Source organism: Ochotona curzoniae, unplaced genomic scaffold (assembly GCF_017591425.1).
Source record: "Ochotona curzoniae isolate NIBS_2020 unplaced genomic scaffold, NIBS_Ocur_1.0 patch405, whole genome shotgun sequence".
NCBI classification, from domain to species: domain Eukaryota; kingdom Metazoa; phylum Chordata; class Mammalia; order Lagomorpha; family Ochotonidae; genus Ochotona; species Ochotona curzoniae.
The window spans coordinates 1-59,418 of record NW_024466979.1 but is presented as its reverse complement, the minus strand read 5'-3'; the positions used below and the strand labels follow the sequence as shown (position 1 = coordinate 59,418).

General features: G+C 47.4%; 1 protein-coding gene and 1 long non-coding RNA gene across 2 annotated transcripts; both read right to left on the bottom strand.

Annotated features, from left to right (window-relative positions):
- Nucleotides 1-9,997: 9,997 nt before the first annotated feature.
- Nucleotides 9,998-50,046, bottom strand: LOC121167639 (alpha-ketoglutarate-dependent dioxygenase alkB homolog 3). Its single transcript, XM_040997171.1, has 10 exons — nt 49,940-50,046; nt 47,133-47,289; nt 46,728-46,837; nt 45,493-45,527; nt 43,274-43,321; nt 39,899-40,002; nt 37,739-37,827; nt 32,000-32,209; nt 11,031-11,129; nt 9,998-10,343 (listed from the first exon to the last, which is right to left on the bottom strand). The coding sequence occupies exons 2-10, from the start codon at nt 47,209-47,211 to the stop codon at nt 10,251-10,253; spliced, it is 867 nt and encodes a 288-aa protein (XP_040853105.1). The 5' UTR covers nt 47,212-47,289; nt 49,940-50,046; the 3' UTR covers nt 9,998-10,250.
- Nucleotides 50,047-58,271: 8,225 nt separating this feature from the next.
- Nucleotides 58,272-59,418, bottom strand: LOC121167638. The gene is made up of 2 exons (XR_005885612.1): nt 59,311-59,418; nt 58,272-58,917 (listed from the first exon to the last, which is right to left on the bottom strand). It is a non-coding gene; the product is annotated as an uncharacterized LOC121167638 (long non-coding RNA).

The window sequence follows — 59,418 nt, the reverse complement described above, 5'->3', positions numbered from 1 at the left end:
GTGAGACCCTGCCATGCAGTGCTGGACACAGGGGACAGTGTTGAGAAGAAGCACACAGTACCTCTACACTGCTGGGATCTCCTGGCCCAGTGTTCCTTAGAAAGTTCTTTGCCCTCTGCTGGCAGGTTCCAGGTTCATGCCTACACCATCCTTCTCCCTGGGGTGGGGGCTAGGTTTGAGTGTCAGACTCAATGATTTAGGAGAGTACCCAGGGGCCAACTTGAGGTCCCTGGAAAGGTGCAGGTCTGAAGGGATTCTAAGAATCCAGGGTCCAGGGATGCCTTGTTAGGTCAGGTCCCTGCTCTCTCCGGCTCTGCCCCAGGCTTCCCTGTGGACACCAGAGATGTTTATTGCATGTCCCTCTGCTGCTGTTCCTCCTCACTGTACAGGCTTGTTGGCGTGATCTGGGATCCCTCCTGGGGCACCCTAGTTCAAGATGCTGCAGATGCTGCCTGCCTGTGAAAAGCCACACTCCCTTCTCACTTCAGTGCATCCTCAGTTGCTGTTTCTGCAGCTGTCCTAGGTCAGGCTTTAAAAGGACCCACAGGGGATGGGCTTTGCAGGGATGAGTTATCCTGGGAAACTGCTTTGACATTTGATCTCTGTGGCCTTCCCACTGTGGAAGACACAGAGTCAGAGAGGACACGGGACTTTCCCAAGGGTACCTGGTCAGGCAGAAGCAGAGCTGGGGTTTGAACTCAGGTCTAACAGTGGAAAGGGCTGAGGTGACAGGAACTGGCCAGGTGGTGGGAGGATGGGCTGGACTGCTGTGGCAGCCAGGCTGTGCTTGCTGATGACTTTTCCAGAGTAAACACGGCTGTCCTCCAGCCCAAGCAGCAAAGCGGTGGGGGTGGCAATGGCAGTCAAATCGATTCCTCCTTTTCCCAGGAAAAAGCCTGGGGCTCCTCCCCACTCCCAGATACCCTAGATGTTCTCACAACAGCACAGGCAAGGCAGCCAGGACTCAGGGTCCTCAGGGGACCTGATACCAGGACCTCAGGCAGCAGAACCCTAAGAACTGTGCATTTGTAGCAACTTGGGTCATGACCATATCTTTGGTTCCTTCTGAGGTTGAAGATCACACGGGCCTAGCTGACAGGATAATGAGGACGCAGGACATGAAGGGAGCAGGCCTGTGGCTGCCTGAACAGGAAGGGGTCAGACAGTTGGATGGATGCGTTGGGCCAGTGCTTGCCAACCACAAGGTGTGACTCACTAACGGGCCACATCATCAGCTCAGGGACTGATTAGCACTTTGCAAAGCCAGACAGCAGGACACAAACAGCCAAGGAGATCCGTGTCATAAAGAACTGCTTCAGGACACTCTAGTTGGAGGTGTATGTCAATGTCTGGATTTTTTAAACCATAGTTTGTGGTCAAAAAGCTTAAAGGAACCACATTTAGTTGGTTCAAGCTCCACATTTTATTGGCCCAAGGCAGATAAAGGAGCCAGAGACAGGATGGCTGGCCATCTCCTGGGGCTGGGACATGGGTCTAATGTCACAGGAACTTGTGGCCTCTGACTCTGTGCTGGACCCAGCAGGAAAGGGACAAAGCCAGTGCCCGGCTCACCCATCACCCTGAGCCTACACCCAGGTAGGGCGGCCTTCCCCTCAGGCTGCATACTGTTCCCCAGGCAGAGCTGCTGTCCCAAGATGGACAGATCTTGTCTCATCAGGGTCTTGTGACAGGCCTTGCAGAGCTAAAGACTTTGCCGCAGGCCATGTAGTCCTGAGTGAAGGAATGGGGACTAGAACCAGGTCAAGGTGATACCTGCAGCCTTGCTTCCACGGAGTCTTAGCTGGGAGACAGATGCACGTAGGGGCCCTGTTGCTTACCTTACATTGCAATGAGCAGAGGGGATGGGCATTGCAAAGGCCACAGCTCCCCTTCTCCCAGCACCCTTCACTCTAAGAGCCACTGCCTTCGCTGATGGCAGGGCTTGGGAAGGAGAACTGACTTGGGCAGATGGAAGAACCTAGCCCTCCACTGCCCTCATTCAGACCTACCATAGCAGGGGTGTGTGTTCACACCAGAGGTACACTGGTGAAGAGCCTGGAATTGTGTTGCTCTGCTCTCCATACAGGCTCGGAGGAGGCGTGAGGTGGGGACTAGGGGAGGCAGATGCTTCTGGCAGGTGCTGGTAGGGGCTGACCAGGGCCAGGGCGGGAACATCAAAGCAGCTGCAGCCTCCGCCAAGGTCTGCAGCTTGCTGCTACTGACACTGACTCAGGCCGGGGCCGGGACTCTTTCTTTCTGCTCTAGCCTTCCTGGGACCAGTGAGTGGTGCCAGCAGCATGGGGCAGCCCTCCTCACCAGGCCACCCACACAGACCTGGCTCCTGGACTCCCTCTCACCCCAGTCCTATACCCTCCCTCCCTCTTTCCTGACAATTACATTCTCCTAAGCAACACTTTCCAGCCCATAGGGTTGCCTCCCTGCCAGCTGAGTGGGCTGCTGGGCCAAGTTTGGGCCCAGCTTTCTCCCTCGCCATCTCTTCTCCAGCTCACCCTTCCATACATAAGCCCAGGACGTTGCTTGTGAGCCTGGTGGTTGTCAGTAAGTGTGCACATGCCCTCCTCCCCATCCTCCAAGTGCTTCCTCCACCACACAGCCTTCCCTGACCACTCCATGTTACCTTTTTCTTTCTTTCTTTTTTTTTTTTTTTCATATCCTTCCTACCAAACCCCTGAGGTTCTTGGGCCCTGTGTTCTCAACAAATGATGCAACTAACAGCAATCATGAGAATAAAGGCTGAAACCTGCTTAGGCTGTGCCAGGCCCAGGACAGCTTCTCCAAGGAGGGATGCTTTGTGGCTGAGGTGTTTGGTACAGTCAGCGCTCAGAGCCCCCAGGGAGGTCCGCAGGTTCACGGGCAAGAGGATGAACTAGCCAGCCCTTCTTGGAGTGCCATTTACATTGGAGATTTAAAATCTTACAGATCGGGCCCGGCGCGGTGGCGCAAGTGGTTAAAGGTCCTCGCCTTGCACGCCCGGGATCCCATATGGGCGCCGGTTCTAATCACAGCAGCCCCGCTTCCCTTCCAGCTCCCTGCCTGTGGCCTGGGAAAGCAGTCAAGGACGGCCCAAAGCTTTGGGAACCTGCACCCACGTGGGAGACCCGGAAGAGGCTCCTGGCTTTGGATCGGCATAGTATCGGCCCGTTGCACTCACTTGGGGAGTGAATCATCGGACGGAAGATCTTCCTCTCTGTCTCTCCTCTCTGTATATCCGCCTTTCCAATAAAAAAATAATAAAAATAAATCTTTAAAAAATAAATCTTACAGATCTGGGCACAGCACAGTGCCCTAGCAGCTGAAGTCCTTGCCTTAAATGCGCAGGGATCCCATTTGGGCACAGGTTCTAATTCCCATGGCCCCACTTCCCATCCAGCTCCCTGCTTGTGGAAAGCAGTTGAGGATGGCCCAGAGCCTTTGGACCCTGCAGCCACGTGGGAGACCCGGAGGAAGCTTCTGACTTGTGGCTTCAGATCAGCTCAGCTCTGGCCATTGTGGTCATTTGGGGAGTGAATCACAGACAGAAGATCTTCCTCTCTGTCTTTCCTCCTCTCAGTATATCTGACTTTGCAATAAAAATTAATTAATTAAAAAAAGAAATCTTATAGATCCACATCATCTTCTGGATGGGGGCTAGTGACTCTACTTTTAGGAATTTATCCAAATAAGGAGTTGCAGATGTACACAGACATTTTGCTAGAGCACAGAGGCCAGGGACTGAGCCTCCATCTCTTCCAATGGAAGCTGGGTGATAGAATTCATATCTACTCTACCAGCTGCTGCGGGCCTTCCTAGATCAGGCCCTAATACACACAGGGCACTAAACCACAGTGCCAGACTCCATCAGTGTGCCACCTGCTCGCATGACTGTTCAAACCTAAGACTGAATGAGGCACAAGCTTGAGCTCTCAGCTCTGAAACCTCCCTGACTTCCACCACTCACTCTTACGATTTAAAGAAACCAACTGGCCAGTTACTCCCAGGGAAATCTCCACTGCTAGAAATGGCCACTTTAATATCAGATGCAAAGACCCTGATTAAGTCAGAAGGTGGTTATATCCTTCCTTACACAGCCACTCAAAATCGAGATAGAGAGCAATTCTTAATATCAGGCACCCGTGCCCACACGAAAAACTCCAAAAATCTTAAGTTTGTATGATGTCACTGTAGAGGCATACAAATGCAGAGACAAAAATATACTGCAAAAATCTGGAACACAGGGCCAGCACAGTCACACAGCAGGCTAATCCTGTGCCGTGCTGACATCCCAAATGGGCGCCGGTTTGAAGCCTGGCTGCTCCACTTCCCAACGCAGCTTATAGCCTGGGAAAGCAGTGGAGGATGGCTCAAGCACTTGGGCCTCTGCACCCAAGTGGGAGACCCAGAAGAAGCTCCAGGCTCCCAGGTTTGGATTAGCTCAGCTCTGGCCATTGCAGCCACTTGGGGAGTGAACCAGCAGATGAAAGACCTTCCCTCTGTGTTTATCCTTCTCTCTGTAAAATCTGCCTTTCAAATAAAAATAAATAAATGCTTTTAAAAATCTGAAATTTTTTAATCTATGGTGTTTGAAGTTATGCTTGAGTTTTCATCGTAAAAAAATAACTCTTTCTTACAAAGAATACATACTCCTTTTGCAGTGAGGGAATAAAAAATTCCCTCATTTTCCCAGTGAAAATGAAAGCCACATTGCCTTCTTTCTATAACCAAAGGGACTGTGTCCTTTTTTTTTTTTTTCAGGTGGGAATCTCACTGTTTATTGTGGGGGCAGAATCGCTTTTGTTTTCCATCTATTTCTACAATTCACCCTCTTTTCTTTTCTATGTCTTCCTTTTGCAGATTCCCCACCGTGGCCTGACACACACTCTTTGGGCGCAAAAGCCCTGGCTTCCAACAGAACTCCAGCTAGGCAAGCTCATTTCATCTTCCAGGCTGAGGCGTTCTGTAGAGTGTGGAAATGGCATGCAAGAGCAGGTACTCTACACAGGCAGTTGCCAGAGTGCCAGGGCTGCCCCTGAGCTGGTGACCAGCTTGCCCAGCTAGGTTATCAAGCACTGGTCTCAGGGGACAGGGCAGTGGGAGCCAGCCAGGGGCAGTGCCTTAGGAGCCCAGGTACCAGGGAGCATGTGGCAATTTCCTCCCTCTGGGTATCTGCTGGGTCATGCCCAGGTAGTCCCAGCAGTAGCCTGGACCCCAAGGCCAGGGTCTGAGAGCCGCCCTGGCATCACACGTCCAGCTATGGCACAAACATCCTTCAGGAAAGGAGCCTACAGCACTTCACTTCCGGGGTGGACCCGTCTCCAAGCAGTATAGAGGTTGTCACTTCCCCCTACCTGCACCCCCTGCCCCCACCACGCCTCCACCCTGCCAAAGGGTAGGGACCCTCTGCCGCATTGTCTCAGGTGGTTTGTCTGGCGTGTCCTAGTGCAGCCAGGCTAAAGCTCCACTGCTGGCTCTGAATGCAGGCGCTCCTCCCCTGTTAACCCCCAGTCTTCCTGCGGTGGGCGGCTCAGCGCCCCACCAGCTCCCTGTGCCTCCCAGCTTCCTCCTGCTTCTGTCAGCTCCCAAGAAAGTCAGGGAGCGGGTTTGGGAGACAGGAAGGAGGCTCCAGCCTCGGGGCTCAGAGCCACTAGCTCCCTGGACCTCTAAAAGTTACTCCCGCGAGTGTGTTTACAAAAAATCCTAGCTCTCCCCAGGGCTGCCGCGGGGTGTAACTCAGGTAGTATGTGCAACACGCTCCCCTCTCGCCTGCCTCTCATTCCAAAGACCCAGAACTGGCGCCTGGGGCTGGGGCTGTGACGGGTCCATACTCGTGGAGGTCACACGGGGTAGGGACAGTCCCTCTGCTGAGGCAGTGTGACATCAGCCCTCCCTTGAGGGGGGAATGACAGCACAGAAATGGTCAAAAAAAAGTATTATCACTCTTGGTCTTCTCTGAGCAGCACTAGTTGACCTGGCTGCCAACCCTGGTATGTGACACTGCCCAGCAGGGCCAGGACTCGGTCCACAGGCCAGGGACAGCTTTGTAACAAGCAGCAGGTGCCCAGTCAGCCACAGAAAACACCATCAGTCTGCCTTCTCGCATAAGCAGACATCATAGTCATTTCCTTCAGATGCCTAGGCCCCCAAATCACTGCCAAGACAGATTGCAGAGGCCCCAATCTGCCAGAGGGTCCCAAGTGTGGGGAGGGGTGTCCTTTTAGAGAACACAGAGGGCAGAGAAGGGGAGGGCAGTTGTGAACCAGGGTCACCGTGAAGCAAGTGTGTGGGCAGAATCACGTATACGTGAGGATTTAAACAAACAGAATGCATTGCTATGGAAACATCCAGCTTTTGCAAAGGCACTGTTAAGAAAAGTAATCAAGGCTTCAGATTCAACACCACAAGTGTTTATGACCAGAAAAGGCAAAGTGGGTCTTGGATACTCTGCAGCCAAGTAAAAGCTGCCAGGATTCAAAGAAGATGTATTCCCAGGAGGGCAGGGAGCCTTCATTTGTCGGGACTTTCTATGAAACCCTCCAATTGGAGCTTTCTGCTCATACCAGGGCCTGTTTAACTCTTTTAGGGTTATCATGACACAGTCCAGAGCCAGTCCTAGTCACTGACCGGGTCCAGGTGGGCCTGCCATACACTAAGGCAGGGCCAGGTCAACCATGGCGTGGGTGCCGCAGGGAAACGACAGGTGCATTTGCTGTGACCTAGTGAACTAGTGGTTTAGTCAACAAAACTTGCTAACTTTTCCTTCCTTTTTTTCCCTCCTTCCTTCCTCTTTTCTTTCTTTCCTTCCCTTCTTGCTTTCTTGTTTTTTTCTTTCCTTCCTTCCTTCTTTTTTCATCTACTTGAAAGGCAGCACCAGAGAGATGGAGAAACATTAATCTTGCTTTGCTTTCACTCCCTAAATGCCCACAACAGAGAAGCCCAGGCCAGGCTGAAGCCAGGCCATCTAGGTCTCCCGTGCGGGTGGCTTGGGCCCAAGCGCATGCGCCTTCAGCTGCCGTATCTCAGAAAGCATTAGCAGGGAGATGGATCAGAAGAGAGCAGGCAGAATTTGAACAGGCACTGCAAAAGGACATGTGGGTGTCCTGAGTAAGGCTTGTCCTGCTGCACCTACTCCAGGTCCTCCCTTCAATACTGAGGCTACAGAGAGCTGCAGAGCATCAGTCACGCTGCTCCGACCTGCCTTTGAGGCAAGCAGCCGTTCTGGTGATCAGTCATGATGCTGGTCCACATTCAAGAAGCCTCACACTGACTTGTGCATCATTTGGTTTGGAGTCCCCAAATGTACTCACGGGTCATGAGGAGGAGGAATTGGGAGGATAAACTCAGCTACCCCTGAAAGTTTCGAGGTGTAGCTTGCTTAGATGTCCAGTCAGAAAGGTGGTCTGAGAATCCAACTCACCAGAAAACAATTCCGCCCCTCCCGAAGTGAGATGATATTTTTTAATTCAATGGTTAATTTGCCAGCCTGGCCGGCAATGCGGCTCCGGACGAAGAGCTGTCAATGTTGATTAAGCAGAGATGAGGGGCAGATGCTGCCCTGACATACAGGAAGCCAGGGGACAAACAGGTGGCCCGTGGGGAGCTGAGGCCAGCCCTGAGGTGCCAAGTCCTGAGGCTCAGGCTTCCAGGATGCCTGCATTCAGCATGGCACCGGGGAATAGCACAGGGGCCTAGTGCTCAGTCTACAAGTCCTGGCCAAGTACTTAACCTCCTGGGGATCAGTCTAGTCTCAAAACGGCAACATACCTCTTCGAGGGGTGTGATGAGAACTCACATAAAAGCAGCTAGGACTCAGCGTGCTAGGCTAAAGTTCAAAACGAAAGGCCAGGGACCCAGTGTGGTAGCCTAGTGGCTGAAGCCCTCACTTTGCAAGCACCAAGATCCCAAATGGGTGCCGGTTCTAATCCTGGCTGTTCTACTTTCCCATCCAGCTCTGTGCCTGTGGCCTGGGAAAACAGTGGGGAACGGTCCAAAGCCATGGGACCCTGCACCCGCATGGGAGACCTGGAAGAAGCTTCTGGCTTCGGATCAGCTCAGCACTGGCTGTTGCGGCTACTTGGGAACTGAATCAGCAAACAGAAGATCTTCCTCTCTGTATCTCCTTCTCTCTGTGTATCTTCTTTTCCAATAAAAATAAATAAATCCTGTTTCAAAAAAGGGCCAGCTTACACACACACACACATACACACACACACACACACACCCCAACCCTGCTTCTCTTCATGCTGTAAGTTAGTCACTTCCTTTACCTTAGATGAGATGTTAGCCAAATGTATTCACCCTCCATTCCTAAATGAGCACAGCCACCAGAAGAAAAGAGAAGCAGCTTGGCAGAAGTGGCAAAGCACGGCTGCCCTTTGCCATGGTCTGCAAGTCCTGTCCATGTCTACAGTCCATGTCTTCCTCTGTATTAACCACCTCCCTAACATCTCCGAGTGGACATTATCTTAATGGGATGCAGGAAAAGAGGGTTCTGGCATATGATACCTATAGACAGCTAGTGACCGAAGCCATGATGTGCTGCCCTCTGACTGGGAGAGCTAAGGGTGCTGGAGAGCAGGCACTCACTTCCTTGCCAGACATGCGGGTGATGAGTGAAGTGCTCAGATGCACAGCTGACGCGAGGGGAGATCACGACCCTCCATTAGGAGGAAGGGAGGCTGGGAGACTGTGCACCATCTGCCGGCCCTTTCACTTGGACAAAATGGAAGAGGAATTTCCCAGCGTTGGGCGTCAGACCCAAATCCAAAGCTGGCTGCACCAGCCTGGCCAGGTTTTGTTTGTTTTCCTGGGAGAACCAGGAATTGAGATTTGATTTGATTTGATTTGTGCCACAGTGTGTACCTCCCAAGCAGGAAGGCTGTGGATGCTGGCTCACATTTGGTAAGGCATTTAGCGTGTCTTTGAGAAAGGAGTTATCCACATTGAAAACAAAACAATGCAGAAAGCAAACAGGAACTACCGTGCACGGACAGAGCCAGGGAGCTTGTTAGAGAACAGAGCAGGGCTGGCCCAGCCCAGCATCCAAGCTTGGCTAAGAGCTGGCCCAGCCGTTGGCAGCATACCAGGATCATGGGCATCACCAACATCACAATGTGGAATGGAAAGAGGACAGACAGAAAGAAGACACTACACGTTTTCCCCACAGGCCAACAGGGAAACTCTATCCCGCCTGCCCTACTTTTATCCCTTTCAATTCTTCTTTCGCTGGGTTTTCTATATCTTGGTTTGGGATCCTTCTGGCACGTTGCTGCTGAGTCAAGGGGTTAAGAAGACACGTGTTTTTCTGATGCAAGAAGGGGCAGCCACTGTGTTCTGTTTTGGGAACTTTGGTGACATCACAGCCTAACCCTTGAACCTTGGTTAACGTGTGTGTAAGAGAAAACATTGAGTCAGAAGACAGCCTGAGTCACGGGCTACTGCAATCCAAGGAGAAGGCAGCTATTGGGTAGCTAAGTCTATTCCCTGCAGGACTGCTCCTGCTTCTGTTTGGCTGGGGTGTCAATGACCCCAGTGGTTCCCTAGGGGAAACTGATCCATGTGGAGCAGCTGATGTTAGCAGAGCTTTTTGGTCAGTCCCAGCCTGCCACTTCCCCGAATCGTCTTCAGTTATTCCTCCCTGTGCAGGGGACAGCTTGCGTGTGTTGTCACAGCGGTCCAGCCGGTCACACTGCCTTCACTTTGCATCCCAGGAAGATGGATGGTGAGGAGACGCATTTCAGCAGAGTGTCTCCATCGCCACTGCGTTGACACACAGGGCAAGACACGGAAGAATCAGGGCAGACTTGAGCCAAGCCTGCAAGGCCACCTCTGTTTGGGTGTCAGCAGAAGCCATCTACCTTACAGAAGGCTACAGTCACTGACACATATTTATGCCTCTATCTCGCTGGCGTCACGCGGAAGCCACACGTGCAGACTTTCTGTGGAGGCCCAAGTCCATTCATATTTCCCCAAATGACAGCAGGGAGGGTGGGAGAAAAACTGCTTAAGCAGAAAAGCAGCCACACAGCCAGTTTTAATTTGCCTAAAGATAACATGCGATTCTGAGACAGAGTGAGGAGAAGACATTCCCATGGCACACACATGGCCGCCCAGAGCTGCTGGCTCGGAGCTGAGAGCAAGCCTCGCAACACGGGCCACATGACCGTCCCTGAACTGAGCCCCCACTGCCTCAGGACACTTCCTGTCGAAGCAGGTGGGCGCTGGTTCCTTGTGGCGTCGCTGTGACAGATGTCCCATCAGCGGGTGGCCCCTCTTGGATCCGGATAAACTGTCCGAAAGGTCAGGTTCACTCTCGGCTCCCTCGAGTGGTACTCCTTGGGCACTCGATGCTAAATGGAAATACCAATTACTTGCAGACATAAGTACGTGTACATACAGAGTTCAAAATGATGTCAAAGTGATTCATAAGGAGACACAAATATTGTTTGTTTATCCTTTCTTAAACAAGTTAAGGGTAAGCATGTGAAAGTCCTCAGGAGAAAGGCCTCTTTTGCAAATTATTTTCCATGCTGAACCTGCTGTGCCAGGCTGGTGCCCTGGGGGGCCCAGACAATCCCACCTTTTCCACTGCCACTCTTCCTCCATGATGTCTGTCAGCTCGCCACACCTTGTGAGAAAAAACACAGGTGTGGAGGAGATTCACAAAAGATGCCAGCCTGAGGAGGGTCTGGCCTGGCTGTGGAGCTGTGCAGCCCAACACATCTAGAAGGCACTTGAAACAGGATTTAGAACATATGAGCCATCTTTACAGAGGTCAGCAGGCAAGTATGTGGCTGGTGGTGATCATGGTGGGCAATGCAGATAATACTTCTAGCATCATGGCAAGTTCTGTTGCCCATGGTGGTTGCAGAGGCACAGTAGATTGTTCCTAGGAGCCAACCTGCTTGGAAGCAATGGCCTTTTACCACCTCTTGCTTGTTATAAAAACAACTAACTGGCTTTGCACCGTATGATCTCTTAGAAACCAGCTCTCCTCCCCCGCCCGGATAGGCACACATGTCACCAGCCATCCTCACCTGCCAGTCAGCTTGGGTAGCTCCCTCCATGATTAACAAGGTTCCGTGGTCCAGAGGTATCTTCACTCTCTCCACATAGGTGTAGTCTCCATTCTCTTCCTGGAAGACAGCATTCGCTGCACTTGGCTTATGTGTCCAGGGCACAACCAGGCCACTGTTTGGACAGCCACTTCACTTCTCTGCGCCTTCACTGATTCACTTGTACAGTGAGGATGATTACAGCAGTTGTCACACAGAGATGCTGTCCATCACTGAGACTGCACACAGGAACTGCCGGGTTAGCATAGCTGTTACCATGAGTAGCACCAGCCAAGACACAGACAAACTCTAGGAAGGGGTTAGAAGCCATTTATTTGCACAAGAATTCTTTATCTCTGCCTTACGCTATGTTGAATGTATCAACACAGTCAACACGCGAAACACGAGCTTTTAAATGTTGTTTAGTCATTTATTTGAGAGACGGAAAGAGAGGAAGAGAACAAGCTCCCATCCACTTCTTCACTCTCTGGATGCCCACCACAGCCAGAGCTAGGCTGGGGCCAGAGTCATGCCAGTCTCTCCTGTGGGTGGCAAGAGCCAATGCTTCAGCCACCACTGCCGCTGCCTCCCAGGTTCTGCATTAGCAAGAAGCTGGAGTACTTGGTTTCAAGTCCTGGCTCCAACATGTGACGTGGCATCTTAACTGCGAGGCTAAATACCTCACTCTGAAATATCACCTCATAACAAAGACTTGATCTAAGTTCTATTTCACCTTTTCATAACAGGCTAATTCACTGATTGGCACCCAAGTTAAAATTAGTTACAAGCCTTCCCATGGTTGCTTTGGTGTTCTTTCTTCTTTGTCTCCCCTCTGCTCCCTAACTCCCCTCGCACCCCACCCCCGGCTCGCTGTGCAGCTTCCTATCTCTTTCCACAACAGGCAACAGCATGATTTTCTTAAAGAATGGAGCTTGAGTAGGGACGATGTTACCAAGCCGGGTCTGGCTGTTTAAACCTTTGAGAGTAGATCACAACTCCTGAACATCTTGGACACAAACGCCTTGTGCGTGCACTACCAAACTCCACCCGCAAGCTCACAATCCATGGACGCCCACTACTGCCACAAGTCTTCCCAGCTCACCCAGCACAGTGGTCACAGGTGGTGGCTGCACCTCCCCAACAGCTAACAAGGGCATGCACTAAGAAATCCCTGGCTTCCAGCAGCAAAGAGAAGCTTCCTGATTTCCCCACCCACACCTGGGCAGAACTGCTGGGCCACTCCATGCACTGGTCTCCCTTGCAATGTGAGGGTTCTATTTGGGTGCCTGCAGGGTGGATTCCAGTGTGGTGCTGCGTTTATGTTTATTCTTGCAGGGGTGATTCTGAGAACTTCACTGTTTACAATGACTTCCCTCAGGAAAATCAAAATCAAAACAATAATGAGCTTGCATAAACAATCTAAATTCCAGGCCCCAACCCTTGGCAGGGACTTTGTTGAGCACAGTCATAATTTTTACAGGCAGAAGAGCCAAGCAATGCTTGAAATATCTTGGATTCAGTTGTGTCTGCCACCTTTTTTTGTTCCAGTACTACTTAAGCACCAGAACCTCTGACCACTCAGCCAACCAGTCGGCAGTGAGAGGGTGACCCTGACCTTGGGTGGCCATCTCAGAAAGCAAAAGGCTGATTTTAGACAAACTATGCCAGACAGAGGAGAGGTATTCCCTGCTGAAGAAAAGGCATCAGGAGGAAAGAGAGTGTCCATGAGAGTGGAGGTGGCAGGGCTCCTGAGGCTGAGAAGTCAGCCGCCAGTCGCCAGAGTCGGGCTCAAGAGAACCAGAACTTCTGCGACCTCCTCTATATGCAGGGGGTGTAACATTTTTAATCTGTAAATCAAGTCCAGTCATGAGGGCCAGAGAGTGAGATGAAACAAAGAGGAAGCCACTTCACCACAATACCAGGACAGTTCTAAGGCAAAGATCTCTTAGGACAAGAAAAATATGACTTGGGGTTGTGGGGGTGGCAGGGAGAGGGATTCCAAGGAAGAAAGCACTACAACTCCACTTGGCAACGCAAGGAGATGCGAGGAGAAGCAGTGAATACTCTAATTCCCCCTGGGACAGAGGTGGGAACACGCCTCCCGAGTGGAAGAGAACTCTCTGTGTAAGAGGAGACTATCAGCACTGATGGAAAGGGATGCATGACAGAGCCACATTTACCTTGTGCTCTTAAACTCTGGAGATTTCCAATGAGAAAAAGCCTCAGGTTGGTTTGGAATGCATGATGTGCCACACAGCCATGAGCCACACCAGACAGCAGAAGAGGCGGCAGAAGTCCATTAGGTCAATCCCCAAAGGAGACACACACACACACACGCATGCACACACACAAACAGGGCTCTCTGTGAGAAGTGATGTCATTACTTCACTGCCTGCAGCCTGAGCTTGGGAACACACATTCCTAATTTGCACATGGAGATGGGCAAGGAGTCCTACCAACGCACTAGGGAGCTCATACACGCAACCTTCATTTGAAGGCAGGGTGGCGACAGACCATGGCACCACTCCGAAGCTTCACACTTGATCTTAGCCAAAAGGCCGAGAAGCAACACTACCATCTAGCTTCACAACGGTGCATGGAGACTTGGTATTCCCAGGAAGCAAACAACAGGGCAGCTCAGAAAGCTATGCAGAAATGCACGAGGCTGATAAATAGGTGTGCAGCAGCACAAGTTCGGGTCTGACTCGCACACATCACACATAGTAAAGTTAGCAAAACACATCTCTGGAATCCTTTGGGTTCACTCAGGACTTCAAAACAAAACACACTCTCAGTTAAACCAGTGCTGAAGCTAAAATTTTCCATCCTGGCTCCCAGTTAAAAGAAGCTTTGAGGGTCACAAGTAATCTCCAGGAGGGCTTTTGTTGTTGTTCATGTCCTTGGTTTTCCACACTTCTGAAACCTTACAAATAGAGGGGGAAAGTGGAAAACATGTTTTTCTATTAACGCAGACCTGCATTCTCACTGTCTCCAGCCACAGCCTGTTTCTCTGAATGCTGAAGTGCCCGAATCAATGCCCTTGTAATTAGCCACTCCACGCCTGTCTTCCCAAGGACTCATCTACTCCATGAGGGAAGGCCTGGAGGAACATTCACAGCCTACCGTCCAGACCAATCAATCTATGCTGAATGCCAAGGAAAACTGCCCCCCAAAATTACAGAAAAGTCACCTACCACTCAGAATTCCTACACTGCCCCCCAATATTTCATATATACAATTATGTACTCTTTGTGCTGACACCATATTGTGAACATTTGTCTATATTCTTAGGAATACATTTCAGAAACATGGTTGGAAAGTAGTCCCCCCATATTCCAGGGTGGTAAGTTCTCAGATGGCAGAGAGCAGATAATGCTGAATTCTGTATATAGTTTCCCCCCTATACATATAAGCCTAAGATAACCTTTAATTTAGAAGCAAGCCATATTACAAGATGAACAAAAAGAATCAATGAAGAACAAAGCAATTTAAATTTTTTTAAAATATAATTTAAGAATTGTTTGCTTTTGAAATTTTCCATTTAGTATGGTCAGGCTGCGGTTACCATAGGTAACTGCAACAACAGAAAACAAAATCATAGATAAGGTGTCCTCCTGCGAAACACCACTGCACATGAGCACAGCCTTCCTTCTCTGATCTCACAAATATTCCTGGACCACCTGTGTGTGTCAGGCACCATGCTGGGGCCACTGCAACAGCACTGAAGGGACTGCGACAGACCGGGCTTGACATGCCAGTGCCATTCATGATGTGTTAGAGAAAAGGCCACCCCAGATACACTTGCAGCAAAACATTTCTAAGTGCATTTTTAGGACATCTTTTTAAAAAGACACTGACTGGATCCCAGGGTATGAATCGTCAGACACTTGATTTCTGTTACCAAATTGCTTTCCTGAAGAGGTTCCAGTCATTTCTTACTCCATCAGGAAATCCAAACAATGCCTATCTTTTAGCTAAACACTATCAACTGATAATGATGGGGGGAAAAAAAAACAACAGCAGCAGCAACAATGAGGGGACAAACGTAATTCAAGTTGAATCTTCTGATTTAGAGCCCAGCTCAAAGCAGTTTCTCAGGATCTATTCATATTTGCTGTCTGTTTCTTCTTTTGTGAGCTCTCCCTCCCCGCAGGTCCTCTGCCCACTGTCCTGTGGGGTCGGGGTGGTCTTTTGTACTGCTCTGTAACCATCCACAATACGGTATTTACTCTGTCCCACCTTTTACAAATGCTTTCCTCACTTGGTATTTGTCTTGTAGTTGTTTCTGTTTATGGGATTTTTACAGAAAATAGATCAAAATTTTGTAGAGTCCGCCTTGCTGGTCTATCTTTGGCTCTTTCATGGTTTTTGTGCTTAGAAGGTCTTTTCCCATCCTGATGAAAGTTAAATATACAGCTGCATTTCCTTTTAGTTAAAAAAAAAAAACCACCAAAAACACAGAGCTTACAGTTTTTTAGAATTAACTCTTTAACAGACCTGGAATATCTGTTGCTTTCTCTACCCCACCCATGTTTCTTTCCTAAACAGTTTCCAGCTACCTTAGAGGCTTCCAGCAAGACTTTTCTTGGAGCCCCAGCACAATGGCTCAGTGGCTAAATCCTCACTATGCACATGCCAGGATGCCATATGGGCATCAATTCATGTCCTGGTTGTTCTACTTCCCCCCAGCAACTTGTGGCCTGGGAAAGCAGTGCAAGACAGCCCATGTCCTTGGGACCCTATACCTGTGTGGGAGACCGAGAAGAAGCTCCTGACTCCTGGCTTCAGACCAGTTCAGCTCTGGCCACTGAGGCTATTTGGAGAGTGAACCACAGATAGAAGATCTTTCTCTCTGTCTTTCCTTTTTCTACAAATCTACCTTTCCAATAAAAATAAATAAATCTTAAAAAAAAAAAAGACTCAATCAGGATAAGTTCAACCCCTGCATGTGCTTGGATACTGGGTAGGAAGGCAGCACATTACTGCTCAGCATACTCCATAAGGGAGAGCAGAGAGGCAATATTATCCATTACGTCACAGGCAAAGGGAACTGGATGGAAAGCATGTGTTGAAAGCAACGTTTGGTGGGATGCAGGGCTAGGATTTTAAGGTAGCTCTGAAACCAGAGTACATCTGTCTTGCCACGTTAAGCTCTCCGAAGGCTCTGTCTTTCTGCAATCCTCGAATAGCTCGTGTTCTAATTGTATGGCACCCATAGAGCAGTGTCTGTGTTCATGAACACCAGCTATTTGCTGAGAGATGTGGGCTGAGTGCCATGCAGTGGGGAGGGATGACCACAGAGAGTCAGAGGCCTGCATGCAGCTGGTGGCTGTGAGTCTCTGCAGCCCATGGATCCCCTACTTCTTTCATCGCTTTGTCTTTTTCCTGGGAAACTGGTAGAAGTGAATGTTCTAGAAATTTTTTGAGTTAGGAATGTTGACAAGTGACTCCAATCTCTTTTTAAGCACGGGGCATTACATATAAACAAGTCTGGACCAGATGCTGCTCCAAGGCTGCTCAGCTGAGCTACTGATGGCCTCATGTGACTGCTTTCCTTCTCTTCTGGGTCAGTGGCCCCAGGTGGTGCATAAGCTCCTGAGGTCACTTGTCGCTGCTGTCCACTCAGCCACTCTACTGGGCAATTCCTAACTAGAAAGCCCAGGATCCACAGGCTATTTCATGTATTATGGTCCTCATCTCACCCCCGACTAATCAGAAAAGGCAGTTAGGGGCAAAATAAGCTTCCAAATGACTGATCTCAGATAACTGAAGCCAAGTCATCTCTGATTCTTCGGATGAGATAAGTTAAGAAAAAAAAAGAGGAAGAAGAAGAAAGAGACTTCCATCTTCTTACTCAGGAGATCTTTATAAAAACAAAATCCAAATGAGCAGAAAGGCACAGCAAACCAAGAGAAGACTTGTGCTACTTGTTTCCCACAGGAAGCACTTGGTACTCAGTGACTACTTCTTGTTTCTGCAGGGGAGGCATCAGGAGGGCTTCCTGGCTATGGCAGGCCCTTGAAGCCCACAGAGGACTTCAGTTTAACAGGTGGGAAGCCCATCTAAGAGAGAGTCAGGGACAAACTGAGTGGAATGGAATACCCGCTCATGGAATGGTCACAGACCAAGCTGGCTGGGCAGAGCTTCCACAAAGATGTGGCAATCTGGCTAAAGAGTTTCCATCTTACTCCTAAACTTAACTTACTTAGTTTGGAGCAAACTAAGACTTCAGAGGTAGGAAACCAAGTGATGAAGCAACGAACACAGCTCTGTCTCTTTGCCCCTCTTTATTCTCTTACCGCAAGCAAGAACATACAATTCCACAGACTTACATTAGTTTTGGTTCAATGCAACAGTTATCTGAGCTATCTTGGGCAAGTGATTGAACACTGTCTCAGGTGTCTCACCCAAGAATAACGGCACAACATCAGCTTCACGAGATTACTGGAGGATTCAATGGAAAGCACTTAGAACACAGCCAGCTCTATACACCTGTCATTTACTATTCGGGTTTTACTTCTGTCCTTTAGGCAATGCTCAAAGGAGGTTTCCAGCCCAAGCCTGTCGTCTGAACTCCCAGACTCCCACAGTCAATGGCCTACTTCATACCTGGGCATTTTGGGCAGCATGCAGCTTGCATGTAGCAAGAGGAACTCCTTAAACAAGGACAAAAAAAAAAAAACACTCAACACAAAAATTCCTATTCTTCTTCTGAATAAACAACACTTCTACCAACCAACCACTCAAGTCAGACACCTGAGAGTCATACTGGATTTTTAGCCTTCTATTTAAAATATGATTGGCAAGTCCTGTTGGTTTACAGTCAAACATCCTCCTGGCCGAGGCCTTTTACTTCTTGGCATCAGCACTGCTGCCTTGGTCCACAGCAGCAGCCTCTCACGGAGACGGCTGCATCACCCTCGAGTCACCCACTCTTGCCTCCATCCAACTGTTACTCACATTGCAGCTGGAGTGATCTCTTAAAAATGCATACCAGATCAAGTCATAACCCACTTACTCTCACTGCACTCACAACGAAATCCCCAACTGAGACCTAACCACAAGCTGTCATCATTTCTCTTGTTTTATGTGACCACTGTCTAGCTCTGGCGACTTCCATGAGAACCGTGTTTCTCATGGTCACTGCTATATTCCCCTGGCTGAGCTGAGTACTTCCCATGCAGTAGGTGCTCAATTATTATTGGGAGGAGGAGGGGTTGCGGAGTGAGGAAAAAGGGAGGGAGGGAGGAAGAAGCAGAGAGAGCGCTATTCCTGAAAATAATATCTGGCACAATACAGAGGGTAAAGGTTAGAAATAAGGACATCAGAGTAGAAAAAGATCACTTTAGTATTTTATACATGTGGCAAAAAAAAAAAAAAAGGAACACCTGGAATGAATATATGAAGATCATTACTGTGAGAACATATTTAATCAGAACACACAATATGTTGTTAAGTGCTCGGGGCATAATGACACAAAAGAAAGGGGTCTCGTCCATATGGTGTTTACCATCTACATCTGTTTATAATCTTCTAAAAGCTAATGTAGGGCCCGGCGCGATGGCGCAGTGGTTAAGGTCCTCGCCTTGCAGGCCCAGGATCCCATATGGGCGCCGGTTCTATCCCAGCAGCCCCGCTTCCCATCCAGCTCCCTGCCTGTGGCCTGGGAAGGCAGTTGAGGACGGCCCAAGCCTTTGGGACCCTGCACCTGCGTGGGAGACCCAGAAGAGGCTCCTGGCTTTGGACGGGCATAGCATCTGCCGTTGCGCTCACTTGGGGAGTGAATCATCGGAGGGAAGATCTTCCTCTCTGTCTCTCCTCTCCTCTCTGTATATCTGCCTTTCCAATAAAAATAAAATAAAAATCTTTAAATATAAAAAAAATCAAAATGTCTGGATTAAAAAAAAAAAGCTAATGTAGAGCAAGATAACAGAATATGGGGCCAGCTCGGTGGCATAGGCTAATCCTCCACCTGCACGTGCTGGCATCTCATGTGGGTGCCAGTTTGTGTATCATTTGCTCCACTTCCAATCTTTGCTTATGGCCTGGGAAAGCACTGGAGGATGGCCCAAGGTCTTGGGCCTCCTCACCCACGTGGAAATTCAGGAAGAAACTTCTGGCTCCCAGCTTTGGATTAGCTCAGCTCTGGCTGTTGTGGGCATTTGGGGAGTGAACCAGCAGATGGAAGATCTATCTGTCTCTCGTTTAAAAATAAATAAATAAAAATAATAAGAGTCAACAGTAGTCTTGAATATTCAATTTAAGTGACTAAAGGTAAAGGAAGAGACCTCAAAGGAGACAGAGCAGTAGCCAATGAGAACTGCACGAAAATAAACAAGATAGTATTTCAGAAGCCAAGAGAAGGAGGAATAAGAGGAAGAAATGGACACTGATGGAGATCACCAGAAAGAAGATATGTTGGAGGAAGGGCCAGTGTATTTAATTTGACGTCAAAAGGTATCTGCATAAATTTTAGGTGAGTGGTGGGAGGAGCTTAAGAGCAGGTGTCTGAAGAGTAGGTTAAGTAAGGGGGACTGCCAATGTGGACAACTCATTCTAGAAACTGCTTCAAAAACAATGAGGAGAGGGCCCGGCGCGGTGGCGCAAGTGGTTAAGTCCTCGCCTAGCACGCCTGGGATCCCATATGGGCGCCAGTTCTAATCCCGGCAGCCCCGCTTCCCTTCCAGCTCCCTGCCTGTGGCCTGGGAAAGCAGTCGAGGACGGCCCAAAGCTTTGGGAACCTGCACCCGCGTGGGAGACCCGGAAGAGGCTCCTGGCTTCGGATCGGCATAGTATCGGCCCGTTGCACTCACTTGGGGAGTGAATCATCGGACGGAAGATCTTCCTCTCTGTCTCTCCTCTCTGTATATCCGCCTTTCCAATAAAAAATAATAAAAATAAATCTTTAAAAAAAAAAAACAATGAGGAGAAAAAAACGGAAGTTAGAACAACCACTGGGTCAAAAAAAGTTTTCCTCTGTGTTTGTGTTTAAAGATGAGAACATCTTGGTGAGTACGCCGAGAGGTGAAATCTGGACAACAGGGCGGGCCAGGGCCCCACCTGCTGCCAACATCGTGAGGTGGATGGGATTGGGAGGGGGGACCTTGGGGTCGGGGGTTAACAGACTGCTGGAAGGTCTCAGGCCAGGTATGTCTTCATGCTCGGAGCCCTGATTCCAGCCACCACGTACATGTGGTGAGCTGTCCCCGGGCGGCCAGTGTGCCATTTGGCACCAGGCTCTGCCTGCTGGCCGCCCAGTGGCAAGTTCTGGGGTTTGGAGGCTATGAATTGCTGCTTAGGCACCTCCATGTTGAGCCCACTGTGCTTCTGGGTTGCAAATCAATCCTGAAGACTCCCAATGACAGAGTAACTTTTCCTTTGAAGGTAAGCAAGGGTACTGAGACCTGGTAGTTTGGAGGAGAGGGACCAGATGATCTTTATGGGTAAGACTGATATACCAGCCTCCTTTGAGTCCTATGTAGAACTTGTTATCACTAAACAATGCTGATCACGTACACCAGTCCATGCAAAAGCTAAGGCTGGGGCTTGTCTATCAGGACCATATCCTAGTACACGACATAATGATGGATCAGGAGACAGGTCACATTAGGCAGGGTCATGACATTAACTAGCACATGAGAGAACCATATCCGGGGTAGATTCTGTGGGGGATGTGTGGGCCAAACCCTGTGGAAATACTAGCCCCACTGGTTAGTTCAAGAGTTGGGGTGGTGATGGACTAAGCTAGGTGTGACCAAGGAGCCTGCCATCACTCACAGGTAAAGGAACCAACAGTCTGGGCTGGTCAAGGCAGCAGCACCTGAATGTGCATCCTAAATAGGGTGTGGGGTGGGCCGGGCTGCAACGTTCACCAGCTCATACAAGGCCAAATGGAAGGCCAGACTATGCCGGACACTGGCCTAACACCCACTGGCATGTATGAGAACTGGGTCTGGGAGTGGGTCAAGTGGAGGAACTTGGGAAACTCCCCTGGTGGGTTATAGCTCCCACTGATAAACACCTGGTCCAGATCTGGGTGTCGGAGAAGCAGGGCAAAGTAGCTCCAATGGCTGGCTAATGTGTGGACTGGGTGGACAGGGGAGGACTGAGCAAACCTTAGCTCACAAGCAAAAATAGAAATCAGGATGGAGCACAGGTCATGCCGAGCTAGGCTCTTACACCTACTGGTCTGCATGAGCCAGGGACGCTAAGCCACAGCATCTAAGGCAAAGGCCAAGACAGGTGAGGGACTATGCCAAGCTGAGTCAGAGCAACCACTGGCATGCACGTGATCTATGGCTGGGAATAGGCCCAGTTGGGGAGCTAAGGGGACACCCTAGCTGGGTTGAGATTCCCACTGAGGAGCACAGGGGCTGGAGTGGGGGCTGTGTTCTGGTCTGGATGTGGCTGCAGTCTCCCTTGGCACAAGTGTGGACTGGGACTGGATGTACCAAGCTGGGCTAGACTCCAACACCATCTGGTGCTCTGGAGGACCAGGGTAGATGTGGGATGGACTAGGCTAGGTCTCTGCCCTTACCGAGCCATGTGTGAGCTGTGTTTGGGTATGGATGAGCCTTGGCTGGGCTGAAACATCCAACAATAAGAACCAGATTGGGTTGAAGGCCAGTCAGGAAAGGCCACTGTTCCTGCTAGGATAGGAGGTGGACTGAGTAGGGCTGGCTCATGGACCCCCTGGTATGTGCAAAATCTGGCACTGGGAGAGGTTCTGACGGAGGAGCCTGGGCAACTCCTCTGGCAGGACACAGTCCCTGTAGGTAAGCGCAAGAAGCACAATAGGAAACAGTCCAGAACAGGCCATGGAAAGGTACCCACTGGCATACATTTGGCATGGATCGGGGGCAGACCAGGCTGAACCAGTTCACATCACCTGCTGGCGAATCAGAGCACCAGAATAGAATGTGGGTCAAGCCAGATTCGGTCGCAACAAAAACCAGTGCACATTACAGAATGCCAAGGTGAGATGACCCGTACCAGATGTGGCCATAGCACCCATACAGCACACGTGAGAACCAGGGAGGGAGGGGGCAGAGCCAGCAGGGGAAATGTGGCTCCCCTGCTGGACAACCACTCCCACTGGAGAGCGTGGGTTGGGATGGGGGCAGACCAGGCCAGGCAGGGCTACAACACCTGTGGGCCTCATGTGAACTAGATCAGGGAAAAGTCAGGCTTGGTTGACTGTCTCTACTGGTGCAAGCAAAAATTAGTCTGAGTGAAGGTTGGTTGGGCTTCAATGCAGCACCAACTGGCAGGGGCTGGTACTGGAGGCTAAATCTGTCAAGTTAAACTCCAGAACCACCTGGAGAGTGCATAATCTGGGAGTGGGAGTGGCCTAGAAGAGAAATAGTGGGCACCTCCCTCTTGGGTTATCACTCCCACTGGAGGGCATGAAAACCAGGACAGGGGCAGACCTGGCTGGACAGAACGGCACCCACCAGCATGTGCATGGGCTGGATAGTGGGCCCAGTTGGGTTGAACCAGGCTTCAATGCCCACTGACATGTAGAAGAGCTGAATGGGATGTGGGAGAGACTGGACTAGTCTGCAGTACATACAAGCCATCACGGGAACCAGGGCAGGGGGTGGCCCTGGTGGGGGTTATTGTGGGTTGCCCCAACTAGGCTGCAGCTCCCACTGGTTTGTGTGAGGACCGAATGTGTGCTGGGCAGAATCAGGCTGGACTGCAACACCCATTGGTTCCAGTGGAAGACAGGGCTGGAAACAGAACTGATCCAGCAACTGCAACCACCAGCTGATTGGGGCAATGGACTGTACTGGGTCCTGTACTTGCAAGTACACACAAGAATCTGGTCTGGGATCACCTTGGACAAAGTTTCTTAGGGATCTCCCCAATAGAACTGCCGGATTCAGAACCCATGGTCAGCAAGAAGTGCAAGTGCCAGAGCTGAGCCTCCTCAGAGGCTCAGACGGAGCAGAGGTGAGCATAACCAGCAGCATGTGGAAGATATGGCAGTCTATTGGAACCTGCAGAGGATACCTGGCATCACAACAGAGGACAGAACAAATCAATCAACTACCCCAGCCATATGTTGGCAGTGAAAAACTGGGCAAACAGAGACTCTAAGGTGGACTATGTCAATCAGTGGATTCTGCAGCAATTTCATCGTGCTTGGAATGGCAAGATTGGCAGCAATTCATAACTGTTGAACTATCAAAACCACTTGAGCAAGACCCTCAGAGCATGCCCCACATTGGGGACCTGGGATGGGTGGGAGACTGGGTGGGGCTTCTCCCTTTACCTCCCCCTTTACCCCAGATACAGAAAAAAATGTGGAAATAATAGTCTTACCCACTTTCCTATAGCCCTTGAACCTTTGTGCCCTAATTAACTATGTAAAGATTGTCAAAAATAAAGAAAAAAAGATTGGAACAGATTTCTTAGCCTTCTAGTTGAAGGATCAGCTGCCTGCTGAGTATAGGATCTTTCGCAAATAGAAATGATAGGTGAAAACTAAATGCAGCTTCTTACTTAACATGGGCCGAACGTCTCCTTACCAGCCCAATCACTCAACTTATGGCATGGCGATAAGGACTGTCTTTCATCACTTTATTTTTAAATTTGTTTTCCCAAATTGTGATGATGCCTTGCCCTGGAGAACCTGGCTGGGTTCCAGACTGCTTCACGACTCATGCAAGCTTGCAGCTCTATTTGGGTGCCAAAGTTGCTGCGACAGTACTGATACAAGAACACAGCTGGACTTTTTGTTCATAGGGGTAATATATTTGTAAAATCACACATAAATAGGACATGTTGGATCTAGAAATGATGGAGAAAAAAAATAAAACTGCAACCCCACTAAGTCATCTCCACAGTGATTCTGCTGACTCAAACTGCACTTGAAACGATAGCATCCTTAGCATCGATCTGAAATACATTACTTTAAAAACAGAAGCAGCTATTTCTGAAATCAGATCTGCTAAAGCAAGAGTCCAGCTGGAAAGCAGATTTGAAATCACTGAGGATGGGGTTCAAATGGTTTTAAATTAACTTGCCACATACAGGTAGTTGTGTTTTAATCAAATGCCTTCCTGATTTTTAGCCTTCACTTGCGTTGCAAGGCTCTGATGAGGCAAATGAGAAGAGCAGGCGGAAGGGATCTGAATGTGCAGCCAATCCGATAATGCTAACACCCAGCGATCTTCCTAGTTTCATGATGTGAGATCTCCCTACCACTTCACTCACTCACAGGACAGCCTGCGGGAAGCCTTAGCAGGTGCTAGCAGCAGCAAAGCCTCTTTCCACCAGCATCAAATGCAGAGCACTACTGCCTAAACCTGCAGCCAGGAATCCACCTTTCCTTCTCAACAGGACACACTGGAAAGTAGATGAAAATGAGGATGCTGTACCTGCTGACTGTATTCTCTCTTCAGGATGACTATTGATTCAGCTGTGGGAGTGGGAAGCTACTAAAAATTAAGTAAAAACACACTCAGCTTGACATGCAAAGTTGTAGCCATTCCAGCTACCCTGAACTTGCACGTGAAATCAGAATTAATGTGACCAATGTTCCCTTTTTGGCAATACATTATTTCTAAAAAGTATATCTTATGAGAACTGGTGTCTCTTGGAAGAGCTTCCGCCCCAGGCAGTAGCACCAACATATACCCTGTGCATTCAGCAACAAATTCCACCATGATTGACAGCCGGCTGGCCCTGGTCACTGGCACAGATGCCAAGTCTCTCCAGCCAGTCATTAACACCAGAAAACTCATTCTCAAATTCTTCCTGGACAGAAAACCTGGTCAGACACAATCCCCCACCATTCCCATGCTCCCACATCCTTCCATTGTGTCCTTTGAAATTCCTGTTCCCAGATGAGCAAACTTGTCTATAACCTTCAGCTCAGTCCCTCTGTTTTCTTATCCTATTCGGAAATCTGGCTGACTCTTCTAGAAGACTATAAATCTTCATCCCCCTACCATGCCCCACTTCTCTGCCTCGATCCAGGTATATATATTCACTATCTATCAACCTTCTCCATTGGTCTCCTTGCTTCTAATCTTGTTCTAGTCTAGTTTATGCTCCATGGAATAGCAACAGTGACCTTTTAAAATTGCTAATCGACCATGCTATTCTTCTGCTTAACACAACCCAGTGGCTTCCTGATGTACTTAAAACACACTCCTTCCTGAGGCTTCCCTACCCACTTTCCCAATCAACACTGCTCCTCCCCTGCTCCACTGTCACCCTCAACACACTGTGCTTTTTTCCGCCTCACTGAGGCAGCCATTCTCCATGCACGTGTGACTTGGGAGAGTTCAGGAAGTCATCTGGAGACATAGAAATATAATTAAAAGTATGGCAAAGAGGATTTAAAAAAAAACCCTATTATTGGGGCAGGCTGGTAAAAAGTCAGGTATGAGAACTTGAGATTTCATACCTAATCACGCAGAAACACCATAAATACTTGGGGAAGAAGCTGCCCTCATGAAAGCACTGTCACTACTGCAAATACAAAACTGGGAGGCTCTTTACAAAAGTTCATCATTCCCAAGGGAGTCAGGTCAGGGATCCCACTCTAAGCCAATAAAGACTCCACGTCCCAGAGTATTTTCAGGTCTGAAGAAATTCAAATTCTGCCAGAATTACCTGTCTCTATCCAGACAGCTAGCGCTCTCTTTCTCTCTCTCTCTCTCATTCTCTCTTTCTCTCTCATTAGCCCACCCACAACCTCCCAAGAGGACTCATAAACCCCATGGCCATTGCTGACCCACTGGCTGCCTCAACCTCACAGAGCCTCACTGTCCTCTCTTGGGAATGCCGTCTGGCAGGCCAAGGCAGCCTTGCCCTTGAGCTTCAGGGCTGCTCATTTCCTGTGTCGATTTCCACATCTGATCAGTCACCATGACATCTACCATCTATTACAGCTTAGAAAATTCACTGATGACTGCAACAACTTTCCTGGGAAAACTTTTCTACTATTCCCATGAAGGAGCTACCAATTGCATTCTCGTTTACATGGAATATGTATAAAGGAGGCAGATGAACGCTTTGGACCTACCAGAGAAAGAAACAAGAGATAAATCCTGGTTTTCTGAATATCAGAGTGAATGTTTAAAAGACCATGGTGTTCAACACTTTGTTTCAAGCATTTCTTTTAATCTCTCATGACAGCTGCCACTGTGACCAGAAGACGGGCTAACAGGAAGGATGGGTGTCAGCAGTAGGGACTGGTGGCCAAGGTGGCTGCTCAGTCATCACCTTACAAAACACTCCACAGCTCCAGCAGAGCTTGCTTCCAAACATAAGCTATTTTGGATTCTAATATCCTCATTTTTTTTTCCTAAAGTCCTAGGTAAAAACATCAATACTTAACATCAGACTGATCTATTTATACACCAATCTTCTGGCAGGGTATTTTTAAATCAACAACACAACCACAGTTAGCAAGAGTGGTACTAGGACCTTCAGCTCATTGCTTGCTCTGAGTCTTTCCTGTTAGACCTGCTCTTACAGTTATCACTTCCAGTGATGCCAACAATGTGACAGCCTAGTACCCACCAGCATGTACCAGTGCACTGCCTGCCTGCCTGCCTTCCTGGCCTGGTTCTCTAGTTACGAAGTTTAAACACTATCAGGAGTCTTCTGGATAAAGTGTGACAGCTCAGCCAGGTTGTCTGTGGGACTCTCCTTAATGAGCAGTAAAGAAACACTGTAAACCAAGTGCCACCCCAGCTGCTCATTAACCTGTGACAGTGTAAAACCTTGCCTGCTCTGTGTAGACAGGCAGAGACAGTCTCAGTGCTCCTGACTGCCCCTCTACCCCAATCTGAAATCCCACGTGTAAACTGCCCCTGGACAGCCCTTCCTTCCTCTATGGCAGTCCCTTCTTCGCTTTGTGGTCTCAAGGTTCCTTCCCAGCTTGGAGGTCATCGTGTGTTTCCTCCAGTGCCAGACAGCGACTGAAATGGGCCCATCATTGAACAGAGACTTCCGAGAGCTGGTGAGAGAAAGGCCCCACCACCCGAGGAGCATGGAAGCCCTCTGTGGTTGTAAAATTCAGCTGATGAACAGCAGCATTCATCCAGGGGGTAATTTGCTAGAAAAACAAGGCTTTTGGCATCTAAACCTCCAGTGCATCACAAACTTCCTGCTATTATCTAATAACCCCCCCTCCACACACACAGCCATCACTGTTTCCATGGTAACCGACAGAGAAATAGCAGCCTGCCAAATGGCTTTTGTAGTTCCTCTTCCAGCTTGTTCTTCAGTATAGAATTAATGCTGGGAAAAGAACCAGGATAATCATTGCAAACAGGGACATGAGGCAGTCTGAAAAGTACAAGTGGATTTGGGACAAGGAGTATGGAGAAGATTTGAAGAATCCAGTCTGATGGAATAAAAAAGGTCTACTGAAGCATAAATGGCAAACTTTACTTTGAACTTGAGTCAGTACAGCCTGACATTGGCTAGAACACAAGTAGGACACTCTTCACCCAGTCTTTTCCAGAGAAAGGCCTAAGTGACAGCAGGACTGAACAAGTCTACTGTGCCCACCACATTTCACGCTCAGTAAAAGAAATGATGATGTGCTGTCAAGCAGTGGGCTGACAGAACTGGACGACAGGAGAGTGAAGAGAGGATGAATGAAATGTTCCATCCCTGAGATGATGCACCTGAGCCGCCCGCATGAATCAGAGAGGCCCTGGCACTCAGGAAACATCTCAGCATCAAGCACAGTGAGGGACCATCGCCAATGCAGCAGGTGGCAGATGTGCAGCCACGGGGATCTGTTGAAGGTGCCAGATTGTTGACCAAACAACTCTGCAAGGCTGGAGAAGTTCAAATTTATAGAAGAACCAAGACTACCACTTCTTGAACAAAACCCAAAACAGTCGCCTTTCTGTCTCCTAACTGGGTATCTGAATGAAGCACTAGGAATCTCACGATTCCAGGGACAATTGGGACTCCAGTAAAGGAGGTATTAACTGCTCAGGTGAGAGGTCAACGTTCACAAGGATTCCCTCTCCCAGCCTGTAGTGTACTCAAAGGGCTTGCTGTCACACAGGAGAACAATGACATACAGTGACAGCCTGAGACAGGCCCGAGAGTGACGGTGATCAGAGTTCTACAAATCCCACACAGAAGGTATCTTCTACTTATTAACCCACATTTTTAACACAGTCATGTGTCAGAGCTATCACCTGACATGAGAAAAGCAGACAAAAGTTTGCAATCATTATTTCCTTCTGGTTCTTAGGAAGAGGTTCGTTTATAATAATGTAAACACGTGTACCCTGAGAAACACTTCCAGAGGAGTCAAGATGGAGAATGCCTCTGCACTTACAGCTTAGCTCCATCTGGCATGCACTAGATTTGTTTTTTCTTTTTATTAGTTTTTTTTTTTTTAGGAAACCTGAAAAAATCTTTCCAAAGGTTTAATCTTGTATTGTGTTCACTTAACAATGGAAATTATAGGCTCAGTTGCAGCAAGGGGTGGGGAGAGGGAGGGGTTGGCATCATTTTTTAAGCTATATATATTTGTAAATGTGATTACAATTGCATATATTAACATTCAACTTCCTCATCTTAAACAAAAGCTGAGAAATACACAAAAACTACATTAAATTCGATCATAGTTAAAACTGCACCAGACACCAAAACTTAAACAAGTCCCTAACCTGAGGTACTGACGTGTTTACATTCCTTCCAAAATCCATTTCCTTAGCCAACTTCGTTTCACGAAGTCAGGCAAGTGGTCTCAATGAGTAGATCTGCATTTTCCCCCAACGGGCTGTCGGTGTTCTGGTAAAGACAATGACAGGGCTCAGGGATTCTGAGTGTCTGATGGGCTGTCCCTTGGGCCCATCAAAAAGGACTCTAAGAGCCCTGAGAAGAGGGAGCATCCGCAGGAGAATCCTCCCTCTTAAACACAGACTTTGCTCTGACTGGTCACCCCCGGAAGTGACCTTGGACATTGGACGTGGTGGCACTTGAGGGTCTCTGTTCACACATTAGTGCTCTATCACATAACATCAATAGATGAGCACACGAAATGATTTTTACACCACCATCAGATTTCTTAAGTACCGTTTTAGCAGGAAGTGGGCCTTTATCACCACCTATTATGTGATGCTTTCGCGAGAGAGTCAACAGCCTCGGGTGCCCAGAGAGGCGGGGAGGAGGCAGGACCTGGCTGCCAGAGCTGGAAAATCACCTAGAAGGTGCACTCAGGATTCTTCAGCTCCAAATGTATAAAGAAGCCAAAAGAAAATGTAAAAGGAGGTGGTGGTTTCTGAACACTGTACAATCTAGAAAGTAACTATAAAGTAGAGACAAAAGTTTTGAAGATTTTTATGAAAGCATTTCTAAAAGTTCACAGAAACATACATACATTTTAATGTGTAAGTTTACTTTGGCGCAAAAGAAAAAGAGCCTTTTGACATAAAAATGCTTTTATGATAAATGGAAAATGCATATTATGAGGAAAAAAACTGCACGGATTTCAAAATTTTTAGCACCAAAATAAACTCGTAGTTTAGTTTCTCTTTCTATGAACTTTGAGAAGTAGGCTCATATAGAGCATGGCTTATTTGCCAAGCAGAAGGATGGCAGATATCTCCAGCAGGGAGGCATGGCACCAGCACGCACCACAGGAGCTTCATGAATAGAAAGATGATGCCATCTCATCCACTTACTGTCACAGCCCCCCTGTACCCAGGGCCATGCTGGGCAGAAAGCTCAAGTTCCATGTGTCTGGATTAAGAAGGAGGTCTGAACTTCAATAATGAAACACACAGTATTTTTTTCACTCATGCAAAAAGTTTTACAAAGATAAGACAAGCTCTTCATGTTTGTGAACTTGGGGGATTTCACTGGGCAGAAGCCTATGTGCAGAAGCTCAGCCATACTTCGCTGGCAGTACAGTTTGGTCTGGGACAAGCTGCCTGCCAAGGCTTCCTGCCCTCTGCAAAGGCTGGTTAAGGGCTAAGGGTACACATTCGTTCAATAAGACACTGGCAACTGACAGTCTTCTGCTAACAATAACCACCACTTCTGTCTTACCCAAAGCAAAACAAACTAACGAATGGAAATGACAGCAACAAAAAGTACCTAATGGCATATGGCAAGACACCCCGATATACTGCAAAATACCATGGATGGAAAGTCAAGTACACATCAGGAGAATTGCCTGTCCATTAACTGAACTCTTACAGTAACATATCTGATGAAGACAAGATATGAGCGCCAGCTGACTATGGATGATGTGGCCTAAGATTAGGTCACATTCACAAAAACCCCACTGGCCTCCCACACTGACTGCTCTGCCTTAAAGACGCAAGGCAAATGATCAGGGACTTTGACTTCAAATGCAAAGTTCAAGCCCTGAAGATAAAATGATCTGAGGTCAGCTCGTTTCTTCATTTTTCATACTGTCTTTCATACTTGTAAAGCCACACACTTTTAAACATTCATTTTTTGTTTGTTTCTTTCTTTCTTTGAAAGGGAGAAAGAGAAACAGAGGAAGAGAGATCTTCCATCTACTGGCTCACTCCCCAAACACCCACAACTATCAGCACAGCCAGGCTGAAAGCTGGAGTAGGAAACTCAGGCTGGCACTCCCACGTGGAAGGCAGGACCCTAAGAACTTGGGTCGTTGTTTCTTGCCTCCCAGAGTGCACATCAGTAGGAAGCTGAATCAGAAGCAGAGGCAGGACACAAACGCAGCACTTTAAAGTGGGACACAGAAGTTCCAAGTGGCAGCTTAACTTGCTGTACCACAATGTCCACCCCAACACTGCAGACCTGAAAAAAGTAATAGCCTTTGTATCCTTCAAATGTCAAGTAACCTGAACTTGGACATGCCATCATTGCTGCTGATAATCTGGCTTCAGTTTTCTCTTCATTAGATTCCTTCTCATTTCAGGAAAAGGTAAGAAGGAACGAAGATGTTGAGATGTTCCCCCACAGAAAGGCAGTCACACTGCCCCTTGGAAAACACCTGTTTAACACTTGCTCGTGGGTGTCTGCCTGGGGTCTCTTTCCTTTCCTTCCTGTCCTGTCCCTTGCTTGACTCATCTTTCCACAAATGCCCCTTCACATCACTTACCACAACAGCGAGTTTTCTTTTTTAAGATTTAATTATTTTTATTGGAAAGGTAGGGTTACAGTGAGGAACAACAGAAAGAAAGATCTTCCATCTGCTGGTCCATTCCTCAAGTGGCCACAACGGCCAAAGCTAAGCTGATCCGAGGCCACAAGCCAGGAGCTCCTTCTGGGTCTCCCATGTGGCTGCAGGGTCCCAAGGTTTTGGGCCATTCTTGATTGCTTTTCTAGACCTTAAACAGGGAGCTGGATGGGAAGTGTGGCTGCTGGGACATGAACCGGTGCCCATGTGGGATGCCAGCCAATGCAAGGCAAAGATTTAGCCACTAGGCTATCACGCCAGACCCAACAGCAATTGTCTAAGTAATCAGTAATGCTTCTCAATACCATTACACTACACCTGTATCAGGACAGAGACCATAGCTGCCCTTCCCAGCAACACACACCTAGCATCTGGCACAGGGCAGGTGGATACAGGAATCAATGAATCAACGAATAGATACGCACACTTGAAGTCAAAAGTTAACTATGGTTTGAATCCTGGATACTCTACTTCTAATTCAGTGCCCTGTTTGTCGTTGGGAGGTCAACAGAGGATGACCAAGTCATGCTTGGACCCCTGCACCCACATGGGATGCCTGGAGTAGGCTCCTGCCTGCTGGCTTTGGATTGGCACAACTTCAGCCACTGTGGCCACTCTCTGTAACTCTGCCTTTTGAATAAAAATAAATAAATCTTCTAAAAAATGCTTCATCAATAAAATACATGCTCCTATCTTGTAGATCTGAACATAGGAGCTTCTGGAAACCACTTTTTGTTTGCAGAGTAAGGAAGCAAGAAGAGCACAAATCAAAGAAAATACTCACTGGGGAGGGCTTCTTCCTCATCTCAAAAGTACGTGTGGCACCAAAGCTGAGGGAGGCGATGACAGGGCACCGTCCCAGCGAGGGCTCATCATCGCTGTGCCAGTCCACGCTGTCCTTCTCATTCCGGTACAGATTGCAGAGCAGCGAGTTAAAGGTGTACCCCGTGTTCACTTCGATGCGCTTCTTCAGGGTGCTCAGCACGGGATGCCACTGCAACCAACAGGCCAGAAGAGGGCAGACACTCACATAAGTTATACAGTGGCAGTCCCATGGGTAAAGGAAGGGATAAACTCAGCCAACCAATAAACAGGAGCAAGGAATGAGTAAACCACTTGGAATGTGACTTTAAAAAAAAAAAAGCAAGAATAGTTTTAATTCCTGCCCACTGCGTGTATTTTAAAGCAAGCTAACTGCTATCAATTGTTGAAAAATTTGGTATAACAATGTCCATCTACCAATCACACCTATTTAATTTGAAACACACACATACACACGCGTCATTACATTTAGGGTGGGCGCCATAAAATCTCACGAAGCAGGTAAATGGTACATTACAGTAGATATATAAATAGGTACTTAGCAAAGCCAGATGGAAGTCTTTAGAGTGAAACCATTTTCCTGCAGGGTAGCCTTCTGTTTGTTTCACTGTTTGTTCCACTTTTTAAAAATGATGATGAAAACTTAGGGCCTCCCTAGGCAAGGGTTACACTGCTGGAAGAAAAGCAGCCAAGGCTGTTGGGCATTCTGGTCCTGGTTAATGCCAAATCTGTGTTAATTATACCAGTGTACCAGCATAGTTACCTATTCTCTCTTTTTTTTTAAAGACATGTGGGGAAGGTGGGGAACACCCAGCCAGGACATGTCACACTGGTCCCCAGGCAAGGGTGCTACAGGTTGCTGGAAAAAGGGGTCTAAGGTTATACTGGAGTGAGAGTAGCTGAAGGCATACTTGACAGGGGAGGAATGACGTTTCCACGCACCAGGCCACTGTACTGGCAGGTAGGCATGGGAGCTGAGACAGAGTGGTTAAGAGCGGAGGAACTGGAGGGCATGTCTGTGTCAGGCCAGGGCACACATCCACATGGGAGACCTGGGCTTGGATAAATAGCATCACCCACCACCCACTGGCATATGCAAAAGCTGGGGCTGAGGGGCATGCCTGGCTGGGCTAGGCCACAGTACCCACTTGGAGGTGAATCAGGCTAGGCAAGGCAGGAGCACCTATGGATGTGCACAAGGGCCAGATGGGATGTCAGGACTGGGCTAGCTTGCAGCATATGCTGGTACATGCAAAAACCGGAGCTGGAGGGAGGCCTCATGGAGGTTACTGGGGATTGCCCTGAGTAGACTGTGGCGTCTGCTGTGTGTGTGAAGACCAGGTGTGTGGCAGGATAGGCTAGGCTAAGCCACAGCACCCATCAGTTCAAGTGAGAGATGGAGCTAGAGGCATAACTGACCAGGCAGCTCCATCCACCAGCATGTGCACTGGCTGGTGCAAGTGCAAGATAGAACCTAACCCTTACTGAGTGGTGCATGTAAGAGTCAAGTGTGCAGCTACCCCAGGTGAGGCTTCCTGGGGATCTCCCCCAACTAGGCCTGTGGACTCAAACATCAGCCACAGGGTTGGCGTGTGTATGTTAAAGGTAGGAGCCAGGAGCTGCAGGCCGGTCTCCCAAATGGTGGTAGGGATCCAAGCTGTTGAGCCATCTTTTACTGCTTTTCCAGATGTATTAGCAGGGAACTGAATTGAAGCAGAGCAAAACATGACACAAACTGATGCCTGCGTGGGATGCTGACACTGTAGGTGGCAGCTTAACTTGATATGCCACAATGCGAACCCTTCAGCTGATACTCTAAAATAATCCTTCACCTTGTATGATTTTGTAACCTCACCTATTAGTTATTTGGAAACTAACAGTCCATGGTGTTAAACAGGAGTTCCAAATACTGCCATGTTACAATGACCACCTCCGCCCACCAAAAGAAAAAAAAAAAAAACCACATCCATTTTCATTATCATGATCTAATCCGGAAAGGGTAAGTCATCAAGCTCAAAATGCCAGATAACAGTTCTCAAGAATTCTAGTCTGCTTGAAAAGTCAACTTTCATTTTGTTTAGTAATGAATCTTGTCCACTATTTTCCTTGAGAAAACACACACTTCATTCAGTTTATGAGAAAATATCTGCTAAACACTTGAGTCTGAATAACAAGTGTGTTCATCAGTTCTAAGAATGGTCCATGAAAAAAAAAATCGCCCGTTCAGCTCACAGTTTAAACAACCACAGCAAAGCAGCAGGTTACTTCACGTACTCACAATTGTTTTTTAAAGATTTATTTTATTTTTACTGGAAAGTCAGATATACAGAGAGGAGAAGAGACAGAGAGGAAGACCTTCTGTCCACTGATTCACTCCTCAAGTGGCCACAACGGCTGGAGCTGAGGCAATCCAAAGCCAGGAGCCTCTTCCAGGTCTCCCACATGGGTGCAGAGTTGTCCTTGACTGCTTTCCCAGGCCACAGGCAGGGAGCTGGATGGGAAGCAGGGCTGCCGGGGATTTGAACCAGTACTCATATGGGATCCTCGCATGTGCAAGGTGAGGACTTTAGCCGCTAGGCTACCACACCAGGACATACTCAGAATTTAACTTTTAAGGAGGCTAAGTACTCAGAGACCAGGATTTAGTAACACTAATGAAGTTTCCTGCTTTATCAAGGGGGTATTCTTTTATTAATTTTTAACTTATTTTTATTATCATCATTTTATGATACAATTCCATAGACCCTGGGATTTCCCTTATCCCCTCCCCAATTTCCTCCCCCCTCACTGAGTTCCCCTATATCATTACCATAGTACAGTTCCCCATACACAGTCATATGTCCATCATTGCGGGCATGGACAATGGCAGAGTCCAGCATCCTACTGTCAAGATACAGTAAATAGTTTCATTGGGAGTCCATCTTTGTATGGAAGTAGAGATGCATACTGCATTGCATCCTCACATCTGGATATGATAGTCTCCATCACACAGCTACTGCACATCCTATCAAGGGGGCATTCTTAAAATCAGTACAGAAGTGAAGACACTGCTTTTAAAGCCTGTATCCTGTAATGGCGTGTTCCCGTCCTGGCCTCCACTCCTGATTCCAGCTCCTGATTTACGCACACTCTGGGGGATCCTTGGCACTTTCATGGGAAACCCAAGCTGAGCTACAGCAGTTCTGGACATCTGGCAAATGTACTACTGCATGAGGGTTAGCTCTGAAAAGTTTTCAGAAAAAAATTTTGTATTTTAAGATGTTAAAGCAGATGTGCCTGATGGCAAAGAATACAATAGCTGCTGGTACCTTTTGGGAGCAATACCTTCATTCATATTAAGAAACCAGCAATTCAACCCATTTGTGTTTTTGCTTCATCAGTGCAAATTCAACACAGTGAACAGGTTGTAGCCTTGGGACTATTATGAAAACGCAGACTCTCAAAAAAGTGTTTCAGGGGCTGGCACCATGGTGTTATAGTATGCTAAGCCTCCACTGTAGCACCAGCATTCACACGGGTTCAGGTTCATGTCCTGGCTGCTCCACTTTTGATCCAGCTCCCCTTTTAAGGCTGTGAAGGATGTTTCAAGCTTTTGAGTCCCTGTATCCACATGCAAGAACTGGAAGAAGCTCCTGGCTCCTGGTTTTGATTGGCTCAGCTTTGGCCACTGTTGCATTTTGGGAGTGGACCAGCAGATGGAAGGTCTTGGTCTCTTCCTTTCCCTCCCTTTCTCTCTCCTTATCTCTATAACTTTGTCTTTCAAATTGAAAAAAAATTAATATTGAAAACGAAGCATTTCACAAACTCTCCTAAAAGGGTCCACAAATTACACCTTAAGAACTTCTGTTTTATGGAACTCTTTGAATGTCTGTGTTATATGTGTGGTGGTGAAGGGATGGAAGTTCAGCAAAGGAAAGCGTATCAGTGAGACTACCCCATGGCTGTCGTCAGAGAAAACAGAGAAGGAGATGTGAGAATTCCTTGGCTTTGATGTAAAAAGCACGGTTACGGTTGACATTTTTTGCTGCAGCTGTTAACATTAAGCAAAATTTTTTTAAAAGCAGCAACAATAAATATAACATAGATCAGCAAAATGTTATGAAGCAACCCATGCTCAAGAGAATAAACTCCAAAGTGAAATTAAAATAATACCAGCAAGCTACACTTCCTATTTATTTTACAGCTTTAAATTTACCCCGAGGAGATAAAGAGCAGGACTACCTCTAGCATTACGCACTTGAAATAAGAAGAACAAGAATGTAGAAGAGCAAGGTGGCTTTCCTACAACGTGACTGGGAATGCCATTAGCACCTGCCGACTTGCTAAGGGACCAAGCACTGGGACACCTCTGAGTTTGCATTATGTTTCTGAGTGGCTGTATATTTTTCTTGGTTATTTTTGGTAGTAAAGTACATAGAAAAGGAGGAGATGGGGGATAATGAACTGGAGGATTAATTTAGACTCTCCAACCGACACTATATCCAGAGCCTTCAGAGCTGAATGTCTATATTAAAATTCAGCGTCATCTCACTGAGTAGTGAAGACATGGTATCCTTAAAAGACACTCAGGAGAAGAGTATGAGAAAATTGAATCACGGAGTATGAGAAAACTGGAATTCACAGAAATGCAAGAACCTATTCAAGGGAGTTTCAAATTTCTGTGGCATCCTGGGTACCACAGAGATGCCTCTGAGGGCCACAGCAGGAGCAAGGTGAGGTCAAGGCTGTGGACCTGGGTTTGTAATGGAAGCTTCATCTGCACAAAGATGGAGAGAAGCTGAACAGTTTGAACCTGCTCCGTCATGCTTTACGGTTACGGTGGCAACAACTCTGAAGTTACACAAGCACCCTAACATACACCACTCCTGAGTGAGCCCTCTTTTACAGAAAGTCCGTGAAAGGGGTTATTGTTGATTTTGTTCTATTATTCTATACTATTTAATAGCTGTATGGTATTCCAAACTCCAAGTGTGTCATAATGTATGAGAAAAAAGTCATGTACTCCCTTGGTGCTTTGTCCCTGAACATTTTGATAAAATGGTGGCTTGTGTTGAAAAAGTACTAGAAGTTCTAAAACCTGTCATAGTTCTGTGCAACCCAATATCATAAACAAAACTCCATTTTCTTCAAAGTCTCTTTCAATGAAACACAAAATCAGTTGCCAATAGTGAGTGTCCAGCAATTCAATAGGGAACTATTTCTTGGCCCTTGGCTCCTCTCTCCTCTAGACAGGTCTAAATAACAGACCAGAATATCTCTGTCTCCTGCAACACAAAAGAGGTAGCAGAGATGGCCAAGGCCATAAGAAGCTGATAGTCTGAGAAAGCAGCCATTGCAAGAACTACCAATCAACAAGAACACCAGACTGTTAGGCAAGCAAAGGAGCCTGAGAAATGGACTAAGCTGTTCTGACCTTGCTGCTCCATCACCAGGGTGTACACAGAAGAGTTGCCATCAAGAAAGCTTGGGGAAAGGACATATCAGAAGTAGTTCATTTTCTTGAAATTACAAACTCTGACTCATTTTTTCCTTCTTCTCCAAGTTCATTCACGGGTCAAAAGCACACAAAAGGGTGTCTGAGCCCCAAGGGTTTTTAAACCAGGAACCCCCAGGCTGCCCTGCAAGGTCATTCATGGGTATCTTATAATACTTAACAGTACACAGGCAATAAAACTATACCAATGACAAGACATGCACATACGTGAGGGTTTGGTTCCATAGTGATTCTTGAATAAGTGTAAGGAAGTTCTCCGTACCATGCTGTAAGTCTTGGTTGTGGATAAGTTATATCTAAGGAAGAAAATACAGGGCTTTTGAGATGGCCGAGTAGTGCTCCAGGTGTACCTAATTAGTGCAGACTGCGGGTCTTGACACGTGCAAGAACCTACGGGCCACACAAAGGAGGGGGTGATGGGCTATGACCCTGGATCTCACGTTCAGAGAGGATCTGGGTGGCAAGGGAGTACCATGAGTCAGAAGGCAAGGCAGGAGAAGGCCCATGGCTGTAAGACCCCAAACCAAAGCGGAGAGCCAAATGAGTCAGAAGGAAAAGCAGGAGAAGGCCCATGGCTGTAAGACCCCACACCAAAGCACAGAGCCAAGGGTGTGCGTGATTCGCTTTATTCAGTGATGACACAATATAAGTGAGTCACATGCAGGAACGGCCAGGCTCCGAATAGGAAAGGTCTCAAAAGAGCAGACTAGGGAGCTTGCATCCTCGTAGCAGGAATCTGTGGCACCAGCTCCATGGGACAATCTGGACAAACTGGGGCCACTGCAGCGATCTTGTGAGCTAAGCCTTCACCTGCGGCACCAGGTTTCCACATAGCCGCTGGTTCAGGTCCAGGCTGTTCCACTTCTCAATCCAGCCCCCTGCTTATGGCCTCAGAAAACAGGAATGCTGGCCCAAGGCCTTGGGCCCCTGCCCGCGTGGAGTCCCAGAAGCTCCTGGTTCCCAGTTCCAGATTGGCTCAGTCCTGGCCACTGCAGTCATTTGGGGAATGAGCCAGTGGAAGGAAGATCTCTCTTCTTCTTTCCCTCTCTCTATAACTGACTTTCAAGCAAAAGAAAGAAGAATATATATATGTCTATATATATAGTATATATGTATATATATATACACACACTATATAAATATATAGATATATACCTAATACAAACATCACCTGTGTGCGTGATGTCACATCAGCCCTTTGGATTCTGAATGGAGAAAGCACTCTGTCTGCAGCACGTAACTGATTCTAGCTGGAAGTTTCTGCTAGCTATCCAAATTTATTTAGAGAGAGATCTTCCATTTTTCCTCCAAAACAATAATAATACAAGCAACTTAGATTCACTGCAAGCAATTAACATGCATAATCTCACTAGTAAATATACAACAACCTTAAGAGGTAGGTACTATTAATCGGTTTAATGTTATAAATAAGAAACCCGAGAATTAGTGAGTTACTTAACTGTTATTTGCTTAGCACATATCACTTTGAATGACAGAGCCAACAATCAAAGTCAAGTCACCAAAAGCCTCGCTGTAAAATCCCTGAGAAAATTAACTGCTGCTCTGATGGGAGTAACAAAAATGAAGCTAGAATATAACTTTGCTACTTTCTTTACTACAGGAAACCAAAATTCAATAGGCCAGAAAAGAAAAATCTGTGTTGGATCCCATCCGCCCCCCAGTGCCCGCCTAGGGTATAGCAGGCAGGGCTGGCTGGTGGACAGCCAGAGAGGCGGGCTCCAAGTAGGCTGTGTCTTTAACTGCCGCAGCTCCTTGTCAAGCTCTGGAGAGTTAAACATGCTGAAGCTAAAGGGGACCGGACTCTTGTGATGAAATTAAAATGAGAATCAGAAATAATCAAGAAGAAGGATTGTGAAAGAATGCATGCCATCTAGGAGCAGAAAATAGAAAGCCTGGAAGCTTCTACGAAGAAAGAAGAAAGTTGGTTCCTCTTGGACTAACAGGCAGTGAAGGATACTAAGGGTGGGAGGTATGGGAGCACGTCAAAAAACTCACCAAAAAAAAAATGAAAATCAAAGTTTATTTTGGTAGAAAATGTTGAAATCCAAGCAGTTTTTCCACAACAGGAAGTTTCCATGGACTGGTTGAAGACCTCACACATGTCAGCCAAACCAAGCTTCGTGCAGTTCCTTGAGCTCTAACCTCCAAACTCCGGCCACAGTGTCCCCAGCCTCTGCCTGGAACACCTGTCCCTGTCACCCCTGTCAGGCTGATCCGGGTCATCCTTACTGCCTCAAGTTGTCAGCGCTGTTCAAGACTGGCTGTGGTGAGCAGAGGCCCTGGCGTTGGAGAACATTCTGGAGAGGGACCAGACAGCAGCAGCTGTGGTATGCGAGATCTACTTACTATCTCTGAAGCCAGTCCTCTGCTTCCAGGGCACATCTCGACAGAGCTGTTCCAGCATGCAGTCAGCTTCTTTCCAGTCAACAAAGCCAGGATACAAACGCACCCTGACACAGAAAGAACCATTATTAATGACAGGAAAGAAAAAGGGTGGGGCAAAGTCTAACTGTTAGTGGAATAAATTCATCTGGACACTACCTTTAGTAGGTAAGCAAAATCATCTTTTTTAGTTTTTATTATGGGAAAGGCAGACACACAGAGAAGGAGAGAAAGACAGGAAGATCCTCAGTCTGATGATTCATTCCTCAAGTGGCCACAACAGCCGGAGCCGAACTGAAACCAGGAGCCACAAGCTTCCTTCAGGTCTCCGTGCAGGTGCAGGATCCCAAGGCTTTGGGCTGTCCTCAACTGCTTTCCCAGGGCACAATCAGGGAAACTGGACGGGAAGCAGGGCTGCCAGGATATGAACCAGTGCCCATATGGGACCCCGGCGCATTCAAGGTGAGGACTTTAGCCACTAGGCTATTGCTCCAGGCCCAGTAAGTAAAACTATCTTACCACTTCCCAGACCAACAGGTACAAAACAGACTCCTTTCACACTAAGGCAAAAAAAGAGGAAAGGAAGGTGGAAGGGAGTGCAGATGCAACGGGCTTTTGTAGGCTTTGTTGCAAACACCACAACATGGCTGAGCTGTGCAACTTTGGTGATCTTTCTGAATTTGGGTTTTTGCATCTGTAACCTGAAGATTGTATCTACTGCTCAAGGTCACCTCCAGGGTTCAGTGGAATAACCAAAAACACTCCTGGCTCTGTGCTATTCTAACAACGTGTGGGGAACACACATAGTCCAGCAGTTAAAAGGCCCAGGGTCCACACTGCAGCACCTCAGCTCAATTTCTGATTCTAACACTTGACTCCAGTTTTCAGCTTATATGGAATCGGGGGAAAGGGGGTACAGGAGAGGGGGGCAGCAGTGATGGTTCAAGCAACTGAGTGCCTGCTACACACATGAATGACATGGACTGCCAACTCCGACCTTCGGCTCTGACCCAGCCTTACCCACCGTGAGCATTAAGGGAGTGAACTAGCTGATGGGAGCTCGCTCTGTGTGTGCGTGTGTGCATGCATGTGTGTGTGTATCTGCCTCTCTTTATCTTCTATTCAAATAAATCAAAAGTTAAAACACAACAAATGATTTGATAGTGTTGTAAGTCAGAGCCATTCCTAGGAAAAGCTGGAAGTCATCACGCCTGTGTCAAAGCAAACGCAGAAATGGAGTTCTTTCTCTCACTGAACACGCTGTTTGCAACAATGCCAGGTCAGCTCAGGATTGTTTTGGAAGCCTTTCGCCAGAAATACTTGGAAAGCCCGTGGAACTCTCTCTCCCACAGCCTCAGTGCTGGCAGCTCTGAAGGTGTACTTTTTTTACAAGAGCCATTGCTCATTTGATGATACATATGATTAATAATCAGATGTAGGCCCGGCGGCGTGGCCTAGCAGCTAAAGTCCTCACCTTGAACACGCCGGGATCCCATATGGGCGCCGGTTCTAATCCCGGCAGCTCCACTTCCCATCCAGCTCCCTGCTTGTGGCCTGGGAAAGCAGTTGAGGATGGCCCAAAGCCTTGGGACCCTGCACGCATGTGGGAGACCCGGAAGAGGTTCCTGGCTCCCGGCTTAGGATCCGTGCAGCACCGGCAGTTTTGGTCACTTGGGGAGTGAATCATTGGAAGGAAGATCTTCCTCTCTGTCTCTTCTCTCTGTATATCTGACTTTGTAATAAAAATAAATAAATCTTTAAAAACATAACAATCAGATGTGATCAAAATAGTACAGTTGATTTTCTCATGTCATTGTTAAACCCAAAACTGACTATCACAACAGCAGTGCCAACAAATCGTACAGCCTTCCAAGCCTAGCAGAAGCCCTTGCTTAGAGCTGATATCAACGCATAGCAAGTAACCTCCCAACCTGTGACACCAGCATCCCAATAGAGTACCAGTTAGTGTCCCTGCTGTTCCATTTTCAATCCACCTTCCTGCTACTTGCCTGGAAAAAGCAGTGGAATGTGGCCAAACACCTGCATGGTGGACCTTGAAGCTCCTGGCTTCGATCCGGCTAAGCACTGGCTACTGCAGTCATCTGGGAAGTGAACCAGCAGATAAAACATTGTCATTGTCTCTCTATCTATATATATAAAACTTTGTTTGTCAAATAAATACATCTTTTTTAGAAAGCCCTTTACAAGTGCTTTATTCAGATGTGTCTGTTCTAGCATATTTGTTTTAAATGTTTCATCATTTTATAATGAGAATTACTATATTCATGCACTAGCTGATGTTTTCAAAATTACAAATAATGAATATGCATTAAATAATATATTCTTTTTTAAAGACTTATTTATTTTTATTGGAAAGATTTATGGAGAGGAAAGATAGAAAGATCTTTCATCTGCTGGTTCACTCCCCAAATGGCTGCAAGGGCTGAAACTGAGCCAATCTGAAGTCAAGAGCCAGGAGCTTCTTCTGGGTCTCCCATGTGTGTAGGGGGTCCCAAGGTTTTGGGTCATCCTCTACTGCTTCCCCAGGCCACAAGCAGGGAGCTGGATGGGAAGTGGAACAACCAGGACATAAACTGGCATTCATATATGGGACACTGGCACTTGCAAGGTGAGGATTTAGCCATTGAGCCATCATATCAAGCCCAATTCTTTAACTTTATTGAAATTCACCCTTAGGCAGCAATGTTACATAACGTTATATATGATACTATATTTAATGTAGTAGTAGAGCATCTGTAGCATAGAAGTTGAGGTCCAACCAAACTCTGATGTTAATCTGTGTTAACATCAAGAAAAAGTCTTCAATCTCCCTGTCCCATTTCCTCATCTGAAAAACTGGGGTAGAAATAGTTACTATATCTGACAAACAGGTTATGAAAATATTCCTTTTAAAAATGTTATTCATTTTCATTTGATTTGAAAGGCAGGGAGACAGGCAGATTTTCTACTTGCTGATTCACTCAGGATTCTGCCAGACCAAAGCCACGAGGAAGGAACTCCATCCAGATCTAGGTCATGGGTGGCAGGGACCCACATCCCTGAGCCATCACTTGCTCTTCACCCCAAGGTGTGTATTGGCAGGAAGCTATGTCCAAAGTGGGGGAGCTGCTGGGACTTGCACTCCAATAGGAGATGTGGGTGTTCCAAGAGGACTGGGAAATGTTTCTAAGGTAGAAACACAACATGAAAAGGAGAGATTCTTGTTCTCCATGAAATTAATGGACAGGAGTTATATACTTCAAGTAAGTGAGTAGATTAATACAAGGAATTATAACTGGGGAGATAATAGCAGTCACTTTCTAGTGAGAATTCACTTACGTAGATACTCCAGTGGGTGACAGGCTGATCTCATAAACACCCTCCCTGCTAAAGGAACAAAGGAAACACTTGTTAGCAGGACAAGCAGGAGGCAAAACAATATGTCCCACCCTGCTGAGGTCCCAAAGTCCTCGGGATGCACAACCTTAACCTTGTTCTCCCACTGAGATGAGAGACAAGATGGCACCATCCATCCACGGCAATGGAACAGAACCCAGAGAGGAGCAGAAACATCGAGGCAAAGAATGGGATTAAGAAAATCACAATTCTGTTTACATTTCACGCAGAATTTAGGTTGATATAGTCCAGGAATGTGTCTCACAAAGGGGTGCTGAAAAAAGATCCAGGGATAGGGGGTGCCTGTAAGTGCTCTGAGCACTTGCTGCTCTCAAGGACACCCGTCAACTTCCTCCTCTGATGCAAACCCACAGTTCCCTGTAATCGCAGTCAAGCTTGCTGTAACCCAGCCCTCTCCTCTAACTGCTCCCGTGGATTCATCATCCTCTAACACATCACAACCAACCCCTGAAAACACCACTGTGTCTCTAACTCCATAACCTTCTACCTGCAAGAATGTCTTCCCACCCCGGTACTCCCAACCAGCTCCACCCAGTGAATGGATTTGCTCTGGTGGAAAATTCTAATTCACCTTCCAGAAATCTGAACTCATCATCACTTAACTTATCCTAACTTACTCCTGTCATCCGACACCTTACTTGAAGGCTACTGTGTCCTGACGCGTAAGGCCGTGGCCTGTTTACATGTCAACCTCATTATAGACACTGGGTACCCTGAGGGCAGGACGGTCTCCTACTGCTTCCCAGTGCCTGCCAAGAGGCGCTAGCCTTCTGAATCTAATCAAACACAGAAGCACAGAGATCCGGTGCACAGGTGCAGGGTGGGGAGGGTCACGTGAAGAGACGATCAGACTGGAGCTGTGTGTTGGCTCAGTACCCTCTCAGAGGCATTTTATTGAGCCTAGCTACACAGGAACAGCTGTGATGTCACCCTTTGTCACAGGCCTGAGTACTTCTCTTTGAGCTGAGGCTCTGAGGGCGATCTTCAAACCCCTTTTTACACATACAATACTTGGCACACTCCTATAAGTTATGCACAACAGGGACAGGGATCCAATATTTCAACGTGATCTATCTGGGACATACAGAAATGGGCTTGTTTTAAATTAGAACACATTTCTGGCTATTAAAAAACAGCAAAATGAAAAAACAAACAAAAAACCAGCAGACTTTCAATAATAACAATAATGAACAATGTCTAGGGTCAAATTGAAATGGTTTCTGTCAATTTCCTCTAACTTGCGAATTCACAGCTACCCTGCTTTTTTGGACCAAATATCCAATCTGTATTTAGTAACAAGGTTCTTAGCCTTTACAAATTTCCTGTATTACCAGTGAAGGCAACACCATACTGTTATTTTTGATATAATCAAAGACTATTAGAGCCAAACTGAACCTTCAGAGATTACATGGTTCACACTCTTAACTTTAAAGATAGCCCTGAAGTTCAGAGAGATGGACAGACACCATAAAGAGTAGTTGCATATCTAGCCAGCAACATTTGAGTTATTTTCAAATTTCCTTAGTCATACAGATCAACAGTCAAGAACAGTTCACTCCTGGGTGAACATACACCTTATGCATATTTGCTAAAAAATAAGAGGATAGTTTTTACTGACAATTGATCTCTTTTAGGTGGAAACTGAGAAGCAGGAAGAGCCAAAGCTTTCCCATCAACTGTGGGCCAGAACATTTTAGGCACTAATCGACATAATGGCTTTTAGTATCATTTACATTGCAATCACTCGGCTTTAATAAGTGGACTATCAGGCCACTGACATTGCCAGGGGCCGGGATAAGCATTGCCTGTAAAATGCAACTCAGAGATTTCTTGAAGAGTTCAATGATGCAGGGGTAATAATCTTTATTGACCTATGTGATGCTCCAGCCTACTGTCTGCAAGTATCAGGGACACAAGGCCAGGGAGCCGACCCTGAGTCGCTTTCAGGTGTGGGCATCTTGTTGCATTTTCTATCCCATCAGGCAAATTCAAAGTCTTATCAAAGACATCTGAGACAGGAATATCCCAGGCTGCAATTAGGACACTTAGTGGGCCATTCTTTTCCAGCTGGAAAAGCCAGAGTGAGGGGTAATCCTGGCCTCCGTGTGTCATGACAGGCAACAATGAGGCAAGTCACTTACTCAATCACTCGCGGCTCCGGAGCGCGTCGTGCCACCTGCAAGGAGACAGCTGATTTACGTCTAGGACGTGACCGACTGCCAGCTTGTCAACGGTCCCCTGTTATTCCAACCCCTTTCTACCCCGGCACGGGTGCTTGCTTCCATTCCTACAACTGCTTCACACTTGCCAGCAGATAGGAAGAGGATACAATCAGATTTTATCAGTCTTCCTGTTGTCCAGACAGGAAGTCTGGAGAAACCTTTCCAGAAAACAGATTAAAAAAAAAACACATCATGGATACTAAGTTCTTCTGACAATCGCAACATGATATAAGCAAGGCACATCGTTTTCTTTAAAAGAAGTTTGTGAAAGGTAGAGTTACAGATACAGGGAGGGAGAGTAAAGAGAGAGTCTTCCACCCTCTTCCATCCACTGGCTTACTCCCTTGAAGGCCACAATCGCTGGGGATGAACCAGGCCAAAAATAGAAGTTAGAAACTCCATCTGGGTCTCCCACACTTAGGCCGTCTTGTGCTGCTTTTCCCAGCACATTCATAGAAAGCTGGGTTGGAAGTAGAGCAGCCAGGACTGAGGACCGGAGCCCATATGCGATGCTCACACACACACAGGCAACAGCTTAACCCACTGAGCCACACACTGGCCTCCAGATGCCTGACTTTTTATAACCCTTTTTTCTCATATTATTAAAAAGTGAATCTTTGGCATTTTTTTACATCTTTTTCCATGGAGAAAAGAGCAAAGCATCAGGTATTTTTCCAAAATAACTGAAATTTCAATCCAATTTCAAAAATATTTGCAGCATTACCACTGACTAAAAGATGATTTTAGGATCATCAAAACTAAAACCTGCCTCGGTTAATGCAAGGTCTGGTCATGCTGTAATCTCTACCTTCCAGGTACTGTAGAGCCTCCACACACCCCCATTACCACCAAACATAAACGGGGAGAAGACACAGGGACTCCTCAAATACAGTAATGAATTGAAATACTTCCTATTCATTAGTAGCACAGTCCTTCTGCTCTGTTATTCACTAGTGGATTTATCCAGTCACTATTTCATTGTACTTTGAATATATCTTTATTGTTAAATAAAATACCATATGTGTAATTGGATATTGTGAGAGATTATAGGTAACTTTAAAGACTTCATTTTGAGCTGAAAGAATCAGAGTGAGAAGGTGAGACAGATTCAAAGGCAAATCTTTGTAAGAGTTACAGGGTAAAATCGGACTTACCAGCTGGGGTTCTTCAAACACAAACTCTCTTAGAGAGCCAGAGAGATGATGCTCCTTGCTCCTCCAGGTCTGAGCAGGTGTTTGGCGGAGATGGCTTGTGGGAGTGGTAGCTGAAAGAAAACAGCAAGCAGCCTCAATATGCAGAAAGTCACCCACTGAGCAAGGGCCAGGAACATTCACACGGACTTGAGTGACCTCGGCAGAGGGTGAAGTCAGCAGACCAAAGATGGGGAACCCCACCGTTAGCTTACCACCAACCAAATCAGACAACAGGCCAGCCACATTTGAAACAATTCCTGAGCATCAACTGAAATAATGAGCAGAATAAACCAAAGTGTATAAAGCAAAGAGGAGACAGCAGCTGTCCCTCCCAGCAGCCCGGACGGCATCCCCACGGGCTCTTGCCTGGCTGGGCAACACCATGGCTTCTTGAAGGAGCAGCCCAGGCTCCCTGGACTCGGGCTCGGCGTCTTTTGTCTTCCATGTTAACCAAAACGTAGTGGGCTCTGAGCTCTCCGAAGATCTCATTCCTGATTTAAACCACACGGTGGAATCTGCTTCTCTTTTAAGAAAGAAAGAAAGATGCACTTAGTCAGGGTTCTAAGAGCTCGATCTCCTAAGACAGCAGCTGTAATCCCTTTACCAACACTCTTACATAAAATCAATTTTGTTAACACAACATCACAATCAAGTAGCCTATTAAGTTACCTGGGACAGCTGGTAATCTTCCATAACCTTATCACCATACCACCTGCCCCAAAAAGTATTGGTTGAGAAATTCTCAAGTCCTCCAGAACCTGTCCTAAATCTCATTACTTATACTAGTTCCCAAGAGCAGAACACAAGGAACCTTCACCGACGGGGACTTCAGATCTCAAGTGCACATCCACATTCAGGCTGCAACAGACTGCCCTGACACTTGCGGGAGGCAGCCTTGGTGAAGGGACCTGAAGGACATCAAGGTAAGTGAAAGAAGCCAGGGGCAGCCAAATCCTGCATGATCTCACTTTTATGTGGAATCTGCAAAAGTCAAACTCAGACATAGAGCGTAGGAGGCGTTTACCACGGGCTGGGCTAGCTAAGTGGTACAAAACCTGGACTCTACAAAAGGCTTTAAGCTTGAGTGAACAGAATGGTGACGATAAGAACAGCATAGCGCATATTTCACCACTGCTACACTAGATTTCAAAATGTTTTCCCCATACACCAAAAAAAAAAAAAAAAGAGGTGATGATCTCTTCAATCATTCCACAATGTATATACATATCAAAACATTACACAATAGCTCACACATATGCTCAACTATAGTTAATCCAGAAGAAACTTTTAAATAAACTAAAATTTGGGGCTGTCATTGTGGAGCCACGGGCTTAGCCACCACTTGCAGTGCTGGCATTCCACAGGAGCCCCACTTTGAATCCAGCTCCCTGCCAAGGTGCCAGATGGAGTTCCTGGCTTCAGAGTGGTCCAACCCCGCCTGCTGCCATCACCTGGAATTGGAAGAATTCTCTAGGTCTCTCCCTCACTTTTTTCTGCCTTTCAAATCAATACATCTTTTTACCAAATAAATTCAAACATAAAAAACCTATCTTCTACCAGAAGAAAATGTAACTTAGGATAAACTGAGACAGTTGTATAGGACATGGCAATACGCTGTGTCTATATGCAGATGACCAAGCACAGTGAGCTACCCACACAGGAAAGCAACAGTAGACAATTTGCATTCGAATTTTATTAAGCCCTAGTCTTAAGTGAAAAATCCACCTCATAATTTCCAGTAATCCTAAATTGACTTTTTTTTTTTTTGAGAAAGATCTGTCCACAACAAATACAGGTTCCAGATAAGGACATTCAAGTTCCAAGTTTCGGGGCCCAGCGCGGTGGCGCAAGTGGTTAAAGGTCCTCGCCTTGCACGCCCGGGATCCCATATGGGCGCCGGTTCTAATCCCAGCAGAGCTCCCTGCCTGTGGCCTGGGAAAGCAGTCGAGGACAGCCCAAAGCTTTGGAACCTGCACCCTGGGAGACCCGGAAGAGGCTCCTGGCTTCGGATCGGCATAGTATCGGCCCGTTGCGCTCACTTGGGGAGTGAATCATCGGATGGAAGATCTTCCTCTCTGTCTCTCCTCTCTGTATATCCGCCTTTCCAATGAAAAAATTTTAAAAATAAATCTTTAAAAAAAAAAAAGTTCCAAGTTTCAAATCTTTGATCCACTGGATTCGGGATCTAAGAAACCTTCACATCTCAAACTCCCAGAGATCAGGTTCGTTTCACAGCTTGCTTAGCCTACTGGTCCCGAGGTCCTAGTCCTGGACCCACTAGAGATCCGAGAGGGGCCGATCTAGGAATCTGTTTTCACAAATCCCCTTCGGTGATCTGAACGCTCATTTCACAGGCAGGGAGGTGAGAGAGTTCAGGACACATCTATCAGTTCTCCACTTCCAGTGGGGCAGCCCTACTGACATCTGATGTGAACGAAGGTATTAAAAAATGAACACGGGACCCGGCGCGGTAGCCTAGCGGCTCAAGTCCTCGCCTTGAACACGCAGGGATTCCATATGGGCGCCGATTTTAAACCCAACAGCCTTGCTTCCCATCCGGCTCCCTGCCTGTGGTCTGGGAAAGCAGTCGAGGACGGCCCAAAGTCTTGGGACCCTGCACCCGTGTGGGAGACCCGGAAGAGTTCCTGGCTCCTGGCTTCGACTAAGCTCCAGCCATTGCGGTCATTTGGGGAGTGAACCATCAGACGGAGGATATTTCTGTCTCTCCTCCTCTCTCTATATGTCTAACTGTGCAATAAAAATACATTTTTTTTTTAAAGTGAACACAACAATTCGCTGCAGTCCCCCGGGGAGGGCTGTACCCTGCTCCGCATTTCGGCCAGGGGACAAGTGGCAAGCAGACGTCCGGCAGCGCCCCAGGCCCACTGGGTTTGGGGAATCCCAGCAGCTGTTCCCCGAGGGACGCCACCCTCACCCCGGGGTTCCTGACCCAGGCAACCCTCGAAGCGCCCGCAGCTGCCGCAGAACCAGCATCCCGGAGCCGGCCAGGCGCTGGGCACCAGGACCCGAGGCTCCCCAACTGCCAGGCCGGCTCCTCCCGAGCCCTCCTTCCCTGGAGGACCAGGGGCTCCGGGGCGCAGCTGACCGGGTCTGGTCCTGGAGAAGCCTCGGCGTCTTCCCAGGACACCCAGGACGGGACCTCGGGGGCGCACCTGCGGGCACAGCCGGGCGAGCAGGTCCAACCCGCTCGGTCCCCGCGCCCTAAGGGTCGCCCCGCCGCCGCCAGGCAGCCCACAAACACTCCACAACAAGCGCCGACTTCCACAACTCCCCACCGGAAGATGCGCTGCCGCTTACGACCGCCCGGTACCACCGCTTCCGGTGCACTGCTTTCGAGTCCGGGCAGCTCATCCTGTAACCCCGCACCGATAGGGCCTAGTCGCTGCAACTGCGGACCAAGTGGAGACCAAGAGTGAAGGCCAGTGCGGAGCGTGTGGTTAGGGCTTGAATGCAGATGTGTCTCCTGGATTGAGATCTTCAGAATGTGAGCTCTCGGAAACTGCAGACTTGTTTTTTATTCAGACATCCTGGAACAGCCCAAGATGCACCCTTGTGTTGCTATGGCAAGCCTGTGCATACCTCAATCACAGCTCAAACAACAGGACACGGGACCACGCCTCTTTGATCTCAGGACTAAGCAAATTCTGCTTGAGTAAACACACCTAAATTGTGGTCCCCACACCACGTTTTACTTAAGTGTAAAATCTGCAGCAGGTACTCCTTTGAAGAATGGGCTAGGCACCTGTTGGAAGGATGAAGTGGGATAATGTATGCAAAGAATTCAGCCAAATGACCAGAACATGATAGACAATTAACGTTAAGAGTGTTAATAATGTCTTCTGGGACCCGTTCTGTGGTACATGTGGGCTCCTGGTCAAGTTGTGGCTGCTCCTTGCCCAATCCAGCATCCTGCTAATGTGCCTGGGAAAGCAGCAGGGGACAACTGAGGTGCCTGAGCCCCTGCACCCACATAGCAGACCTAAAGGAAGCTTCTGCCTCCTTGCTTTGGTCTTTCGCAGCCCTGGCTGATGGGGACCTTTGGGGAGTGAATCAGCAGACAGAGGATTTTTCTCTCTGTGTGTGTCTGTAACTTAGACCTTCAAGTAAAAAAAAAAAAAAAAAGAAAAGAAAAACCACAAAGTTAAAAAAAAATAAGTGTGATACTATTACGCAGAGCTCAACTATGCCCTTCTAATGCACCTCTGTTATTGCTACTGCTAAATCCATATCATGGGGTGGGAGTGTGATCCAGTGGCTGAGTCACAGTTTGGGATACCGATATCCTACCTAATGCCTGTGTTTCCGTCCACCTCTGCTTCCCATCTGGCTTCTTGCTCGCATGGACTTGGGGAGGCAGAAGTGCTACTTCTTTTGTGTTCTGCCTCGCTTTGCAGATGAGTAGTGGCTGTTCCCTGCATTTATAAAACATCATTGTTTCCAGAGTTCCCTGAAAGTCATCCTATATTATGGGTAATCATTCTTTGGCTTGTTTTTCCTGGCCCACATTCTAGGAAGCTTCTGAGTGCCACTGGAGGCCAGACTGGAGTAGGACCGTGGTAGCTAGAGTTGAGGACAAAGGCTGACAGTTCGCATTCAGACCCACTCATGTGTTGCTTCCTCTTCTGTTTCCTCCGCTGAGACTGCCCCCTGTGGGAGATTTCATTGGTGGTCTTGCCTCTCCTTGGAAACAAGCAGTTCTCAGCATGAAGGTGCATGCTTCATAAGGCCTCCTTTCACTTTCCAGGTGCTCCAGCACTCTCAATATGATGGCACTTCAAGGAGCCCAGCATGGTGGCTCAAGGATTTAATCCTCTGCCAGCAAATGCTAGCATCCTGTAGAGATGTCAGCTTGTGTCCTGGCTGCTCCACTTTCCACTCATTTCCCTTCTTGTGGCCTGGGAAAGCAGCAGAGGATGACCCAAAGCCTTGGGTCCCTGCACCTGCATGGGAGACCCAGAGGAAGCTCCTGGCCTTGGATCAGCTCAGCTCCAGTAGTGGGGCCATCTGGGGAGTGAACCAGTGGATGGAAGAGCCTTCTCTCTGCAAATCTGTCTTTCCAATAAAAATAAATAGTCTTTAAAAAATATAACATTTATTTTTGGTACAAAGGGAAAAGCAAGGTTGTGATCCATGCCACTTGAAAATCACACACATCTTCCATGAGCTGTTTTCCACCAGTGACGTTCCACTCCACAGTGATTTTTTTGCCTTTATGGTGAAACTGACAGATGCTTTCAGGCCCGGAGCTTCCAGAAATGACTCCAAGGGAGCACTGTGCTGCTTTCTGATGCCCATTTTCACAGCACATTTCTTGCCAAACAGCCCGTTTCTATCCCATTCTCTGTGCGGCACGTCTGCTGCTGCTGTATTCCTGAGAAAATCCAATCCAAGGAAAATGATGGTACATCATGCGAAACGCTTCCAGTGAAGCTGTTGCCTAGAGAAAATCCGAGTCCAGTTTCACTGCCAAAGATGCAGGCATTCCCATGTGGAGGGAACCTGTACTCTGTAGTGTGTTGGCTATGAACCTTGCAGGCCTTTACCAAGACCAGACATGTTGGCAAGCAGAGGGCATTCTCTCAAACTCCAGACAGAAATTCCTCTGGTTCAACGCCCAGTATAATTGTAGATGCTGCAGGAGGTAAAAATCTTTTCCCAGTGAGCCCCCAGGTAGATTGTGTGAGACATCATTAAAGAACAGAAGCATTGGATGTGAAATTGTGATGAGCAGACAAAAATCTGGGCACCAGGAGAGATTATGAAAGGTTGTGTTTCTCAGGGAAGAATTTGTTGACAACAGGGAGTAAGGTCAACATTGTAAGGCGTGTAGTGCTTAGGTGGCTCAGAGATATTCTGAGACCTACATTTTCTAACCTGTATACAACACGTATACTTCTTGTTTCTGAATGGAAGCAAATACTTGCATTGGTTAGCATTTATTGAGAGCTCCTTTCAAGTACTAATTTAGCTATTTTTATTTGAAAGGTAGATTTACTGAGAGAAGGATAGACTGAGAGATCTTCCATTCACTGTTTTATTCCTCAAACAGAGGCAACAGTTGGAGCTGGGCTGCTCTGAAAACGGGAGTCTGGAGCTTCTTTTGGGTCTCGCAAGTGGGTGCAGGGGATCTAGGAGCTGGACCATCTTCCACTGCTTTCCCAGGCCATTAGTAGGGATCTGGATTGGGAAATGGAACGCCGAAGACTCGAACTGGCACCCATATGGGATGCTGTCCCTGCAGTCAGACACCTTAGCTACTAGGCATTGCACCAACCTCTCAAATAATTTTTCACTTGTATAAAATAAACACATTACAGTTGTCATATTCGCGATGAGATTCTGTCATGAGGAAACTTATCTATGTGGTCAACCTATGCTGAGTCCTACATTGCTGGGAGTACTGCTGATCTGAGTCAAGTTCAGCTGGCTGGTCTAGGCCAGCCTTGACTCCGTGTGACCTCTGTCTCTTTTTAAAAGCTTATTTAGGGCCCGGCGCGGTGGCTCAAGTGGTTAAGGTCCTCACCTTGCACGCCCAGGATCCCATATGGGCGCCGGTTCTAATCCCGGAGGCCCCGCTTCCCATCCAGCTCCCTGCCTGTGGCCTGGGAAAGCAGTCGAGGACGGCCCAAAGCTTTGGGACCCTGCACCCGTGTGGGAGACCCGGAAGAGGCTCCTGGCTTCAGATCGGCATAGCATCGGCCGTTGCGTTCACTTGGGGAGTGAATCATCGGACGGAAGATCTTCCTCTCTGTCTCTCCTCTCTGTATATCTGCCTTTCCAATAAAAAAATAATAAAATAAATCTTTTTAAAAAAAAAGGTTATTTATTTTTTACTTAGAAGGTAGAGTTTCACAGGAAAAAGGATAAGAAGAGAGGAAGAGAAGAAGGGAGAGGGGAAGAGAGAAAGAGAAAGAAATGGCTTACTCCTCAAATGTCCCCAATGGCTGAGACTGGACCTAGGCCAAAGCAGGATCCAGGAACTCCATCCTGGTCTTCCTCATGGGCAGCAGGAGCCCATGTCCTTGAGGCAACTTCTGCCACATTCCCACGCACATATAGCAGTGAGCTGGATTGGAAGTAGAACAGCCAGGACTTGTACTGGCGCTCATATAAGATGCTGGTGTCACAAGCAGCAGCTTAACCCATTGAACCACAACACCAGTCTCTTCATGTGGTCTTGTCTTTGAACATGCCTGCCAGGCATGTTCTAGTAGTGGTAGCACAGAGAAGGTACTAGAAGAGGAGGCTGCGCAGACAAACACGCAAGAACTCCTAAAGTCAAGGTGGAGAAGTACAAAATCATTTATATTTCACTTAGTGTTCAAAGTAGCAAACTTGTTTGCTTTTTGAGAGAGGGAGGGAAGTTGAGAAAAAGAGAGCATGTGTGCTCACACCTGCTGGTTCACCGCCCAAATGCCTACAATGGCCTGACCTGGACAGGACTGGGCCCGTCCAGGAGCTAGGAAGCCTGCCATGTGAGTGGCGGGAGCGCAGTCGGTGGAACACCACTACTGCCTCTGAGGGAGTATATAGACAGGAAGCCAAAATCAGCAGCTGCAGCTAGGAACTGAACCCAGGCACTCCCATACAGTACGTGGGGATCTAGGTCAAATACCTTCCCCAAAACTACTTCTTTTTTTTTTTTTTAAGATTTATTTTTATTATTTTTTCATTGGAAAGGCGGATATACAGAGAGGAGAGACAGAGAGGAAGATCTTCCGTCCGATGATTCACTCCCCAAGTGAGTGCAACGGGCCGATACTATGCCGATCCGAAGCCAGGAGCCTCTTCCGGGTCTCCCACGCGGGTGCAGGGTCCCAAAGCTTTGGGCCGTCCTCGACTGCTTTCCCAGGCCACAGGCAGGGAGCTGGAAGGGAAGCGGGGCTGCCAGGATTAGAACCGGTGCCCATATGGTATCCCGGGCGTGCAAGGCGAGGACCTTTAACCACTTGCGCCACCGCGCCGGGCCCCCCAAAACTACTTCTTACATGCAGCTGTTGCAAAGAGTGGAGTACTGAAGCCATTTTTTTTTTTCAATCTCTTAAGCTAAGTGAGAAAGTGTAGGGAGATGACACAGAAAGGAAATGGATCACATAGGCCTGCAAAGCTTAATAAACATTAGATGTTCATTTGCACACAGTTTAAAGCATGCAATAGACATTAAACACTCATTCTCCCTTCCTCCCCTTATTTTCCATCTCACAGAATGATGCTCCTTTGAAACTACTGTCAAGTATGTACCTAAGGCAGGGAATGTTTCCTCATGTGGTTGGAATGCCTTTCAGCAAGCATTTAATAACAGGTTATTATGAATTAAATCACAGTGCACCCACAATTACTAAGTTAAGGGCTAGTGGGTCATTTCCCTCTGTGCTACCTAAGTGGACTCTTCACTCTTTGTAGGCTTTTTCTGGGTCTCCCATGTGGGTGCAGAGTCCCGATGACTAGGGCCATCTCTTGCAGCTTTCCTGGGCACATCAGCAAAGAGACGGATGGGAAGCAGAGCACCCAGGACTCAAGGTGGAGCTCACTTGGTATGTCTGCATTGCAGGCAGAGGCTTAAGATACTCTGCTACAGCACCGGCCTCTAAATGAAATGTTAAAAGTTAGCTTCATGTAAGGAACTGGAGGCCAACAATCTCATCTTCAGCCGGCACTGATTCCACACGCACGTGGGAAGGCAGAGGGGAATCAGAATGGTAAGAAGCAGGTGTGTCGGACAACTCCCCCTACATGCCTAAGGGGGAACATTTTATTCCTCCATGCAAAAGGACAATGAAAAGAACACATTAGGGCCCGGCGCTGTGGCCTAACGGCTAAAGTCCTCACCTTGAACGCGCCAGGATCCCATATGGGTGCCTGTTCTAATCCAGGCAGCTCCACTTCCCATCCAGCTCCCTGCTTGTGGCCTGGGAAAGCAGTCAAGGACGGCCCAAAGCCTTGGGACCCTGCACTTTTGTGTAGGAGACTCCGAAGAAGTTCCTGGCTCCTGGCTTCGGATTGGCGCAGCACCGGCCATTGCGCTCACTTGGGGAGTGAATTATCAGATGGAAGATCTTCCTCTCTGTATATCTAACTTTGTAATGAAAATAAAATAAATCTTAGAAAAAAAAAAGAGCAATACATTAAAATAAAGCTTTTTACCTCGTAAGAAAAGATAACTCTACTGATACAATTAACACTATAGTTCATTCTACTCTTTTTGGGTTCAAATCTTATCTAGCATATATCAGAACATAAAATCAAACCAACAAAAAGTGAAATTTAAAAAAAAATTTATTCATTTTAACTTTTTTTTTTTAAAGATTTATTTTTATTATTTTTTTATTGGAAAGGCGGATATACAGAGAGGAGAGACAGAGAGGAAGATCTTCTGTACGATGATTCACTCCCCAAGTGAGCGCAACGGTTGATACTTTGCCAATCTGAAGCCAGGAGCCTCTTCCGGGTCTCCCACGCGGGTGCAGGTTCCCAAAGCCTTGGGCCGTCCTCGACTGCTTTCCCAGGCCACAGGCAGGGAGCTGGAAGGGAAGCGGGGCTGCCGGGATTAGAACCGGCGCCCATATGGGATCCCGGGCGTGCAAGGTGAGGACTTTAACCACTTGCGCCACTGCGCCAGGCCCCCATTTCAACTTTTTAAATTGGAAAGTCATATATAAGGGAGAAGGAGAAACAGAGAGGAAGATCTTCTGTTCTGTTGCAGTGGCCACAATGGCCAGAGCTAAGCCAATCTGAAGCCAGGAGCCAGAAGCTCTTCTGGGTCTCCCACATGGGTGCAGGGTCCTAAGGCTTTGAGCTGTGCTTGACTGCTTTCCCAGGACACAAGCAGAGAGCTGGATGGGAAGCGGGGCTGCTGGGACACGAACCGGCACCCATATGGGATCCTGGAACATTTAAGGCGAGGACTTCAGCTGCTATGCTACCACACTGGGAGCCCAAAAGTTACATTTCATAAATTAATATAAATCTTAACATTTGTTAAAATCCCTAAAGGAGCACTTCACTATTTTGATGGTTTGGAGTACAGTATTTTCTCTTTCAACACAATTTTAATTCCCCACGCCTTGAAAAATACATGTTCATGGCGTCATCTTCATTCCTGAGTGTCAAAGAGGGTGCTTGTCAGGTCGCAGCAGGCAAAGGCAGAGTACAGCACCTGTGAAATTGTGGAGGGATTTCCTAGCCACACTTATGATTTTTCTAAATGTGATAAAAATAAAAGTGCTTTGTGTATCTGGAAACTAATCTCTCCATGTCTATCAACTCTCTGCCAAAAACAACTACCACCGTAAACAACCAGCCAGCCAACCAACATGTGAGGACACGTAAGATACTGCCCAGGTCACTGCGGGCCAGCACTTCCACAGAGAAGCAGACAGGAAAGCCGGCGAGCAATGTGTTCTTTCATCGAGCTCTGTGTATTCAATTTAAACTCCTTGTTATTCTGAGACTATGATTTTTGTTTCTTTTGGGGTGCTAAAATCTTCATTTTATTTTACTTTATTTTTGTTGATTTATTTTTATTGGAAAGGCAGATTTACAGAGAGGAGTAACAGAGGCAAGATCTTGCATTCGCTGGTTCACTCCCCAGGTGGCTGTAATGGCCAGAGATGAGCTGACCTGAAGCCAGGAGCTTCTTTGGAGTCTCCCATGCGGGTGCAGGGCCCAAGGCTTTGGGCCGTCCTCGACTGCTATACCAGGCCACAAGCAGGGAGCTGGATGGGAAGTGGAGCAGCCGGGATTAGAATCAGCGCCCACATGGGATAACAGCTTGCAAGGTGAGGATTTAGCCACTGAGCCACTGCTCCAGGCCCTTTTTTTGTTTTAAACAGAATGATGCAGATAATTAGATGGCAAATTTCCCCCTATCTGTTATATCCTTAACTGGCAAAATTAACAGCTAGAAACAACCACCCTGACACACCTTTTTTCTTCAGTGTAATCTAGGAACCACCGCCTCAGCAAAGGCTGTTTTCCGTGGTCTGTGGCCTTTGGCCTCCCATTCTTTCTTGACGCCTTTTCCCATCGAGATTATGTGAGTGAGTAAAGGTCAGCTTTAACTCACATTAAACCCACGGAAATCCAGCATCAGAAAAGCAGACGTTCATTCAACGCCATGGTTACATCATCTTTTATTAAAACCAATTACATCAGTAACCTCTCGGGTACCAATTTAGAAAGTATACTATCATTTCCAGGGGCGTAATATCATTAGGAAAGTTAACTGTTGTTACACATGTGAGCAATATTGATATAGTACTGAAACACAGAAGGCTGGGGTGCAAGCAAGTCACTGCAGGGTCGGGGTGTCAGTGGCACCATAGGTAGCTGCCAGTCACAAGGTGTAATTTTGGCCCGTTTATCGCACAAACAGCTGATTTCTGGGATTTACATATACTTGAACTGAGAAAAAAAATAACAGGGATACTAAAAAGCACGCTTCAGTGGGCTCCAGGTGTCCAAAATAACTATATTTCCCAATTACATCTCTGGCACTTCTTTTGAGAAAGAGTAGTTTCATCTAAGCGCACAGACTGGAACCCACTCCTAGAAAATCTTCCATAGATCTATTTGAAGTTGTGGTGGGTCTGCCCATTATGGAACCAGCTAATCTCCATCCCCTCAAAGTGTTAAAGCCAAGCAAGAGCAGCCAGCCATCCCGTTTTACGGTAGGGCTCGGAGAAAACGCGAGAATGATGGCTTGTCAATGAGCTGCTTGGACCAGGTGACCTGCGTGGCCGGAGGCCTGCCTGGCAGCCCGTGGTTTGCTGTCGCTATGCTCTTTCCTGCTTAGCTGCTCTTGGCCATGTTAGTTCTTTATCCATTTGACACGAGCATTTACATCAAGCTTCAAATTTATTAGCATCCAGAATAGAAGTCAGGAGCTCCTCAGAGCAACTTTTGCTTTCCTCCCAAAGGAGGTTAAAATTTAGCCCAGTTAGTAACCACTGAAACAGCTGTGACATTTGCAGACTGGCCGGGGGCGCTGTGTAAGGACTGAGGTACCCGCTGCAGTCCCCTGTGCTCAGTTCTTCTTGTTTTTCTTCAGATAGCGAGCTCGCAGGGACTTGTGTATATTCATGGATATTTTTGCAAAAAGCCACGTAGGCAGCAGTGAGTGTATTGAGCCCTAGGGGGGGAGGAATGGAGGAAAAAATGTAATTAGAATCTACAGTTTAGGCTGAACTGGAGATTTTCAGTTTATTTCTTCTTACACATTTTTTTTTTAATTTACAAGTAGATTTTAATGTTCTTGTGAGTGTAATTTAGTTTTAAAATAGAAGACAGATGTCTTGCTAATATTGTACACATGCTAACATGATGGGACCTCAGAAAGTTCATGCAACACCAATTTTTTTTTTTTGTGCAAAAAATTTGAAACCCATGTAGAGCTGTTTCACAATAACTCAATTCCCACAGACTTTCTGAAGACCTGCTTTATAGCTTCTGCCATCTTGTGATTCACTGGGAAAGAAAACCCCAAGGGAGAGGCTACTGCTTAGGGACGTAAAGACCCACTCACCATCAGAGAATGGATCGGGTAGCCGTTCGTCCGAGCGTCTAAGCCGACTGTCTGGAGTGCAGCCTTCACAAATGTCTCTGGGGAGGGCTTGTCCAAAGTTGGTTTCCG

Excerpts from the sequence above, each read along its gene's own strand:
- LOC121167639 (XM_040997171.1), bottom strand. The coding sequence starts at position 47,211 with ATGGAAGACAAAAGACGCCGAGCCCGAGTCCAGGGAGCCTGGGCTGCT. Across the intron at positions 40,003-43,273 it reads TCACCCACTGGAGTATCTAC|GGTGCGTTTGTATCCTGGCT; the intron begins GTAAGTGAATTC and ends TTTCTGTGTCAG. Across the intron at positions 37,828-39,898 it reads GAGGACTGGCTTCAGAGATA|ATATAACTTATCCACAACCA; the intron begins GTAAGTAGATCT and ends TTTCTTCCTTAG.